Source organism: Camellia sinensis, chromosome 13 (assembly GCF_055761805.1).
Source record: "Camellia sinensis isolate YWXY chromosome 13, ASM5576180v1, whole genome shotgun sequence".
In the NCBI taxonomy this organism is placed as follows: Eukaryota; Viridiplantae; Streptophyta; class Magnoliopsida; order Ericales; family Theaceae; genus Camellia; species Camellia sinensis.
The window spans coordinates 61,924,992-61,997,080 of NC_138973.1; the positions used below are offsets into that span (position 1 = coordinate 61,924,992).

A 72,089-nucleotide genomic window follows, 5' to 3' on the forward strand; every position below is an offset into this window, starting at 1 on the left:
GTCATTTCATCGCATTCCGTCATTGCCTCGGTTTGCGTGCCCGTGTGCACGCATTTCGAGGCACTTCATTTTCTGCCATCGGCATCTTATGTGAGTGCGGCTGAGGCTCTCTCATGTTAGTATAAGTCCATACTTCATTTTCCATGTCATTTGCATTGCGTATGCATTGCCTCGGTTTGCGTGCCCGTGTGCACGCATTTCGAGGCACTTCATTTTCTGCCATCGGCATCTTATGTGAGTGCGGCTGAGGCTCTCTCATGTTAGTATAAGTCCATACTTCATTTTCCATGTCATTTGCATTGCGTATGCGTTGCCTCGGTTTGCGTGCCCGTGTGCACGCATTTCGAGGCACTTCAATTTCTGCCATCGGCATCTTATGTGAGTGCGGCTGAGGCTCTCTCATGTTAGTATAAGTCCATACTTCATTTTTCATGTCATTTGCATTGCGTATGCATTGCCTCGGTTTGCGTGCCCGTGTGCACGCATTTCGAGGCACTTCATTTTCACCCGCCGGCATCCTATGTGAGTGTGGCTGAGGCTCACTCATGTTGGTATAAGTCCATTTGTCATTTCCATGTCATTTCATCATATTTTACCATTGCCTCGGTTTGCGTGCCCGTGTGCACGCATTTCGAGGCACCTCATTTTCATAGCATTTACCATTGCCTCGGTTTGCGTGCCCGTGTGCACGCACTTCGAGGCATCTCATTTTCATTGCATGTACCATTGCCTCGGTTTGCGTGCCCGTGTGCACGCATTTCGAGGCATCTCATTTTCATTGCACCTATCACCGCCTCGATTTGTGTGCCCGCGTGCACGTATTTCGAGACACCTATCATTGCCTCGGTTTGCGTGCCCGCATGCACGTATTTCGAGACACCTATCATCGCCTCGGTTTGCGTGCCCGCGTGCACACATTTTGAGACACCTATCATCGCCTCGGTTTGCGTGCCCGCGTGCACGTATTTCGAGACACATATCATCGCCTCGGTTTGCGTGCCCGCGTGCATGTATTTCGAGACACATATCATCGCCTCGGTTTGCGTGCCCGCTTACACGTATTTCGAGACATGTCATTTTCTCGGTTTGCGTGCCCGTGTGCACGTATTTCGAGGCATCTCATTTTCATCATATTCTGCATTTTCTCGGTTTGCGTGCCTGTGTGCACGCATTTTGAGACATCTCGATTTGTGTGCCCGTGTGCACGCATTTCGAGGCATCTCATTTTCATAGCATAGTGCATACTAGGTTGTATCTTAGACAGCATTCTGTCATTTTCTCGGTTTGCGTGCCCGTGTGCACGTATTTCGAGGCATTTCATTTCCATAGCATTGTGTATGTTAGGATTGTATCTTAGTTACATTTCATGCATATCATGCATATCGCATCGTATCCGGGATAGGAGTTAGCCCGGGCACGGGAAGCGAGGTACATTTCGTACTCCGAGTGACGAAATGTGTCTCAATTCCCCAGTCACCGACACTTCGGATTATCCATGATGGAGTTAGGTTTTAGCTGTAGTTTCATGTGCATTCATCCTATATTGAGTTGTGCATTTCGACTCCTCGGCCATCATGCCTCGGTATGCGTGATTGGTGGCACGAGGATCGAGACATGCATATATCTGTGCAAATACATTGCTATGCCCCTTTCCTGCTCTCTGTTGCAGCAAAACCAGGAATCAGCAACCTTTTGGGGCTTGGCACGCATTTCAAGAACAGGTGTAAACAGAGGCTAATTGGGGCATTCCGGTGGATTTCCGCGCAAGACAATCCGGACATGCATCATCCATCAGAAGCAAGGCAGTCCCTGGCTTGCACGCCAGTTTTATTTGCTTTCTTAGTTAATTCATTAATTAATTAGGATTCTGTAATATTCTCATATTCGGACTGTAATATTTGGACTGTAATATTCTTTTATTTGGGACTGTATATTTATTCGGACCCTCTGCGCGAGGGCCACAACTGTAATAAGTGTGTGTGTATGTTGTATGTCTTCCAACCCCACGTCTTTCTCCCTTTTATTTATCCGCTTTTGATGGTTAGATTAGGGCATATTTAAATTAGCATACAGTATGACAGCATGTTTGCATCATTCATCTGTATTGCATACACTGGGCTCGGCGCATCATACTAACTGCATCGTACTTTCAATTCCAAATTGAATATATGGTAGTTGTAACATTTCATATATCATCTTAGAATAGCCGAGCCTGCTGTAGTTTGCATTTTTGCATGTGTTGCATTAGGCATTTCTGTATACTTAGGATTCATGCATGATTTCTAATGAGTTCTGGTTCTGGCTTGGAGTACTCGGTGAGTTTTATGCTTTAGCATCCTTGCATGCGTGTGAGAGCTGCCATGAATAGCATGCTTACCATGAGGCTATGTGCTTATCTGATATATCTACCTGAATGCCTGTGGATGAAGGTTGGGTTATCTGAATTGGGATAAATCATCAAATGTTTCACCTGCGGGTAGCAAACCATTTTCAAAAACAAGCATGAAATGTTTCATTCCAATTTGGACGACCCGGTCTATATTTATATGTTGTGAGCATCGCATAGTAACCTAGGCTAATAACCGGAATAAGAACTCACAATGTTTTCAAAAATTGATATCATGGTTAGTAGAGGCCGGTCTATGATCGGGCGAGCGGGGGTGCTCACGAAGTGACCTTCCCCAATCGTACCCAAGTTCCCGAGCCGAGGCAACTTTGGTGATGACGGACACGTGGCCTTTTGGCACCGAGTCAGGGTTTCCTAAATTTCCCAAAATAAAATATTTAGGTGGCGACTCTGTATCTGGCAAAGCAGTCCATGTTTGGCACTACTTTTTCAAAAATCAGTTTCTCAAAATGATTTGCCGGATTTGGACTCTTTGGTTCAGATTAGGAACCGTGACATTTCAAGAGTCCGAGCTGTAGTGACCCCAAATGAACAGAACGGGAGCCAACCCTCCCGGGGCGTTCGGGGACGTGTTACAGTTTCTGGCGACTCTGCTGGGGATTTAGAGAACTTGACTCGAACTCATGATATCTGTTTTTTACTACACTTGTGTGCTTCTTTGCATTGCATTTGCATTGGTGCGCCTAGGACACCGTGTTTGCCATCTGCTATTCCTGAACGGTTTGCCGGAGGCTTGTCTTGTCAAGGCATGACCATAAGGCTGACCGGTTGTGGGCTCTGCCAGTATGGGAACACAAACCCCGATTTTACCGGGGCACCCTCTTTGACCATTCGACCTAGTGCATATTCGGATCCATAGTGACCATTCCAAACTAGGACAGGTTGCTTACCCGTTTATAGGTTGTTTGAAACTGCTGCGTGCGTAATGAAACCCTAGCTCCTGACAAAATAGGACAGGAAAACCCTACCCCAACATAGGGGTGTTTTGGCTCTCACTCATCTGTTATGTACTTTAGAGTGCGTCTCTACAGGAATGCATGTATCAGTGTATGAGTTTGGGCATCAGGCCTGCGGGCATCAATCAGTATCTGGGAATCAGTTTTGCCTGAGGGTATCAATTCACCGGCAGAATTTTGGGCAGAATTCAATAGAGAGCACACTCATTCAACTATGCTCATATCTGTTCAGGTGAAATCAGGCTGAGATGCTGCACGTTTTCTCTTTTGCTAGGGTAATCCTGGAACTATAGCTTCAGAAGGCTCCGATATCCCCCGGGTACATTGGATCCGTGTTGATAGACTTTGTCAGGTCGGAAATTCAGTTCAAAGGCAAATCAGTGTTCCTTCGCTGAGGTAAGACAAAGGAGGGCCAGATAGGGTTCATTTTGTTCATCTGATCCGACAGTCACCAATCACATCATCAGCAGACTCACGATGACGCAAAATTCGGAAGAAATTATGGTTATGGCAGCCGCATCAGACCAAGGAATCACATTGCGGGGTGATACTGATGTTGGAGTGCCACACCCACCCAGGTCACTTGCCGCACATCCGATCTGGGAACCCCAGTTATTTCAAACCCGTGAACCCACTACTTCTGAGCTAAAAAGAATGATCGAAGACCTTCAAAGAACTGTGACGGATCTAGCTTCTGGGACATTGGCTCCATCATCGACCACAGCACATGCCAGGAGTTTCACGACAAAAAGCTCCCCAATCTTGGGACGGGCTGCATTTGAAGAAGGCCGATCCCTTGACCAAGCGGGGGGAAGTGGTGAAAACAAGATAGGGACGGACATGGATCCCCATGAACATCTTCTGTTGGCTGTTGAGGCTTTGAAAGCCGAGGGACTGAACAAAGAGCAAGTGCTCGCGGTTGTTGCAAAAACTGTGGACGACACTTTTGCCACTCAGAATGAGAGCATTTTGAATCAAGGGGCAAGCCGGGAGAAGGGTCTTTGTATCAGAAACGTTCCTTTCAGTTATAATCCTGCACTCGGGAGAGATCAACAAACCAGGCAAGCACCTGCCAATCCCTTTACTGGTGCGTCCAGCAAAAATCCACAAACCTCGAAGTATCTACCCCGAGGTCAAAGAGTCTTCCATGCTCTCTATATGCCTTTGTCCAAAGCTCTCCAAATCCTTGTTGGACAAGGCCATCTCAAACCCCTTGAGCCTCGGCCTCTCCCGAACCTTCTTCCGGCTACACATAATACTACCCAGTACTGCGCGTACCATCAACAAACTGGCCATACTACCAACGCCTGCTTCCGTCTTCGCCATGAAGTACAGGATCTATTTGACAATGGGGTCATCCCCGCGCCAGGTCCTGCAAAGTCTATCGGCACTTGATCAGTGAATTTGTAGGGGATAATGTGATGTGATTGGAGGGATGAACCACCTGCGAGCAGCGCTCAGTTTACTCCAGATATGGTGGATGGCATGCACTGTTTTGAGCATTGGCGAATGCCGGTTTTCGACTCGGGTATTGGGTCAGTCTTGTTGTTTTGTTTTGAGTCTGTTTTTTTGTTTTGAGTCAGTTTCTTTTTTATTTTGGATCTGTCTTGTTGTATCGAGTCAGTCCTGTTGTACAGGAGTCGGGTGATTCCGGGGGGTGTTACCTTGAGCGTCACCATTTTGTTCTGTGTTTGTCTTTTCATTTTGTTTTGAGTCTGTTTCTGCCAGGGAGCCAGTTGTACCAACAGATTTGAATGAAACAGCAGTAATTTTTGCACTTCTATGTTCGCTTCTGCCGTGTGCTAGTTGTGACGGAATCTGAATGAAATGGCAGTACATTCCACCTGCTCTCTTGTGCCCCAGAATCATTGCATCGACCTAAGTTTTCCAAAACTTTTTGAACACTGCAGTGAAAACGAAAAGGAAGGAATTCCTCGGGATTTGCAAAACTTTGATCATTTGAGAGAAAGAGAGGCGTGCTAAGCCTTTAACGAATGGAATCATGCTTGTTAGCGTAAGTACTGGGAAGGATCCTGGCTTGATCCAGATTGGTTCTACACTATCTTCAGCGCGAGCGATTTGTCGCTTTCTTAAAAATTTTCAAAAACAAAATGTTTTGCGCGGTCTTGCGAAGACCTGTGTGGAATCGCTCTTGAGATTGTGCAGCCTAGGATCGCTCTCAGCCTCGAGACTCAACCCCTTTGCTTCCAAACCTTAAACTTGAATTCAGAAGGTTCAACGGTCAACTACGACGTGAGGCCTGTGTGGCCAGATTTGAAGCAGCCCTCGAACAAGAGGCCAGGAAAGTCAGATCAAAAGATCAGAAGATCAGAAGAAGCTTGCAAAGCTAGAACAGAAGTACCCCTCGAACTAGGGGCAAAGATATCAGACATGCTCGAAGAGCTGAAGATGAGTCCTCTTGCAAAGCAGCAGCCATTCTCCTGGATTCAAATGACTCTAGGATCTCAAAACCATTTGGCATGGACTTGTTATACTTTTACCCTTAAGAGGCTCGCTGGGCCGAAAACCCGGAAGGGCGACCCAGGCAAAAGTTAGAGCAAGAGAAAAATACAAAAAAAGAAGAAGCAAAAAATGCAAAAAGAAAAAAAGAGAACAAAAAAGAAAGATGCAAAGAAAAGAACAAAAAAATCAAAAAAGGAAAAAGGAAATGAAAAGAATTGAAAAGAAAAGAAGAACAAAGCTCGCAAGGTCAAAAACCCGCAACGGGCGCCTTGGCAAAAGTTAGAGCCTAAAAAGGAGAGGTTAATACCCGAGTGTACCTTAACCCTGAACTACGTGAGGCTTGATTCCCATCTTTGGGATACGTAGGCAACTTCATTCTGAAGTCCAGCCGTAAAACACTTCAAACTCAATCATGTCCATGTAATGGTTCTGATAATCTTTGCCTTCTCTATATCTGAGAGTCTGGTTGTGTTCGTCGCTCTGAGGACTGACTACAATACACTACGGTGCCATTCAGACAAGGGGCAACTTTCCGTTGCCATTCAATGCACCGCGGTGTCATTCAAACAAGGGGCAACTTTCCGTTGCCATTCAATGCGCTGCGGTGCTATCCAAACAAGGGGCAACTTTCCGTTGCCATTCAGAACGCCGCAGTGTCATTTCAAACAAGGGGCAACATTCCGTTGCCATGCAGTGTCCTTCAGACAAGGGGCAATTTTCTATTGCCATGGATCCGAAGTTGCGTATCTCAAGAGTAGGTCCCATGCTCGTTGAGCAGTGGTCGTTTGCGAAAATAGTTTTTGAGAATTTTTACTGAGGTTGACTAATCTTCTCGAAAAGTATTCCATTTTCAAAACTGGACCATTTCTTGGACCCAAAAAAGGAAAACTCTCAGTGCTCACTGCCTAACTTGCATGATTTTAAATCAGAAAATTGAACAAGTATGTTGATCTAACTCTCATTTTGGTCAAATTTTTTTTTTTTTAGGAGAAAACTAAAACTAAAAAATGGTCAAAATGATGAACTACGGGCACAGTTGAGTCAGGCTTCCTGTCTTTTCCCCATTGTCAACATACTTGCCAGAAAGGCCACTCTACCCGCCAAAAAAAGGGATAACCGAAGTTAACAACGAATGGCTGAAAGTTCTTTCATCCTCCAAGCAGCGAGGTATCAAGCCGAGTGCAAAGCACGAATTGGAATGGATCGAGATGCTCCATTCCCTCATCCGGCGCATCGACAGAGGTCACCGAAGGAAATAGCCGCGAGCTGATTATGTTGGGCATGAGCCCGCAACTTCCTGTTCATCCATCAACCACCCAGGGGAGGGATGAAAAATGAGAGATTGAAGAATAGAGAGATGTGTGATGAGAGAAAAAGTGAGAAAAGGGCTTTTTCAGAAAAATAGAGCTTGAGGGCCGAGTGATGCGAGGATCACAAATGAGAGAGGGTGGGGAACACTACCCGGTGAAACAGGCTCCCTGTGCGCGTCTGAGTGTCGTGTCTTTTTGTTTTATCTCGATTCTTGTTTTGAGTCGTTTCGAGTGTTACTCGATGTGTCTAGGTTGTGTGCCTTTTATTTCCTTGTTGAGTTGTTTTGATGCGTTCAGTCATAGGCTCAATACTTGGTCGAAAGCTCATCTCTGAATTTCAAGAACAAAATCGTTTTGTGCTCCGAGTGCCATGCCATTCTCCACATTTGTACAAAACAAGATTCATTCTTTCATAAAACCGCAGGGTTCAACCTAGGTCATGTGAGAACAGTAGAACCAGGACCTATCTGAAGCTATATATGGTTCCGGACTGCAAAGCAAAAGCAAAAGTGGAAATGTCGAGCATCTGAGTTTGTTTCAACTTCAGTAAGTTCCGAGACTACATTCCGTGATGTATACCTCTTTAAGTCTTGCCAAAGCTCCGAAGTATGAGTGTGCCTCTACCTCAAGCTCAAGATCAAGTCTGCTTCAAGCCAGAATGGCGATCAAGTGCTCTCCCTGAGTACCATTCCCTGCCAGAGGCATCTTGGCTGTGTTCGCAATGAGTTCCTAGGAGACCAACTGCGACGGTGGAAACTAGAGTTCGAATGGCTGATGCCTAGAACGTAAAGGTTCGGGATTTCCGAGACAAAAGTCTGGTTTAAATACCCAGAGGCGTGTCCTCGGCTTGAAATCTGTATGGAAGCCCCATAGGTTGAGATAGCATGTATGCACCTCAATTCTGGATACTGAACCAACCTAGTCTGTCACCCCGTTGGAGAATAGGGAAAGTTGTGAATGTGATCAGGAAGAAAGGCAACATCCAAAGTGTTCTACGTGAAGAACCCTTGTCAGTATTTCAGAACCTTTGTACTGTGAGATGAAGGTAAGTGTTCGAAGAGCACAAGGGAAGATCCCTATCGGAGCAGAGTGGTTCACCGCCACTCACCTCTTGAGGCGCTTTCTAAAGTGCTGTTTTGTTCATTTATTGCTTTCCTTAAGCATCATGCATTGTATTGCATTGTACCTATCAAGTTTCTTTCTCATGTCATGCACAATATTGTATGTACGGTTCATTCAAAGAAGTTCCGTTTTAAGATCATTTATTTAGTGTATCAATCACACTTCATTCATTTAGTATATCAATCATACTTTGTTCACTTAGTGCATCTATCACACTTTGTGCTCACCTTTTTGTGTATCAATCACATGTTCGCTCTGTGTATCTATCACACATGCACACTGTATTCGCAGTGAGAATTCCATAATTTTCTTACATCCTTTCTGCACGAGGTGTAGTTTGGCTCGAGTTTACTTGCTTGCCTAGCATTCGCTTAAAATGTTGCATTTATTTCGCATAAATGCTTCATTACAGCTCTCTTTGCATAATCATGAGTTCAACTTGGCTTCGCGTAGCGTATAAGTCCACTCTTCAACTTGGCTTCGCGTAGCGTATAAGTCCACTCTTCAACTTGGCTTCGCATAGCGTATAAGTCCACTCTTCAACTTGGCTTCGCGTAGCGTATAAGTCCACTCTTCAACTTGGCTTCGCGTAGCGTATAAGTCCACTCTTCAACTTGGCTTCGCGTAGCGTATAAGTCCACTCTTCAACTTGGCTTCGCCTAGCGTATAAGTCCACTCTTCAACCCGGCTTCGCGTAGCGTATAAGTCCAACTTTCAAACCGGCTTCGCGTAGCGTATAAGTCCACTCGTCAAATCGGCTTCGCGTAGCGTATAAGTCCACTCGTCAAATCGGCTTCGCGTAGCGTATAAGTCCACTCGTCAAACTGGCTTCGCGTAGCGTATAAGTCCACTCTTCAACTTGGCTTCGCGTAGCGTATAAGTCCACTCTTCAACTTGGCTTCGCGTAGCGTATAAGTCCACTCTTCAATTTGGCTTCGCGTAGCGTATAAGTCCACTCTTCAATTTGGCTTCGCGTAGCGTATAAGTCCACTCTTCAACTTGGCTTCGCGTAGCGTATAAGTCCACTCGTCAAATCGGCTTCGCGTAGCGTATAAGTCCAACTTTCAAACCGGCTTCGCGTAGCGTATAAGTCCACTCGTCAAATCGGCTTCGCGTAGCGTATAAGTCCACTCGTCAAATCGGCTTCGCGTAGCGTATAAGTCCACTCGTCAAATCGGCTTCGCGTAGCGTATAAGTCCAACTTTCAAAATCGGCTTCGCGTAGCGTATAAGTCCAACTTTCAAACCGGCTTCGCGTAGCGTATAAGTCCACTCGTCAAATCGGCTTCGCGTAGCGTATAAGTCCACACGTCAAACCGGCTTCGCGTAGCGTATAAGTCCAATCTTCGAAATCTTCTTGCATATCATTTGCATTTTGCCCCCTGCCTGCGGGCGCATCTCTGTTTATCCAGTATGTTTGTCTAAGTCTTCGGCCTTGTCAAAACTGGGTCGTCTCTGGGCTTTGACATTCACTCCCGTCACTTGTGACTTCCGAGTTCTGTCAAAGAGGGGCAACTGTAGACACCCCATTTTTGACCGACCTTGAGACTCAGACGTCACCGATTGAGCGCTTGGTGATGTTCCATAATGTGCTTGTTCAGAAGTTTCAGAGTCGCGGCCGTGAGCCCTGCCTCCGGACTTCCGAACCCTTTTCTGTGCCTTGTCTCGGTTTTCTCTGTTTCTTTTCCTGAGGGGAGGGAGAGGTCCCGTAGACCGTCTCTCAAAATGTCCGTAGGCTACATTTGGTGGCCGTAGGCCATTTTGCCCATTTCAGAGTCCGGTTTCCGGTTTTCGGAGCCGTCAGGCCGTGTGCCTCGGTTCGGGACCGCTTAACCATCTCCTATTGCTCTGATTTTTGGCATACATCTTATTTCATCCCTTTTGAGGGACACTGGGGGTTGAGAAACCCACTTCGAGGTCGAATACCATTTTCGGTGCTTAACAGCCCATTTTCGGGACCCCGAACTGCGTGTTTTGGCCCCGGAACGTTCGTTTTGCAACGGTTTTCGTTCATTTTTGGCAGGTACCTCTGTTTTATCACAAGGAAGGTCACTGAAGGGTGGGAGGCCAGCAATTGTTGTAACAACCAGTTATCTCTCTTCCGGAGCCTCCCGGCGCCCGTTTTTCGCACTTCCGGGCTAATGTTGAATACCTTGGAGCTAATGTTGTCAACTTTCAACCACATATCTGTGATGTACACACCTGAGAGGCCCCTAAAAGTTAGTGGCCGGCCATTAAGGTCACCTGACCCTTTTGACCCCTTTCTTCCGGGCTAATGTTGAACCCCTTGGACCTTTTTTCTTGAACTTTGAACCACATATCTGTGATGTACACACATGAGAGGCCCCTAAAAGTTCGTGGCCGGCCAGTAAGTCAACCTGACCCTTTTGACCCCTTCCTTCCGGGCTAATGTTGAACCCCTTGGACCTTTTTTCTTGAACTTTGAACCACATATCTGTGATGTACACACATGAGAGGCCCCTAAAAGTTCGTAGCCGGCCAGTAAGTCAACTTGACCCTTTTGACCCCCTCTTTCCGAGCCATTGTTGAACCCCTTAGACCCACTTTCTTGGAATTTTAACCACATGGTTGTGTTGTACACACATAGGACTACCTCCCCAGTAGCTTGCCGGCCAGAAAATCACATTGGCCCTTTTGACCCCTAGCTGGCCGGCTAGGGGGTGTGGCCGGCCGGCCACCTCCAGCAAAAGTGAGAGGCCGGCCGTGTTCCTCCCACTGTGCACTTTACAGCTGTGGGGCAATATCCCCCAGATATTTTCTGTATCCGGGGGATATTTTGTGGGGGAGTTTTGCCCTCCTTCTCCCCCACCTTTACACCCCATTTTGAACCCTTATAACCAGCTGGTGGCCTTCTTTGTAAGGGTTAGAAAAATTACTCTTCAAGTCTCCATAGCCAACTCCATCTTCTTCCTTCTCAACTCTTGAAAAAATCCTAAGTCCCTAACCATTATTCCTTCTACACCACCAAGCTCTACCACCACCATCTCATTTCCAGCAACAAGGAAGGATTCTTGAAGGCTAAAGAAGCTGCAAATCCATCCAAGAAGCAACAAAAGTTAGAATCTTCAAGGGTAAGTGACACTTTTACCCTTTTGAACCTTTTTCTTGATCTATTTCTAAGCCCCACTTCTTTTTGGTTTCAAGCTCCGGACCTAATTGAAAAGGGCCATATTTTGAGCTCATCTTCACTTCTCATTAAGGGCTCAACCTTGTTTGAGCACTCCATAATATACTTGCTTCATTGATCATCTTGTATGTCATAGTTTTGCATGCTATTTTTGACCCATGAGAAATTTATTTTCGAGCATGTTGTAAACTGATATTAGGCTTATTTTGAGCCCCTCTTCAACATTGAGGAAGGGCTCAACCTTGTTTGGTGTCTCCATGTGTCACTTGTAGTTCAATCCCTTATTTGGCCCCATTTTTGCATAAATTGGTAGCCCTCTTTGCTTCTGTTTTTGGACCTTGGTCCGAACTGAAAGTGGTCTTATTTTGGCCTATACTTCATGTTTCATTCACACTTTTTTTCTGTTTGGTGATTATTTTATATACTTCATGTTATAGTACCTTTTGAGCCTTGTTTTGCATCACATTTTTAGCATGTTTGTATACTGATTTGAGGTCTGCCATATACTGCAAATGTTCATATTTTTGGTCCATCTTCAGTGTTGTAGAAGGAAATTTTTCAGTTTGAGTTTTGCTTATACCACTTGCTTCATTACCCCTCTTTTGGCCCCTATTCTTGCATGCTATTTTTCCCCTACCTATACTTGCTGTTTGGCCATGTTTATAACTGTGAAAGTGCATCTTTTGGGACTGTCTAGCTTCTGTCTTTGCATTACATGTCCATATTGTGCATGTTTGGCATAGCTATAGGCCATTTCGGGTGCCTAATGTTGCATTTCGGGACGTTTCCTTGCATTTCATGTCATTTCGTTTCATTTCGGGACTGTTTTCCCCCATATTTTAGTGCTGAAATTCCATTAGTATGCTTGCATATCATTTTTGCCACATTTCATCACATTTTAGCGTCGCCTCGGTTTGCGTGCCCGTGTGCACGCATTTCGAGGCACTTCATTTTCTGCCATCGGCATCTTATGTGGGTGTGGCTGAGGCCCTCTCATGTTAGTATAAGTCCATGTTGCATTTTTCATGTCATTTCATCGCATTCCGTCATTGCCTCGGTTTGCGTGCCCGTGTGCACGCATTTCGAGGCACTTCATTTTCTGCCATCGGCATCTTATGTGAGTGCGGCTGAGGCTCTCTCATGTTAGTATAAGTCCATACTTCATTTTTCATGTCATTTGCATTGCGTATGCATTGCCTCGGTTTGCGTGCCCGTGTGCACGCATTTCGAGGCACTTCATTTTCTGCCATCGGCATCTTATGTGAGTGCGGCTGAGGCTCTCTCATGTTAGTATAAGTCCATACTTCATTTTCCATGTCATTTGCATTGCGTATGCGTTGCCTCGGTTTGCGTGCCCGTGTGCACGCATTTCGAGGCACTTCAATTTCTGCCATCGGCATCTTATGTGAGTGCGGCTGAGGCTCTCTCATGTTAGTATAAGTCCATACTTCATTTTTCATGTCATTTGCATTGCGTATGCATTGCCTCGGTTTGCGTGCCCGTGTGCACGCATTTCGAGGCACTTCATTTTCACCCGCCGGCATCCTATGTGAGTGTGGCTGAGGCTCACTCATGTTGGTATAAGCCCATTTGTCATTTCCATGTCATTTCATCATATTTTACCATTGCCTCGGTTTGCGTGCCCGTGTGCACGCATTTCGAGGCACCTCATTTTCATAGCATTTACCATTGCCTCGGTTTGCGTGCCCGTGTGCACGCACTTCGAGGCATCTCATTTTCATTGCATGTACCATTGCCTCGGTTTGCGTGCCCGTGTGCACGCATTTCGAGGCATCTCATTTTCATTGCACCTATCACCGCCTCGATTTGCGTGCCCGCGTGCACGTATTTCGAGACACCTATCATCGCCTCGGTTTGCGTGCCCGCGTGCACGTATTTCGAGACACCTATCATCGCCTCGGTTTGCGTGCCCGCGTGCACACATTTTGAGACACCTATCATCGCCTCGGTTTGCGTGCCCGCGTACACGTATTTCGAGACACATATCATCGCCTCGGTTTGCGTGCCCGCGTGCATGTATTTCGAGACACATATCATCGCCTCGGTTTGCGTGCCCGCATACACGTATTTCGAGACATGTCATTTTCTCGGTTTGCGTGCCCGTGTGCACGCATTTCGAGGCATCTCATTTTCATCATATTCTGCATTTTCTCGGTTTGCGTGCCTGTGTGCACGCATTTTGAGACATCTCGATTTGTGTGCCCGTGTGCACGCATTTCGAGGCATCTCATTTTCATAGCATAGTGCATACTAGGTTGTATCTTAGACAGCATTCTGTCATTTTCTCGGTTTGCGTGCCCGTGTGTACGTATTTCGAGGCATTTCATTTCCATAGCATTGTGTATGTTAGGATTGTATCTTAGTTACATTTCATGCATATCATGCATATCGCATCGTATCCGGGATAGGAGTTAGCCCGGGCACGGGAAGCGAGGTACATTTCGTACTCCGAGTGACGAAATGTGTCTCAATTCCCCAGTCACCGACACTCCGGATTATCCATGATGGAGTTAGGTTTTAGCTGTAGTTTCATGTGCATTCATCCTATATTGAGTTGTGCATTTCGACTCCTCGGCCATCATGCCTCGGTATGCGTGATTGGTGGCACGAGGATCGAGACATGCATATATCTGTGCAAATACATTGCTATGCCCCTTTCCTGCTCTCTGTTGCAGCAAAACCAGGAATCAGCAACCTTTTGGGGCTTGGCACGCATTTCAAGAACAGGTGTAAACAGAGGCTAATTGGGGCATTCCGGTGGATTTCTGCGCAAGACAATCCGGACATGCATCATCCATCAGAAGCAAGGCAGTCCCTGGCTTGCACGCCAGTTTTATTTGCTTTCTTAGTTAATTCATTAATTAATTAGGATTCTGTAATATTCTCATATTCGGACTGTAATATTTGGACTGTAATATTCTTTTATTTGGGACTGTATATTTATTCGGACCCTCTGCGCGAGGGCCACAACTGTAATAAGTGTGTGTGTATGTTGTATGTCTTCCAACCCCACGTCTTTCTCCCTTTTATTTATCCGCTTTTGATGGTTAGATTAGGGCATATTTAAATTAGCATACAGTATGACAGCATGTTTGCATCATTCATCTGTATTGCATACACTGGGCTCGGCGCATCATACTAACTGCATCGTACTTTCAATTCCAAATTGAATATATGGTAGTTGTAACATTTCATATATCATCTTAGAATAGCCGAGCCTGCTGTAGTTTGCATTTTTGCATGTGTTGCATTAGGCATTTCTGTATACTTAGGATTCATGCATGATTTCTAATGAGTTCTGGTTCTGGCTTGGAGTACTCGGTGAGTTTTATGCTTTAGCATCCTTGCATGCGTGTGAGAGCTGCCATGAATAGCATGCTTACCATGAGGCTATGTGCTTATCTGATATATCTACCTGAATGCCTGTGGATGAAGGTTGGGTTATCTGAATTGGGATAAATCATCAAATGTTTCACCTGCGGGTAGCAAACCATTTTCAAAAACAAGCATGAAATGTTTCATTCCAATTTGGACGACCCGGTCTATATTTATATGTTGTGAGCATCGCATAGTAACCTAGGCTAATAACCGGAATAAGAACTCACAATGTTTTCAAAAATTGATATCATGGTTAGTAGAGGCCGGTCTATGATCGGGCGAGCGGGGGTGCTCACGAAGTGACCTTCCCCAATCGTACCCAAGTTCCCGAGCCGAGGCAACTTTGGTGATGACGGACACGTGGCCTTTTGGCACCGAGTCAGGGTTTCCTAAATTTCCCAAAATAAAATATTTAGGTGGCGACTCTGTATCTGGCAAAGCAGTCCATGTTTGGCACTACTTTTTCAAAAATCAGTTTCTCAAAATGATTTGCCGGATTTGGACTCTTTGGTTCAGATTAGGAACCGTGACATTTCAAGAGTCCGAGCTGTAGTGACCCCAAATGAACAGAACGGGAGCCAACCCTCCCGGGGCGTTCGGGGACGTGTTACACCTTGGTATTTTGCCGCTTCCTTTGGAGGTAGTCCCTCAAATCCTCCTTAGACCAGCCAGGAGCTCGGCTGTCAACGGATTTCAGCCTTTTTGGCGTGCTGCTTCCGGTGTCGTTCTATGTCCTCTTGGATTTCTCTTCATTCACCGTATTGAAGCAAAGTTCCTTCCCTTGAACATACCGATGTTCCCTGACATAAGTTTCCTTGGCATAAGGCGTCCTCTAGGACTCTCCTTTCATTGACTCTGCTCGCCTAGCATCTCGTGAAGGCCAATGTGAGCGTTCCTTCACTTTGTTATGCTAAAGAACTGCTTGAATTGCTTTCTGCCACCCTTTCTGGGCGCCGTTCTTGGCCACTGGAATCAACGTGTCCTTCAATGGAAATGGTGGTTGCATGACGTTGTTTTGCATCATGAAGTTAACAACCGATTGTAGGTCTGCCAATTTGTTTGTCATTCCTTTCATCTCGCCGTCCCTCCTCAAGCATCTATCTTTCCATACCTAGAGGTCACTTTCATTGTAATACTCGTCTCGGCTTGCTTTCTTCGGAGCATCTCCCTCTTAGTTGACGTCCTTCTCCCCGGGAATCTGATCCCGTGGTGTTTTATCACGATTTTCCTCTTCCATGTTAGGATCGGCATGTTTACCACTCCCATTAGGGATGTCATCCCCAATCTTCTCTTTCTGCCCGTCGTTAGCCATATATTCTTCTTACTTTCCCGCAGACGGCGCCACATTGTGGGTGTTGATTTCTGACCACACAATGAAACGGGAAACTCAACTAGAGAGCACCGTCAGAATAGATTAAGCCCGAACAACCTATCACAGAAAGATAAGAATCTGGCGGTTGGTTTGTCCACCCGGGGGCACTCCAACAATCAAGTCAGTAATCAAATATCTCTTAAAGATAGCAAACTATGCTTAACTCACAAGAAATAACTTACTACTCACAGTATATTACACGTACCTGAGACCCACGAGGGTGTCTTGCTTTTATAGCCAACACTGACATGTTCTCTGTAGAAGCCTCACTTCAGTGGACTCAGGCTCAATGCCTATCCTAGACCCTCAGCCGGATAGGGATAAACTCCCTAAAAGCTTTATCTTTATTCAGACTGAGATCCTCTCCTGTTCTAGGACTCCTACCCTTTATCTGATTATCTCAGATTCCGGTATCTCTGCAGATAACCTCGCCCTAACCACGGTCACCTCGGCGTCATGACCAAGCCACGTGGCACCGCGTCTAACACTTCGGCGTCACCTTGTCCACGTGCTATCATTCACAAAATATGTCCCCACACATGTAAAAAATAAAGAGAAAAACGAATCTTTAACTTTTTGTGTAATTGTTTAACTTTTTAATTTACAACTTTTTAACTATTATAGAGATTCCTAAATATTAATTTTTGGCATAACTTATGCAAGGTTGTATGTCCTCAAATTCGAATTTAAGTTGGGGTTGGTAGACTTTTATCATTGAATTAGTAGTTGTTGCTCTCTAACGAAAAATTATAATGGGTAATTTTGTCATAATCACGTCCATTGGTCACTTGAGTTGCTACCTCCGATCATTACGACCCCTTCCCCCCACCGCGACCCCACTTCCCTAGCCCCACCACTGCGACACCTACCAAGCCCCACACCATGTGCAAGAGAAATAGATCTAGAGATTTAAATTCTAGGATTTAGGGGAGAAGAATGAGGGGCGGCCGCAGGGGTGAGAGAGAGGTGGTGGCAAGTGGTGGTGGACTAGTGGAAATGACAGAAAACTGATGAGTGAAATGATAGATTAAAATTTTAAATTTTTTGAGTTTAATAAATAATTTTTCATAAGGATAAAATTGTAATAAAAAAGAAGGAGGTGCATGGAGAGGGAAATTTTATTTGTTTAGTACACATCATTTTTGTTGTTTGGATTAAATTTTCTAACAAAATTCATAAGCTTGGACATGAACAAAAATGAATTATTCAAATATACATTCCACAAACATGCTCGAATTACTATTTTTTGTTCGTAAATTTATGTTCAAACATTTAATTTTTGTTTAAAATTTTATATCCAAACAACATAAAACAATGTATGAGGGGTGGCTCACAAGGAATACATGCACACAAGAGAGCACAGTTTAAACAATATGGGAAGTTCATAACAACTTTCCAATTAAAAATGCTTTCATATGCCCGTATGTGCGTAAGTAGTTCCGTGTTTGAATTCATTTACTAATTCAATTTTAGTTAAGTTCAAATTAAATATGCAATTGAACAATTCTTTAAATAATCAAGCTGGAACTCCATTTGAAACGCAAATTGAAATTAAAAATCGTGTTATTATAAATATCAAAAATATTTTTTTTATCTTATTAAATTCATAGATAATGTATTTTGTATGTATGAAGATTGCTGCGTATCACTAAAATATAATATGATAGGTCTTACATATACAAATATAATTTATTGTGCACATACACATAAGATGCAAAATAAAATAGTAAAATTCATCTAATGATAAATGTCATTTCCATTTACCAAGTCAAGCTTATTTTAGCTTGAACTTAAATTTAGGCTCAAACTCACTCTGTCTCAAAAACAAAACTCAAACTAATTATGAATAACTCAATTCTCTTGCAGTCAATGCTCCTTTCTCTCTCATACGTGCACAAAAACAAGATATTCTTGAGTTAAGTAAGTTGCCGTGACAAGACAGACACAATTTTGAGGGACACTTTTTTGAGTTACTCATTGAAGAGGACACAAACTTTGGGTCACACAATCCTTGCAGGTCTTTTGTTTTGAGGGACACACTGACCCATCTTTATTATATAAGAAACAACACATGAGAGAGAAACATGGTACACCAATTCAGCAAATTTTTTTTTGCATTAGATGATGGGCTTTTTGAATCTACTGATGATTTTCCCTATATTTGGTTTAGTGGGCTTAAGGGTGGTAGTATTTGCAGGTACACATAATGTTCCAACCTATGACCATAACTACGAGGTTTTATATGGAGCTCAACATATCTTGCCATTTCATCAAGGCAGAGAAATCGGGCTCTCTCTCGATGAATCCAGTGGTCGCCTCTTATCCCACTTTTTGTCACTCGTTAAAATTATCTGATAAGTCTAACTCATTACATAGCAGTATTTCCTTATTATTGAAATTACATATCAGGTGCCATGTAAACTAAATTTACTAAATTTTTCGCTTTCCATTTATCTCATTCATAATCTCCATTTCTTTCCCCAAATATAAATTCTATCAAAAAACTGGAAAATTATAGAATACTCTAGGACTACTGAATAATCATCCAAAAAGGAAAATTATAGAATAACACATCTATTTTCAAGCTTTTCTAAGTGTACAATCACCAAAATATTCCATGTTGTAATTAAAATGTGAAGAAAAAACAAACAAGCAAACAAATAATGGAAGAGTAAAGCTCATCAACTTGTTTCAAATAGATTGTGTCTTAGTTCATAGCACATTTCGAAAGTGTATTCAAATTTTAGTTGTTAACCAAGCTATGATATATAAAGCCAAGATTTATTCTTTGTGACAATGATGTTTTGTCACCAACCAGGATCTGGAATTAAATCCAAGTTGAATTATACTTCTGGGTTCTTCCATATGAACATTAAGGTACCAGTCAATGACTCCGGAGGAGTCGTAACTGCCTTCTATGTAAGTTTACAATTACATATATATTTGTGCTCCTTGGTTCAAGGTTATCACTGACACAAAAAACAAAAACAAAAAAGGCGATCCAGTGCAAGAAACTCCTGCTAAAAAGGTGTCACTGATAACATAATGCAAATTCTTTTTTTTTTTTCCCTTTCTTTTGGCAGTTGAAATCGGAAGATAGTGAATTGGATTTTGAGTTCTTGGGCAACAGAAAAGGGAAGCCCATCGGAGTTCAGACGAACGTCTTTTTAAAAGGAAAAGGGGGTAGAGAGCAGAGGATCCATCTTTGGTTTGATCCAACTACGAACTTCCATACTTACAAAATCCTATGGAACCAACATCAAATAGTGTAAGGCAACTACCTAAACACATTCCAATTTGAAAAATAAACTTATTCCACAAACTGCTTCTCAAAGCTAGCTATTTTCAAAAGAAACAAAATCATTATATTTGAAAATTGAAAATACCCTGTTTCAATGAAACATTTTAAGTTGTCTTTTAAATATGTCTACATAAAGATGAAATTTATTTATTTATTTATTTTGATATTTTCAAACTTTCCATTATTTTTGTTTCTGAAAACACAAAAACATCGAAATTGAAAATGACATCACACTCCTTAAATCACTATCTGTTAAGTTCTAACTTATTTTGTTAATCGCATTTCCGCCCAACAGTTATTTTGTTGATGAATATCCCATTCGAGTTTTCAAGAACAACAGACGCGATGGAGTTGGCTTCCCAACACAACCAATGCAACTAATGGCAACTATATGGGACGGAGATAGTTGGGCGACGAATGGTGGAAAAACTAAAATCATTTGGGCTCATGCACCGTTTATAAGTCACTTTCGGGGCTTTGCCATTGATGGATGCCCCTATGACAGCTCTCATAGAAAATCATGCAATTCTCCGAAGTTCTGGTGGAATGAAAAGAATTACTGGCAACTGTCTCCTAACCAAGAAAGAAGGCATCAAGTCATAAAGCGCAATTATATGTACTATGATTACTGCAATGACAGAACTAAACACCCAATATATCCCCCAGAATGCCCACAGTGATAATAGCCCTTTATTTTCCTATTACATACTTAATCATCAGACAAAAAGTGCAGTTTAAAACTATTGAATTCACAATATAATATTATGTTTAATCACTTTCTATTTCTTCTAATTCTCACCCTTCTCTTGGACCATATATGTTTTTCAGAACGACTACTCGAGCCTGTCTTTCTAGTTCTAAATACACACAATATTGTGGAATTGAGCTGCACCATGTACAAAAATATGCACACAAACATTGATGAGCAGTCATCAGAATCAATGCTTCATTTGTATATTCTTCTCATTCATAGCATAAGAATCAACTGTGTCCAAATTTCATACAGTATTTCTTGAACACAACCATTTGCCACTATCTCACCATCACAACCCTTCCATCAAATTAAGTAAAGCAAAACACTACACAATAGACTTCAGAGCAAAACAGAATGTTCCTAGGCAAAATTCAAAATAAGCATTATTTGCATTGGCTCTATAATAAAAAATCACCAAAATGTATGGAAAGTTACTTCATTCAAAATAGGTCCATTAAAAGATTGCACCTCTGCAATAAATACCAATAATACAATCATGGGCCCAAAAAGAAAAGAAAAAAACAATAAAGAAAAAAAATAAGATAAGGTCATTCAAGAAAAAACTTATGCAAATGTATTGCAACTTAGGCAATGAAAACTTTAACAGAAACTTATTTTTTGACCCAAAAGAAAGAAAATTCAACAAAAGCAGCAAAATAAAATTAAAAAAACGTGTCTAACACATTGTCAAGTAAGTGAATTATGTTTGGTAAAAATCAATTTTTTATACTTAATTTTTTTTTTCTCTCATTCAAAAAGATACATAATTTTTTGTTTCAACTAACACGATTTTAAATAGGCCAAATTAATATAAAAATAATCGATAATTTAGTTAAATATATGGCGTTAGTAAAGAGAATACAACGCAATTTCAACTCATACTATATAATTTGATCATCGCAATTAGCCGGGAAAAAAGAAGAAGAAATATAGCTCATTTTCATACTATTATCCTTCATATTTCATTTTGTGAGTTGCACTCTAGGCCCTCTTCATCTCGTAAACTTCGTGATCAAGACCGTTTGTGCGAAAAATTAACTTTTCAAAATATTATAAATAAATTACATTTTATTTTATAAACAAGATGGTTTATAAACTCATAAATATCATCTATTTTAAAAAATAAAATGTAATTTTTTTTCATATATCTTGTTTGGTTTCATATATCTATTTATATCCAAAATTGACTTTTTTATTTTTTGTATTTTTTTTTTGTTTTCACTGAATTTTTTTAATATTTAAAATAATTTTTTTAGTTTTTAAATAAATCTAACATAAATACACTTAAAACATATAATATTTGTTAATTTTTTTTTAAATTCAATAACTATCAAAAATATAAAAATTCAGTACATTTTGTATTATTGTGTATTAATTAATTTTTTAAAATATTTTTTTATAAATATTTTACTTTTTAGGTATATTTAAGTTGAGTGCATCTAAAATGTAAAGAAATTTGTTTAAAATATGAGTAAATTACACTGACACCTCGTGAGGTTTGTATTTAATACATATCATCCTCTAACGTTTGAAAAATTACATTCTCACCCCTGTGATTAATAGTATCATTTTACAACCCCTGTTTCTATAAAAAGTAACAACTCTTGGTAGAAAAGTATCATTTTACAACCCCCTGTTTATATAAAAGGCAACAACTCCTAGTAGAAAAACAGATAAAACTATATTGAAAAAAAAAAAAAAAAAGCAAAGCAAAGGAAAGTATAGGAAAAAAAACATAAAAGAAATAAAACAAAGTAAGAAAAAAAGAGAGTTTATGAATTCAATGTCTTTTGATATCAACATTATTTTAATCCAAATAATTACAATGACAGTGAAATCAGTGTAATATTTCAAACGTCAGGGTGATATATATTAAACTCAAACCTCAGGAGGAGTAAGTGTAATTGATCTTTAAAATATTATAAAAAAAAAATCAATTTTTTAAAAATTTGAGTTCAAAAATTAAAACCAAACAATATGATATTAAATAAAATTAATTTTTTACACAATATATTTTTATTATTAAATTGAGAAGATGAACGGTTGGGATCATTCCTAAATGAAATATGAGAGGAAGCCGTTTAAGAAAAGAACAGAAGCAAGGAGTCGTGGACAAGGCAGCGACTCTTCAATAAAACCATCGGAGTCCTCTCTAGTAGAGAGAGAGAGAGAGAGTAGAGAGAGATCAATGGCGGGCGTATCTCTCAAGTGTGGCGACTGTGGAACCCTCCTGAGATCAGTGAAGGAAGCTCAAGAACACGCAGAGCTCACCAAGCACTCCAACTTCTTCGAATCCATCGAGCCCGTTCTCAACCTCCTCTGCTCCTCCTGCCTCAAACCCTGCCGCTCCAAAACCGTGACCACAATCCCAATTCACACACATATACGCGCGCGCACACACACACACATGCACATATATGCATATATGTGATTTTGATTTCTGGGTTTTGATTCGTTTTGCAAATTTTTTTTTTTTTTTTTTTTTTTTTTTTGGGCTTGTGTAGGAGAGTGATTTGCACACGAAGAGGACTGGGCACCACGAATTTGTGGACAGGACGTTGGAGACCGTGAAGCCAATAAGTTTGGATGTTCAGAAGGGTTGCAAAGGGGGTGTGGAGATGGAAGAGTCTAGTAGTAGTAATAAGCATGAAGGTTCTGTTTTGTGTGTGATTGATTGTGCTTTATGTGTTGTATTTGACAATGTGGTTATCAATTTTATGATTTTTTTTTAATATGTGTGATTTGAGGAATGTGAATTTTGCAAAATTTTAGTTAATGAGTGGAATTTAAGCTATTGTTTAATGAAATATTCGCTAAGTTAATAAAGATATGTAGAGGGTATGTCTCGTAAGTGACAATGTGTTAATTTTGGATTTTGGGTAGGGCTGGAAACAAGCCGACTAGTGCAATGTTGAAAGAGTTTTTGACTAACACGTGTCAAGCTCGAATAGCTAAGTTTTTTTAAAATAGAATTTTTTTGAACAAAGTCAACATTTTTTTTTATATATAATGAGCCAAATTTATATTTAAAAACAGAGAATTATTAAAACTTAAAAGGCGTAGATAGACAAAGAAGCTATGCAACCAACAACAAAACTAATCCAATATCCTCCAAACCATTATGTTTACTGTAATGTATTGATATTAATTTGTTGGATTTGGTGAGTGGGAGGTGCACATTTTCATTTTCAGAACATGTGGTTATCTGACTATCTTCTATTTGTTCTCCATTAGAAATGGTTGTTCCAGAAGTTGACCAGAAGTTGCTTGAGGAACTTGAAGGAATGGGATTTCCTAAGGCAAGGGCGACCAGGGCACTTCATTACTCTGGTGAGGGCATTTGGAAGTTTATCTTCTTTATTGAATTATTGTTTACAGTGAATTTTCTGAGAAGTGACAACTGGCTTTTTATCTTTTATTTTTTGAACACTTGGCTAAAATTGTGTTGGTTCAGGGCTGTATCAGTATGACTAAAGAACAATTTAAGCTTTTAAAAAGTTTTGCAGCCTGAGCTAATTGGGTATAGAATTATGGGGTTAGGTGCACCATGAAAACCTTGAGGTGCAGCAGTTATCTTTTCCATTGGGCTGATGTGATATTCTTTATTTTATGAAGTCAAATTATTTGTTTCTCAATTGGGCAAAAAATGCCTTTGCGTAACTGATGGTTGTTTAGTGCCATCTTCTATTTTGTATGGCCATTGTATCATATTAGGTAGTGAAGGGCTAATGATTTTTCTTTTCATGTTTAGTTTTTATTTGTCTTATTTTTCTCAAATTTCTTGTTTTTTATTGATTGCATCTTTTTTTCCTGCTTCAATTGAATGAGATAAATTGTTTCTGCACTGTATGAAATTTTTATATAATTGCAGTTTGGATGATCTGTAAGTACCTTTGCCAGTTGGGTCTTTTGTGAGTGTTGCTTGTCATATTGTGTTAGTATTATGTGAATTTTATTTTTAACCTACTTGCTTCAAACTTTTCCAGGTAATGTTGGCCTTGAGGATGCTGTGAATTGGGCAGTTGAACATGAAAATGATGCAGATATAGATCAGATGCTGAAGGTTTGATTTTTTTTGTTCAGTCTTCAGACACATCTTAACATATTCATCTACCTGCTTCATTCTTATTTTACCTTTTTACTTTTGGATTAATCAAAATAAGATTGATGTCCAAGCATGTTACTACATGGCATTTTTGTGTACTTTGTTTATTTAAAAATTCTGTTATGTGCATGTATGATATATAAGAATTTAAGCTTATGATGTTATTGAGAAAATAATGATGCTAACGGTTTGGGGAACTTTGGAAGGCTTGTAGAGCAATTGAACTTGGTAATCCTTGTGAGTTGAAATCATCCACACCACAATAAGTATGGCGGCAGCGGTGGCAAAGTAAAAAATCTGCAAATTCATAACCGGTTGATCCTATGGCAATAGAGTATTGTGGGCTTTGATACCAAATTGATGAGCAGAGGAATACAGGGGAGGAGAAAAAGAAATGCAACAGGACAAGAATATGAAGGAGGAGAGAGAGTTGCAGAGAGAGGGAGATGAAATGATATTCTGAAATTCTACAAATAACCAAGCCTGGAATCCAGTAAATCAAACCTATTATTGACGGGGAAACCCGGAAAGGAAATAAATCTCTATCAAATTATGCCTAGAAATAGGGAAATTACAAAATTAAAGCCCTAATTAATCAACAATTTATTTTGAAATTCAGCATTTCGTTTACGTCTAGAAACATTTATAACTCCCTGATCATGATTCCCACCACCACTTCTTATCTATCATTTGTTGGCCATCCTACATTTGTGACATGATTGCAACTTTGGTATGTTTTTTTGCACAGCTGCTCATTTTCATTTGGATATTGTGGTTGTTGATCTGGCTTGCTTGAATAGCTGCTGTTTGGTTCTGAACCTTACACTAAATTCCTTTATATGTTCTGTGTTTGAAGTGCATCCTTGTGACATTGTGTTTTAGTTTTCATTCCTCTTCTCCCAATTTATCGCTTTAGTGTTTCGTGGGAATTGTTTTTGTGCATGCATTATTGATGTGACATCTTTGGAAAAAAAAACTGAGTGTATGCCCGAGTAAAATATAGCTTTGCAAAGATTTGACTATCACTTGCCTAATTCTGCCTAGGTACCTTTCAACACCAAAACTGAGGCTCCCAAGCCTTCTCTTACTCCTGAAGAAACAAAGATGAAAGCACAGGAACTAAAGTAATGCTTATTTTGCCCTTGTTATCTGTGCTCTTTAATGACCTTGAGATGCAAACTTATTCCGAAGCTTCATTCCATGATGTCTTAAGCATTTTCCATGCGAAATTCTAAATTCTCTCATTTTCTTGTTGGTATGTGTTAGTATATTATTATATGTTAGTGTATATCAGCTGTTAGTAGGGTATATTTCCTTTCCTTTTACTTTACTTTATTAGTGCCACTTTCGGCTCCTCTCCTATATAGAGGAGTTCAACTGAACCTTTGTAATATTAACATAGATACAATTATTCCCTCTCTCTGTATTTCTCTCTCTATCAATTTATCTAACATGGTATCAGAGCTATAAGATTTAGGCCCGTATTTTATTTTCTCACCGGCGGGCAGCCGGCCGGCAACCTTGCCTTCGCTGCCCGCTGGAATTTTAGAAACAGAGGATGAACCAGAGGGTGAAACCAAGCCATGCTCTGTCTCTGTTTTCCCTCAACAACAAGACCAAAAAAAAAAAAAAAAAAAAATCAGAGAAACCCAACCTCTCCCTTCTTCTTCTCAGATCAGATCTCAGCCAAATTCCTCCAATGGCGACATCAACCCCACGCGAAGCGAGCGTCTACATGGCCAAGCTGGCCGAGCAAGCCGAGCGCTACGAAGAAATGGTGGAATTCATGGAAAAAGTCTCCTCCACCGTCGTCGAATCCGAGGAGCTCACGGTGGAGGAGCGCAACCTACTCTCCGTCGCCTACAAGAACGTGATCGGCGCTCGTCGTGCTTCGTGGCGGATCATCTCCTCGATCGAGCAGAAGTAAGCTCTCCATCTGAGGAGTCACAGCTGCGAGTCTTGTTCCTACTTTTCCCGGCCAAATCTCCGATCAGCGACTCAGCATCGATCGTGAGCGTAGATCCAGCGTCACGACTTTCCTGCATCTGGATTGAAGGAAACCTTTTCAACTGCTCTACCACTGGAAGTAGCTATGCAACCCACTGGAGTTAGAGACACCCAACTCCGTGACAACAATAGTCAGAAAGTCCACCCTCAACCCATGGAAGAGGCAACAAATCAGAATCCAGAAGCAGTGGAAACTGTAATATCAAAGATTTTTACAAACATCTCTTCCCTGAAATCGGCCTACATACAGCTCCAAACTGCTCATACTCCTTATGACCCTGATAAAATCCAAGCTGCTGATAAACTCGTAATTTCGGAACTTGGGACTTACCTGGCCTGGCACAGATTGGGGAGAGAGCGTGGTTGGGGAGAGAGAGTGGTAGTGGTATTTTTTTTTTTGTGCCAAGGGACAGAAATCATCACATTCCTTAACTTTTTTCTTTTATTTTGTCCTCCACTTTACACCTCACAGACCCATGCATCACAGCCAAACACACGGCAGCAGCAACCCAGCACACACTCCACACACCCGACAAACACACAACACACACACACGGTTTAGAGAGGGAGGAGACCACACACACTACACAACTGGCACACACATGACCACACACACTACACAACTGGCATACACATGCATTTTATGATGAAAATATTTTTTTTTAATCAATCCACTCCCTCTCTCTGGTCCTTTTTTTTTTATCCCCTAGCCCACTTTCATCATATCCAGACCCACCTTTCATCCCCCTAGGGTATATATAATATATATATATATATTAACAATCGCAGAAATCATCATTCATCCTTTTGTCCCCTCATCCACTTGTATATTATTTTATTATACATATATTTTATTATTTTAATATTTTAAAATATATTAGTGTCATCTCTCCACCCAATCACTGAGCCATACTTCCGTAGGCACTCCTCATTTCACCAATCATATATCTTTTTTTTATCACAAAAAAAAAAAAAAAAAAAAAAATCAAACATTCTCACCACTTGATTTTTTCTGCATGTCCTTCCTACCATCCGGGTTTGCACAACACATTTGTTTTATTCATATCAGGGATCAACCCCGATCACACTTTTACACCCAAAAAAAAAAAAAAAAAAACAAAAAAAAAAAAAAAAAAACAAAACAAAAGAAAACAACCACGTCCACAGGCGGGATTTTTCTTCTCTACTCTACCGCCGGTCTCTTCTTCTTGCCTCCGTCCTGGGCGGCCCTTGCCGGTGTTGCCTCTGTGTTTCCCACTCCACTGGGCATGATCACTACTCCCTGCTCCTCCACTGCAGCATATGGCGGCCCTCCAAATCGGAACATCACGGTGGCCTTCCGCTTCAGCTCCTTGTTTTCCGCCTTTAGCACACTTATCTCTGCTCGCGCATCCTTATACATGCGTTGGAGCAGAGCCAGCTGGGAGTTTAACTGCTGCACCTCATTTGCCCTACTCTGCAGCCGGTTCGACAAGTTTGTCACCGCAGTCATGGTTTCCACACATGACTTCAATGTATACTGATTGGCTTCCACATCCGACTGCACTGCCATTCTTTGCTCCACAGACCGCATCGGAAAGTTCAACGGAGCAAACCCTGGGGCGCTTGGTTGAGGTTCAGGGGCCACCGCACCCGTTATCTCTCTTGTTGACTCGTTGAGGTCGGGAAAGAGAGTGAGCAGACCACGGGACGACGAAGCCATTTTCTGGGCAACAGAGTGTTACAGAGTCTCTCTCTCAGAAACGGCAGAATTTTTCAGAGGATTTCGCAGGTTTTTTGCCTCTGACTCGGCCTTAGGCTCCGTCTTGGTTAAATAGCCGAGGCAGCCACGCGCATCGCGCGCCTCTTGACGCCCGACAAACTGGCACGCCTTTTCATGGCACATCTTTTGATAAAGTGGGCACGCCTTTTGAGGGCACGACTTTTGAGGGCTCGATATATATCTACATGTATATTTTTTGGGCAGCCTATCTACACACTCATACAGTGTCTTCTACACCGGGCAGCTTTATCAATCCCTTTTCAAACTCAAATAGGTTTCTCTCTTCACACCTATTTAAGTTTGAGGGGGGGTTATACATATATCATGGTGAGCATGGTTACACACCATGGGAACCACTCAAGCCACCCCATGGCGCACTCCCTAAGTCGCCTCCTTGGTGCACCACCACAAGCTGCTACAACGGTCCGACATGACCCCGTAAACTGTCCCGACATTGATTCCGGTCAGCTTTTACAACGGTCCGACATGACCCCGTAAACTGTCCCGACATTGATTCCGGTCAGCTTTTACAACGGTCCGGCATGACCCCGTAAACTGTCCCGACATTGATTCCGGTCAGCTTCTACATCGGTCCGACATGACCCCGTAAACTGTCCCGACATTTATTCTGGTTAGCTTCTACAACAACGGTCTGACACGACCACACAGTGTCTGCTACATCGGTCCAGCATGACCTCGTAAACTGTCCTGCTACAACGGTCCGACACGACCATACCATGTCTTCAACAACGATTTGACACAACCATACCGTGTCTCCTATCCTATTTTATTTTATTTATCAGTTTACTTTCCTGTTTTGTTAGTCTCTCCAAACTCAAGTTGGTTAGTACCTATCCTCCTTGAGTTTGAGGGGGGCTGTTAGTATATTATTATATGTTAGTGTATATCAGCTGTTAGTAGGGTATATTTCCTTTCCTTTTACTTTACTTTATTAGTGCCACTTTCGGCTCCTCTCCTATATAGAGGAGTTCAACTGAACCTTTGTAATATTAACATAGATACAATTATTCCCTCTCTCTGTATTTCTCTCTCTATCAATTTATCTAACAGTATGGTTTGCATCATGGGGTTAGGTAAAAGTCTACTTGTAATAACTAATAAGATTGATTTAACGTTAATGATGTATTGGTTGGGTTCTCATTGGCTTTCTTTAGCAGCTATGGATACTTGGTTGTCTCCACGGAGAAACATTTCCTGAAATTTCTTCATTTATGTCTTTAGAGCCAGAAACTTTTTCTGCCTTTTTTTTTTTCCACCCCCTTTAGGGCCAAAAACTTAATTCTAGACAAATTTAAACTTGGGTACATACATGAGACCATTTTTAAAAAAAATAAAAAATAAATTTACTATGATTGTCCTTTTTACTATTGCTTCTGTTTCTAATGTTATTAATCTTTTCAATGCTTAAGGGAGCAAGCTCGCAAGAAGAAAGAAGAGGAAGAGAAGCGAATGGAAAGAGAGAGGGAGAAGGTGATTCTTAATTTACTCGAGGATATGCCTTCTTGTCATATTGACTTTGTATTTTGTAGTACCATTTTTCAGCTATGAACTTATTGTGTCATATTATTATTGTTCTGTGTTACCAGAAAACACTGATACCCTAGCGAATTACGTATTGCTACACACATTTCGAAACATGGTACTCTTCCGTTCCAAAATGGTAAATTTAGTGATCCGAAGTGATCCCAAATTTTTTTTCCAATATATTTCCTTAAATGTTACCTTAGGAGGAATAAAAATTAAATATAATGAACTAAAATCTAAGGCGACTTAAGTTTTGACAAGACAAAAACATAAAAAATGGAAACATATATGTATATATATATATATATATATATATTTTAGATGCCTAATAGTTAAAAGAAAATTACTCAAGAAATACCTTAAATTCTTAAAGTGTAATACATACAAGTCTACCCCTATCGTACCACATTTTAAAACATGTTTCATTCCACGTTCCAGGTAACATAGGTTCGGATTGGTTAAATAATAAACAAATTGGAGTTAAAGTGAATTTTGTATGACTGAAGATATTATTACTATGTATTTTTTGTGATTAAATGATATTCTAGAAAATGTTTCATCTGTTAAAGATAATTAATAACATCTGTATCTAATGTATACTGTGTTGTTTGCATTTATTATCATTCCATAGTTAAGAGATGTGTCTATTACAAAGCTTTCATTTTTTGTGTAAAATAAACTTTTGTGAATCTTCTTTTTCCCTTGTAGATTTTATAGGCAAATTCTTGTCAGTTCATATAAGGTTCACCCCTTTTGGCGGTTTCTTTAATATGATTTTCTTTACTTATCAAATATATATATTTCTCAAAGCATCTGCTTTGAAGCTTGTGAGCTTTTTTGAGCATCAGGATCCTACCAACAACCCCCCTCTCTTACCTTCGAACAAGAATAGATTTTAAGATTGTATATTGTTGTTTTGGAAATTGTTCAGACTTCAAACAAACATAGAAATAATACTTCTTAAACTGTTGGGAGTTCGTTATCTATGGAGACAATGGCTACGATTTATTTTTTGTTTGATGTTTTCTTCTTTGTTTGCCCATATTTGTTTTCCTCCATACTACGAATTCAGTGTTAACGATGTATTTTACTTTTATTTGTGTGATGGTCCAAGATCATTATGTATTGGAAAGCTCTTCTTAGGTCAATTTCTATTTTCAAGTCTCTTTCATATCAATGATCTAGATATATGATGCACGATCCTGAATTTCTGATTTTCTATCTGGCCACTGTAATTCCATTCTCTTATGTTTTTTTAATCATGGTTTTCTTTTTTCTCTTTAGGAGAGGATTCGGGTGGGCAAAGAACTTCTTGATGCGAAGCGAATTGAGGAAGAAAATGAAAGAAAACGGTGGGGTTTATTCATAACATTTGTTTCTTCTGTTTTTGGTGCTACATGGTTATTTTATCTCATTGTATTACAAAACAATGTGTTCTGCTTTCACAGTGTGGTGGCCTCGCGGAAAGCTGAGAAAGAGGAAGAGAAAAGAGCTAGGGAGAAAATTCGACAAAAATTGGAAGAGGATAAGGTCCTGATAGTGTCTTGTTGTTCTGTTTTATATGCTAATACAAATACTCAAAATTAGCATGGTGGATTGATAATTCATTATTTACAGTAGAGCACTTTATTTGTGATTCAACTTAGATTTTATCGAGGGGTCTGATGGTGAAAATCTTAAAAAGTATATTTCAACCAATATATATAAGGAAAGGATATGTGCTGAGAATTGCTCAGACATGTAAGAAGATTTAGTTTGAAACGTCTAGTAACCAGAAAACGAACAATAATAGAAAACAATCACCATGTGTGAAGTCAATGTTTGGCTATGGTTGTAAAATAAAGTGTTTCCACCATGAGAGCTATATGTGAGAATTAGGCTAGCAAGCCATGGACCAAACATTGATGAAATAAGGAATATGGTGAAAGTTGGAACATTTGGACAGGCACATATGGGAGGGAGAACCTTCTGAGTAGGCTAATGAAGATAGAAAGGAAGAGGGAGTGAGTGGAAATCGTCAAGCGGTGCCTTGCATTCTTCCAAGTCTTCCTTTGTTTAAGGCATGAAACAAATGGTTGTATCAGGAACAAGATATCCCTTTGTAATTTCTTGAAGCTACTTGAAAATTATTACGTGATTATAAATTATCATAATTTTTGTTTTTATTTTAAAAAAGCTATATATTTCACAGGCAGAAAGAAGGAGAAAGCTTGGATTGTCACCAGAAGATCCTGTTGCTGCAAAACCTTCGGCACCTGCTGTGGAGGAAAAGAAGGTTCGAATTCATCTGAATGAAAGTATAAATATCAGTCTCTGGTAATCTGTGGAATCTAATCAAAATTTGAGTTAAAAACATTTCTTCATATAAAAATTGCAGAGCTTAGTGCCAGTCAGGCCTGCCACGAAGGCAGAACAAATGAGAGAGTGCCTACGTTCTCTCAAGCAGAACCATAAGGTAATTAGTGATTGCTGCATGCACTGAGGACTTGTGTAGTTTGTTATCTAAGGAGAAGAATGTGTGAATATAGGTTGCTTCTGTATTAACCACCTCCTCCCCATCTCCAACAGAAAAAAAACAAGGAAACACAAATGCGATAAAATCTTTGTTACGTGAATTCTTATAAATTTGTGAAGTACTCATCAGACACTTGACACTTGAGTAAGGATATGATATATATACGTTCAATATGAACCCAACAAGCATGTATAAGTAGTGAGTTCGCTATATAATTATGCAAAAAAAAGAGCATTTTATTCATAAAATGCTATATTTTGGTTTGTATACATTATTTTACCATTAAAAAATAAGTTATTGAGAAATATGAAGTCTAGCCATGTCTTAGGCAAATACTAGCCCGTGACACTTGTACCCAAGTGGATGTAATGTAGGGTAAAAACATAAAGAGAAGGAACAAGAAAAATGGATTTGCTGAAAAAAAGGAAAAATATTCATGTTTCTCCTCGATGAGTTGGATTTGATTTTGTTTGTCCTTGGAATAAAGTTCCATCTTCATTCTTTCATAAATGAAAGGCTTGTGTGTCCCAAAAATGATGCTTCCTTTGGCTTCAGAAATTGAAATGTAGAGTTTTGAATCCTTTTAACTAGTATCAGAACAATATTACAATCCGGTGAATTTAATGAGTTTCATTGCTCAGTAACATCCATTTCATTTGTTTTCTGTGGTACTAGGACAATGAGGCCAAAGTAAAGATGGCATTTAATACTCTTCTGACTTATGCAAGGAATGTTGCAACAAATACCAATGAGGAGAAATTCCGAAAAATTAGAGTCAGTAATGCCACCTTCCAGGTACGAATTTCCGTCAGATACTTTTCCAAAGCCATGTGTTAGTTAGAACAGAAGTCAATATTGCAAACCAATAATTGGTTCCTTCTTTCATGATTGGTGGACTTTGTTATTGAATTTTTTAGATTTATGTAATTAATCAACATTCAGGATGGGTCTTATATATAACCATCAAATAAATATCTGTGATAACAAACCACTTTGTGTTTAACAGGCTAGAGTTGGTGCGTTGAAAGGTGGCATCAAGTTTCTTGAGTTGTGTGGGTTTAAGAAAATTGATGGCGGTGAGTTCTTGTTTCTACCCAGAGACAAAGTTGATATGGCAGTGCTGAACTCAGCTGGCACTGAACTGAATAGTGCAATAAACAATCCCTTCTTTGGTGTTCTCTAATCCCATACTTCTTAGGTTGAAAACACACACTGTAGAGAAGATGGTTGTTTTAAATACCTCCTTATAATTCAATTGGAACGCACTGGGAATTTCTTGTTTTGGTGTAATTACAAGAAATTAGGGTCGTTTATAACTTCATATGTGGATGGAAATGGGGAAAAGCTATTATGAACTTATATTGGAGCAAGGATCTCTCTCTCTCTCCCCTATGGTCTTTGCATTAGTTTATATATTTGCCAGATGTAGTGGATGATTTGTCTGGTGGTTGTTAAGCTTCTTCCATAATTCTCTGTTTTTTGAGTTTCTGGGTTGGAATTAAGACTCCAAATGGACCAAGTTCTTCATGAACATGCTCAGTTCATTTAAGGCTTGTTCTATATATAAACAAGTTTGAGCTAAAATTTTGATTCAACAAAGCTTGTTTCACTAAGTGAAGATTTCTGTAAAATTTCATGACAAATGGTCTTTTGTTTTTGATGTGAAATTGTAATAATCAATTGGAATGCACTTCATTTCCTATATGAAGTTCAAAGAATCTAACTAAATCTATCAAGAAAATTGTAATCAAAGAAGAAAGGAAAAAATGGCAACACAAATGGAAAAAAAAAAAAAAAAAATCCAGCATTTTCTCTCTTTGATTCAAGACGGGGTGTATCAAAAGTCTTCAAAATGAAAACAAAAAAAACTGCGAATTCAAGTGCCTGATGTTTTTGAGCAATGCTGAACTTATTTTGGGATCAATCCCGCTAGGTAGCTCAAATCGTTCAAGGCTCGAATGGCTCGAGGTGCCAAAACAACACTTTCTTTTTCTTTTCTTTTTTTTGCTTTTTTTTTGTTTTTTTTCTTCCTCTGACTTCTGCTATCTATTCTTTGTCTGTTTTTTTTTTTTTTTCTCTTTTCTTCTTCCATAACTCATAATCAAAAAAAAGAGAAAGGAGAGGAAAAATCCAAAAAAATAAAAATAAACAAGATTTGTGTATACACAGACAGATATGCTCTATCACCCCTCTGTTTCTTCTCTTCTTCTTCTTCTTCTTCTTCTATATTTTTTGCTCCACCACCACATCACCCAAAATCAAAATCCACAGATCGGGGAACAGAGAGAGAGAGAGAGAGAGAGAGAGAAAGAGATACACAAAACAGAAAAAGAGAGATATACAAATCTATACAGATTTGTGTATACACACAAATCTATACAGAGAGAGAGAGAGAGATACACATAAACAAATCTATACAGATCTGTGTATACACACAGAGGATGGCAGCGCTGGTGATGAGTGGAGCTCTCTCTCTCTCTGTGTGTTCCCCCTTTCACTTCTCTCTTCCTCACTCTTTCTCTCTCTTTTCCTCCATTCCTCTGTTTCAGAGATAAAAGAGGAAAAAAATAAAAAAACAAATCCGAAACAACGTCGTTTTTTAATTCGGGCCACTCGAGTCTCGAAAATTTTGAGTTCTGAGGCATTTTTCTTTTGCGATTCACCTTTTTTTTTTTTTTTTTTTGTAGGGAAAATTTGAGCTTCGCCCTATAATTTTATTGAGGGGAAATGTGCTGCAACTTTATTAATGCAATTTCAAGTGTAGAATGTCATGAGATGGTATAACTCAGTGAGTTCGAGATCAAATTATTAGGGATTAATTTGTTCAAAGAAATTATCTAGCATTCAAATAAAACAAAGAAAAAAATGACTTTGAATTTTTGGAAATGATTAGATAATTGAGAAAAGTTAACTAAACAATAAATTAAGATGACAAAAATAAAAAGGTACTAAGGCATCAACAATCCTCCGCTAATACTTTTTTTAAAATATTTTATATTCAATTTGTATAACTCAATTGAGACAAACACAAAGGGTATTCTCAATCGGAAGATAAAAATAATTATTTTATGTAAAAATAAATTTTAAGAGATTGATTATTTTGATTGAATGATTACACCATAAAAATTTAGTTATTTGACAAACACAAAAGGTATTCTTAATCGGAAGATAAAAACGATTATTTTAAGTAAAAATAAATTTTAAGAAATTGATTATTTTGACCGAATGATTATACCGTAAAAATCTAGTTATTTGATTCGTAGACAATATTAAGTTTCTACCGTATCCGGAGTTTATAATAAAATAAGAGATTATACAAAACAAAAACTATTCCATGAAATTCTAATAATTTAATTCGCAGAGTATTATAAGCATATACCGTGTCGAAGTTAACGGTAAATCAAAGAATTATATAGAATAATTATTTTTTAAAATAAATAAACTAATCAATCAAAATAATTTAATATTAAAAATCATAAATAAATTATAAATATTTATATAAAAAAAAACGATTGAAGTTTTACACCAATTTAAAAAAAAAAAAAAAACTTAAAACACCATAGAAATAAATTAAAACAATATGTAAAGTTTTCTCGGAATGTTCCCTCGTTCAGCTCTTATCTATCTATTTAATGGTTCAAGGTAGGGGGTAATTCTTCTCCAGGATGAGATCATTCTTCCAATGAACTTCTTGCCTTTCATCACTCAACCAATTAGATTAGGGAAATTCTAATATATATATATATATATATATATATATATATTTAAAAAGGTTTATTATATATATTTTTAATTATGCTATTTTTTCTTTAGTTATGATTAATTTTTTTAATTATGACATTATTTTAGTTATAATTCATGAATTTTTCAATTATGACTCGTGTTATATTTAGTTATAATATTTTTTTTTATTTATGACTCAAAAAATTTAAATTATATTATTATTTTTTTAATTATAAGATGCATATGGTACACATATTTTCAAGAATTTTCACAATCATCCCAGAATATAAACCCGTGATATTTTATAATATTGTAATTAACGGATAAAGTAAATCTGTGAGGTATTGTACTGAGTAATTAAGAAACAAAATGATAATAATAATAATTAATTAAAAAATACCGACACATACACCATGATATTCCCATTAGATTAACATCATGCCACCATTCATCCAATAACCTTTGAAACCATAGCATCCAACAAATAGAATCCAATTCACTCTGTTTGGTTTTTGTTTTACATTTATATATTTTTTATCTTTACTGAATTTTTTTAATTTTTAGGCGTACCTAACATAAATATATTTAAAAAATATAATATTTATAATTTTTTTTAAAAAAAAATCACTAAATACCAAAAATATAAAATAAATAACAAAAATTCAGTATATTTTTTGTATTTTTGTGTATCTATTAATTTTTTAAAATATTTTTTTACAAATATTTTACTATTTAAATACATCTACCTCTCCTAAGGTTTCTCTTGAACACGCCACTCGAGGTGGGAGAGGAGGGCTTCAACTTCCAGCCACCTCTCTCCTCCCTTCTATCCCTCTTTTCCTTTCATTTTCCTTGCCCTGTTTGGATCAATAAACTTTGGGAGCCTACTCTTCTCATCTTTTCCCTCCATGTGAGGTGCTTTCCCCTCTTGGTGTAATCTTTACTCTTCATCTCCTTTCTTCTTCTTTCTGACTTCCTCAACCAGGGCCTCACCGGATCTGTCAAATTGTGCTCTACGATCCTTCTCATCCAAATCCATCGAATTCGCCACTTTCCTCCATCCCGCTGGTATGGATCTACTCCGAGGGACGGAACCAGGATTTCATTATCGGAGGAGCCAAAAGAAAATAATTTTTGTCACCATATACACAAAACATACATGTACATATAATATTATATAATTAAATTACATATACATAAAAAAAATTTAAATACCATAGAAGAAATTTCTAATAAGATGAAGAAGTTTTTTTTTGGTGTAAAATAGAAAAAGAATTCAAAATGAATGAAGAATGACATATATATATTTTTTTATACTAGGGGCCATTTTATGTATAAAATGATATATATATTTTCAAAATTCAATGGCAAACAATAATTTTCAGAAATAGGGGGGCTATGGCCCCCTATAGTCTTCTCCTAGTTCCGTCCCTGATCTACTCCAAATCTACCACGGATCTGGTTTGAGGTTGTGTTTGTGGTTTTTTGTTTTTGTTTGTATTTTGAGTCCATCATGATCTATCCTCTGCTTGCAATACGAGCACAAGCACAAGCACATGTTGTGCTAGGGGTGGGTGCGGGTCGGTTGCGGCCACAGAACCTCCAATCTGTCATCCATTCGCCAGATTGGCGGATTGGAGAAAATCAATCCACATCCATCCGCCAATCCGGCGGATGTAGATTGAGCGGATTGGCGGATGGATGCGAATCGGTTTGGCGGTTTGAAATTTTATAAATTTTCAATATAGTTCAACTTGTGCACTTCCTCAAAAAAAAAAAAAAAAAAAAGGTATTACAGTCAAAGACTTAAAAAAGTATTATAATTACTACATGCCTCATCCAAAGAAAGAAAGTTTGAAACTTTAGAATAACACAATCACTGCGTACCTTATCCACATATTACAATCACAGCATGCCTCATCCACATAAAGTATTACAATCTGTGGTTCTTAAAATATAAAAACAATTCAAACCACTAAAATCATGAATAAATCAATAGCAGAGATTGTATATCTCTATATTGTTACATTTATATATGTTTTTGAAAACAAAAACTAACCACCATATATCATATTTTCTATTTATTACTTTTAGAATTAGATTTAAAAACCAAAAAATATAGATAAATAATACGTTTATTTTTTTCAATTCAAAAAATATATTCAAGTTGAAATTTTTTTTTCAACAGAATATTTGAACTCTTTTTCAATTGAAAACACAAACAAAATATTTAAACAAATTAAAAACACAAAGTCTTACAAATTACTAAGGGTGCTTGCGGTTTGGCGGTTCGGTTGCGGCCAAAAGAACCTCAAATCCCCCATTCGTCCGCCAAATTGGTGGATTGGAGAAAATCAATCTGCAACTGTCCGCTCGTTATCACGCATCCGTCCAAAATGTGGCGGATCGGTTCGGTTCGGTCGGTCTTAGCGGATCGGTATATCCGCTGCTCACCCCTATGTTGTGCAACTAGATATTCTTCAAAGATTTACTCATGTGTGTTGTTTGTTTTCATTTTTCCTTTACTTGGTATAAGTTTATCTTTTAGATAGATTCCTCTTTAGCTACTCTACTGGATACTTCTATTTTGATACAAAAATAAAAATAAAAAATTTACATCTAAAAATATGAAAAGAAAATTCTTACAATTTTAAAAATATTTATTAAAAATAAAAAAATTAATTTCTAAAAAATTAAATCCAAGAAATTAAAACGAAACACAGTATGAGCACAAGCACAAGCAAATGTTGTGCAACTAGATATTCTTCATAGATTTACTCATGTGTATTGTTTGTTTTCTTTTTTCCTTTACTTGGTATAAGTATATCTTTTAGATAGATTCCTCTTTAGCTACTCTACTGGATATTTCTATTTTGATAAAAAATAAAAATAAAAAATTTACATCTAAAAATATAAAAAGAAAATTCTTACAGTTTTAAAAATATTTATTAAAAATAAAAAAATTAATTGCTAAAAAATTAAATCCAAGAAATTAAAACGAAACGCACATGCCTCTTCGAAACCATATCATCCAACAAATAGAATCCAATTGTTTTGCTTCGCACGTGAATCACTTCTTTTCAATTGGCCATGACACGTTGGTTGCTGCTGAATAGACTTTGGGTTCAATTTGACTTATTTTTCTTCATTTTTTTCTTAAATTATCAATTAGCCTCAATCTTCATGTCAATTTCAAATTATTGTTTAAAAAGTAAAATTAAATGATTTAATTCATAGATAAAAATAAAATGAGAGAATTGATTTAATAAAAATGTATTAGTGATTACATAGAATAAAATAAGTATACGTTTTTAACCATGCATCAAAATGCCATGATGTCTATCCTATGTACCCTATTACAAAAATATGTAATTTTATTATAAATAAAGTTTTGTAATATCAATCACGAAATGTGTAAACTCGCTATAAATTAGCATAACAAAAATATTCAAAATTTTGTCAATTTATGACAAGATTACGTATTTTTGTAATTAATGTTTTACAATTTAATGATAAAATTACACATTTTTAGAATAAAATGCATATAATATACTCTATTTGGGATGTATACCATAACATTTCCCTTTAATGAGAGGGAGCTCAATTATTAGACTCGTAAAAAAAAAAAAAAAAAAAATCATTGTTTTATTGTCTAAAATTTTAATTTTTCAAATATTTAATTACATAAAATCTCATTTTTTATGTCTAATTTGAGATTTCCAAAAATCCTAATCCGATACTGATTTTAATTTAGCAAATTTATAATTTAATTTTTATAATTTTAATTTTATCAATCTAAATACATTTTTAATTACGTTTAAAATTAAAAAAAAAAAATTCATTTGTGATGTATAATTTCGTATGGGTCTAGCTACTTTGGACTGAAGAGTGATGTTGGGTCGCAGTAGGCCCAACTCCAGACCTATCTTAATAATCTAAGTAAAATTTGTAGAGTTCGTTGAGTGCATTATTCTTAAAAAACTCGCCAGATATCAATAACCACTTGATCAACTTACATTTGTGTTTGTGATTTATTTTTAAAACCATAATTGCTGTTGAAACAAATGCAATTTGTTCAAATGGTTATCGATATCTAACAACGCGATTTTTTTCAGGAATAATGTACTTAACGAACTCTACGTATTGAATTGTTTGAATTATCGAAATAGATCCAAAATTGAGCCCACCATGGCCTAACAACATCATTTAATTTGATTTCGGACTTGCAAGAATGTGACGATTTCATATTACAGAAATGTTAAAAATTACAAAAAATTTATCAAATTTTTTATTAAATATCTCACATGTATAAGATCCATACCATAAAAGTCCTATATGAGTATGTAAGATATTTGATAAAAAATTTAATAAAACTTGGTCTCTAACATTACTTTTTTTGTATTATGGCCTCTTTTGGCAATTAAATTAAAAACCAATTTATTATCTTTTATAAATTACATCATTTTTAAAAAAATTTACACATTAGTTTCAAAAAAAATTTAAAAAAAATTAAAACACTAATTTTTAATTTACATCCCAAAATAGACCTGTGTCGTGATGTGCTTAAATGGATGAAACTGGGGAAAAGTGTAACCTGAATGAAGACAACTCCAGCATTTGTGTTATTTTTTTTAAAGAAAAAATGTTAACCGACCAAATGATTATTTAATAAAATAATGCGAGGATTAAATGGATGAACAATTTCAACTCAGGAAACAGAGGGATTTGGATCATCTGCATTCTGTCCATATTTCAACTCCATTCTCACAGAGAGAGAGAGAGAGAGAGAGAGAGAGAGAGAGATGGATAGGAGAGAAGTGAAGGAAGAAGAAGAAGAGCATGAGATTGTGATAGTCGGCGGTGGGATTTGGGTCTTGCCACCGCCCTTGCTCTACACAAGTTGCTCTTTTTTTTCTTTTTTTTTTTAAATGGTAAATGGAGATGTATTGTGATATTTGATGAGGAAATTGATCAATAAAAAAACAAAAAAATGAACACAAAAATGCCATTGAAAAGTGCAGGAAGGGTGTGAGAAGTGTGGTTTTGGAAAAATCAGAGACTTTGAGGGCAACTGGTGCAGCTATTGCGATCTTTGAATTTTCCATGTGTGTTTGAAATTCATAGTTATAAGGATTGGGCTTCCGCCCTGTCCAAATCTCGACCGGAGGGTGCTATCTACGGGTTTGATTTTGATTTTAATGATTCGAACCCTTCATCTTATTAGATTTAGATTTTGCGTGTATGTAGATTAGGTCCATATGATATTCGTAGGCAATTAATTTTATCGAATTGGTCTCTAAAAAAATTAACGGTGAATGTGTTTTAAAAGCAAATTATCTATTTTTGTGACAAAATAAATGGATTATCAAATTTTTTTTTTTTTTTATATAACAAAATGAACCGTTCAGATTATTATAACGGGCCGTGATAGCCCTGTGAGCCCTTACAATATCCTTTTGGATTGGAGAGAAACCCATCCCAATAATATATATACATACCCCAGTAATGACGTTTGTAGTTTTTATTTATGACTTATTGTGTTGTATTTGTTATAATTTGGTTACAACCGAAAATGTTTTTTATTATACCTTTATATGGTATTTGGTTATCACTCATTAAATTTTTGATAATAACTTTCTTACGAAAATGAATCATCCATAGAATAGATACACAAATTTACATCTTTTTTTCGCCCTACCACATACTGATTGATAAGTCAATGATTTACTTTATATTTTTATATTCCGCATATAAGGGTCCCAGAAGTGTTATTCGTTTGAGAAATGCTATTGCCATTTCAATTTTTTTTATAAATGCTCTAAAATAAAGAAAAGAGTGATGGAGGACATGAACAAAATAGAGAACCAAAAAATAAAATTATATGATTATTATTTATTATGACTTGGATAACTCCAACATAGAGCCTTATGCAAAAGCTTATTAACTTATCAATGAAGTAAAAGCGAGATTTATGTTAAAATAATATCATAGTCAACAACCTCTAATTTTGATAGGAACTTTTTCTGATTTTTCATGATTATTTTTTTTTGTTTTGTTTTATGCAATTTTTATTTATTTTGTAACTTTGACTTAAATTAGTAGTTAGTGAATGGTGGTTGATAGGTAGTGAAAAACAAGTTACAAATACAATAGCAATACTATACTGCTTAAGCACCTTTGCTATTTTAGCATAATAAATATTATCGAATGGAGCAACTCATAACAAGTCTGTTTATGTGCACTTTTACTGTGATAAAACAACTCCTAAGAAGAAAATTTTCTACACCTTTGGAAATGCTCTTAGGTATGAAGCTTGAAGCAACACATTGGGCATGGAGATCCAAGTTTTGTATTGGGGAGCACCAAAATGATGAAAACATAAAACAAAAAGAAAAACAAAGAATAGTAGTACCTTGGTTTTCTCTCACCTTAGTTAAAAATTATATAAGCCTATGAGTAGCAAAATGCACATTATTACAAAAATAGTTAAAGATCACATTTTGACAAAAAAAAAGATCTCACTTTTATTGGAAGTGTGATAAAAAAATTAGATTGATATTTTAATTACACTTAATTTGATTGAATGTGATATTATTTATTTTTTATATCACTTTTCAATTAAGTGTGATTATATATATATATTTTTTAATCACATCTTCTAATTAAAAGTGTGATTATATATACACTACTACTTTTTAATCACACTTTTTAAACAAGTGTGATTATATATATATATATTTTTTAATCACACATTTTAATTAAAGTGTGATTGTTTATATATTTTTTAATCACACCTTTTAGTTAAAGTGTGATTATATATACACTACTACTTTTTAATCACACTTTTTAAGTACGTGTGATTATATATATATATTTTTTAATCACACATTCTAATTAAAGTGTGATTATTTATATACTTTTTAATCAAACCTTTTTAATTAAAGTGTGATTGTATGTACACTACTACTTTTTAATCACACTTTTTAAGTAATTATGATTATATTTATATTTTTTAATCACACATTCTAACTAAAGTGTGATTATTTATGAGAGGGTAATTTTTGGAAAAAATTGGGCCGAGCTTCGAGTTGGGCTTTGAGGCCCAAAACGCAAAAGACTAAGTAAAAAAGCCATAATGGATACTCCGGCCCAAGGAGGTGAGATTACTCCGGCTCAAGAAGAGATAGTTGCTTCGGCCCAAGGAAGAGTAAAGCTACTCCGGTCCGGAGGCAACTCGGAGTTAGGCCGGTCTCAGCGTTAGTCCGGTCGCAGTATGTTCTGGGGAGGCCGGTTTCGGAATTAGTCCGGTCGTGACATACAATGGTTAGGTCGGTCAGAACTTGTTACTTGAAAGTTTGATCTAAGCACACCAAGGTTGAACAGGGGCAGCCGAAGTAAGGAGTTAGAGGAGAAGACCGAGCTTAGGATAGTTCGGCCCTCTGTGGCTCGGTATAGCCAATTTTACTTCGGTCGAATGGAAGTTCGGCCAAAAAGAAAACCATCCCACTTGGTTTAAGCAGTAGGGGAGGGTGTAAAAGGATAAGCATTATCCTTTGGAGTATGAATCCTAGGAGGACTCTGCATGGAGAAATACAAGTCCTACCAGGATTGTACCACGGGAAACTTATAAAAGCCCACAAGCATCACCTTGGAGGAGGTAATTGAACACAACCTTTTTGAGAGCATAAAACTTTGTCTATTTGTCAAGCTTACTGACTTAGGCATCGGAGAGGTTTCCGGCACACACCCGCCGGCTAGCCCACGTTTGTGTTTTCAAGTGACAAAGTGACGTCGTACGGAGGAGCGTGGACTTGGTCAACAGGATTATACGAGGAGAATTATTTCCTCCCCGTACAATTTATATATTTTTTAATCACACCTTTTTAATTAAAGTGTAATTATATATACACTACTACTTTTTAATCACACTTTTTAAGTAAGTGTAATTATATATATATTTTTTAATCACACATTCTAACTAAAATGTGATTATTTATATATGTTTTAATCACACCTTTTTAATTAAAGTGTGATTATATATACACTACTACTTTTTAATCACACTTTTTAAGTAAGTGTAATTATATATATATATATATATATATATATTTTTAATCACACATTCTAATTAAAGTGTGATTATTTATATATTTTTTAATCACACCTTCTAATTAAAGTGTGATTATATCACTACTACAAAAACAGTTAAAAATTACACTTTGATAAATGAAAATATCTCACTTTTATTAGAAGTGTGATAAAAAAATTAGATTGATATTTTAATTACACTTAATTTAATTGAGGGTGATCATATTTATTTTTTATGTCACTTTTTAATTAAGTGTGATTATATGTATATATATATATTAATCACACTTTTTAATTAAATGTGATTATATATATATATATATATTTAATTAAGTGTGATTGTACACTACAAGAAAAGTGGGCTTATGAGACGAAACTTTTTGCGACGGCATATATGCCGTCGCAAAAAGTCATTTTTTGTGACGGCACAACTTGCCGTCGCAAAAAATATGACGTTTTGAGACGGCACAACTTGCCGTCGCAACAAATGTGCCTTTTTGAGACGGCACAACTTGCCGTCGCAAAAAACATGCGACTTTTTGAGACGGTACAACTTGCCGTCACGAAAAATATGACCTTTTGAGACGGCACAATTTGCCGTCACAAAAAATATGACTTTTTGAGACGGCACAGCTTGTCGTGTCAAAAAATGTGCCTTTTTGAGACGGCATAGCTTGCCGTCGCAAAAAAAAAAAAAAAGACTTTTTAAGACGGTACAACTTGCCGTCACGAAAAATGTGACTTTTTGATAAAAAAAATAATAATAATAATTTTTTTTCATTAAAATAGAAATAAAACAAATAAATTTTCAATCTATAACTAAAAAAAAAATGATTTTTTTTCAAAAAAAAATTCATCAACTACAAAAAAAAAAATTTATTTTAACAAAAAATAATTTTTTTGGCTACGGCAACCCCCGTCGCAAAAAAAAAAAAAAAAAGGTTAAACCACGTTTTGTTGTTTAAATTTCATTTGTGACCGAATTGTTTTTTCCCGTTCTCGCTGTGTTTCCCCCAATTTTTTTTGTCATTCCCGTTTTGTAACCCCCCAACCTAAACAAAAAATCCTCAATCTCAAACCACCCCGGCCAAAACCAAAAATCCCTAATCTCTTCTTACCCCCCTCTCTGTCTCTTTTCACCCATTTTTCATATTCCTCTCTCTCTTCTCTTTCTCTCTTTCACTCATCACTCTTCTCTGTCTGTCTGTCTGTTTGTCTATCTGTCTATCTTTCTCTCTGTGTGTCTCTCTCTCATCTATCTTTTCTCTCTGTCTCTTTCGTTCATCACTCTTCTCTCTATTTCTCTTGTTTATCTCTATTCTCTCTCTGTCTCTTTTTCTGTCTTTCACTCTCTATCTTTTTCTCTCTTTGTCTTTCTCTTTTCTCTTTCTCTCTCTAACTCATCACTCTTCTCTGTCTGTCTGTCTCTGTCTCTCTCTCTTTGTCTCTCGTTCATCTCTCTTCTCTCTATCTCTCTCATCTGTCTTCTCTCTCTGCCTCTCTCACTTATCTTTCTTCTCTTTATCTCTCTCTCGCTCATCTCTCTTCTCTCTATCTCTCTCATCTCTTTTCTCTCTATGTCTTTCTCGCTCATTTCTATATATCTCTCTCTCGCTCACTTTTCTTCTCTCTCTATGTCTTTCTCTCGTTCATCTCTTTTTGTTCTCTTTCTCTCTCTTTTTGTCTATCTCTCGCTTATCTCTTGTTTCTCTCTCTTTTTCTATCTGTCTGTCTGTCTGTCTCTCTTTCTCTCTCTGTCTCTCACTCTTTTTCACAATTTTATTATTTTCTCTCTTTTTTTCTCTCTATCTGTCTGTCTATTTGTCTCCCATTCATTGTGTTCGCCTTGCTTACTCCCCTTTTCCTTCTTCTCTATTTACTAAGCTATCTTTTAATTTATCGAGACACTACAAGAAAATGCACTTTTTGTGACCACTTTGTCTTTCTATAGCTCACCACTCTGTCTCTGTCTCTCTTCTCTATCTGTCTCTTACTCATTTCTCTCTCACTACCCATCTCCTCTACCGCCTTCACCACTATTGCAAATGGTATTCCACTACCACAACTACTACCACTGTTGCCATTCCGCCTCTACGACTATTATTACTACTACAATCACCACCACTCCACTACCACCATTACTACTACAATTACCTCTCATCCACCACCGCTACTCTATCTCCTCTACCACTACCACAACTTCACCACTAATCTCATTCGATATCACCACCATCACCACTATTACCTCTTATCCACCACCTTCACCACTACTGCCATTTCTTATCCTCTACCACAAAAAATTAGTTCCTGATTTTTAGTAACCCCCAATCTCCCCCACTCGGCCCGCCATTTTTTTTCCATTCCCGTTCGGGTTACCAAAAGCCCCCAATCCTGTCTCTTTGTCTCTATCTCTCTTCTCTTTCTCTTTCTCACTCATCACTTTTTTCTGTCTGTCTGTCTCTCTCTTTCTCTGTCTCTCTTCTCTTTCTCTCTCTCATTTATCACTCTTCTCTGTCTGTTTCTCTGTCTCTCTCTTTCTCTCTGTGTCTCTCGTCCATCTCTCTTCTCTCCATCTCTCTTTGTCTTTCTCTCGTTTATATCTTTTTCGCTCTTTGTCTCTATTTTTCTTTGTCTATCTCTTTTCACCAATTTTTTCATCTTCCTCTCTCTCTTCTTTTTCTCTCTATTACTCATCACTCTCCTCTCTCTGTCTGTCTCTCTCCCCCCTCTCTCTCTGTGTCTCTCACTCATCTATCTCTTCTCTCATATATTTTCTCTCTCTATCTCTATCTCTCTTACTCATCTCTCTTCTCTCTGTCTCTCTCGCTCATCTTTCTTCTCTCTCTATCTCTCTCTTTTTCTATGTCTTTCTCTCGATCATCTCTTTTCACTCCCTTTATCTCTCTTTGTCTATCTCTCACTCATCTCTTATTTCTCTCTCTTTTTCTGTCTGTCTGTCTGTCTGTCTCTTTCTGTCTCTCCATATCTCTTTCTCTCTCTGTCTCTATTACCTCTTTTCCAACACCGCCACTCCATCTCCTCTACCACTACCACAACTTCACCACTAATCTCTTTTGCCATCACCACCACCACCATCACCTCTTATCCACCACCTTCACTATTATTGCCGCTCCCTCTTCTCTACCACAAAAAATTAGCTCTTGATTTTTAATAACAAAAAAAATGGGTCACAAAAAAATATTTTTTATTGACCATAAAAAATTAATTTTATTTTAACAAACAATATTTTTTTATTAAAATATTACCTCTACTTCTACCAAATAAAAAAAAAATCATTAAAATAAAAATAAAACAAATTTCCCTCTTTTTTCACTGACTCACTGGACAGCCCGCCCAAACTTTCCCCCATTTTTTTCCCTCTGCCTTTCCGCCCTTTTTTTCATTTCCTTTCAGGTTTGTAGAGCCCCTAATTTCACAACACTGTTTCAAAACAGTGAGCAAACCTTAATCTGAGTGAGAGAAGATAGAGGGTTTGAAGACAGACTGGGGTTGAAGGGGAAGGGTTTCAATCGACGGCGAGACTGGTTCAGCAGCGGCGAGACTAGTTCGGCGGCGAGACGGTACGCTTCTTTTGACTCTTCTTTCGACTCTCTCATTCCAGTCGGTTCCTCTATCGACTGGGTTGAAATGGTTCCTCTATATCTCTATATTGCCCCCACCGCCATAGCCATGGCAGCGTATTAGTGGTGGTGGTTGTTTTCTGCGAGCATCGGTAATGTCGCAGACGCGGCAGCAAGAGGACTCCAAGGGTCGTTCGCCATAGCCATACAAACTCCAGTCTTCACTTTATAATAGTATAGATGATTTTGTCTTAGAAGATACATTGTTTAAACTGAAAAATATGTTTTGAATCCACCACTCTTTTTTGGTATGTTTGCTACTTGACCTCATTTTGCTATTGAATTGTTTGGTCATTTGCATTTTTTAAGTTTTTGGAGAAAAAAAAAATGGTAGAAGTAGAGTTAGAAAACATCTATCATTTTCATATTGTTTTTAGTTTGACACAATTTTGAAAAATTTACAAAACGAGAAATTTTTTTAAAATTTTTTTAGGTCTTTATTAATTTCCAACATTTTGTACACTTTTTTGAAATTTTTTTAGGTCTTTATTAATTTCCAAAACACCATTAGGTGAAGAAATTGATAGGTCCTCAATAAAGATATCATGAGAAAATATAGAGTAATCCTTATGACATTGATATAAGATTGTATGTTAGTTGAATTGTAAGTTATTCAAATTTGATTTGAAAACTTAACTAGTTTCAAAATATGTTTGAGGGTGGCTTGTTTACCTTTCTAGTTGAACTCAAATGAGCTTTTCTAGATGCTTTTGAGAAGGTTTGAACATGAAAAGCAAAAGTTGCAAGCTGTTATACAGACCACTAAGCATTCATTTCCACTCACAAATTCAGCTGCTTGCTGCATTTTCTCCACTGATGTATTGTGTAGAAGGTCTGGCTTTGATAGTTGGCAGGGCACCATTCCTATAATTGACAACACAAGTGTTTTCTTGGATATGGAGCTACTTCAAGAGTTGTCACAAATTGTTTTGGTTGATGCAGAAGAATTGCAACTGGTATGATCACTTATTCCCATTTATTCGTTGATTTGTCTAGTTGCACTGAAATCATCTAATACATCTCTGCTCACAATTTTCTTGAGTAAGCTGTAATAGCAATGTGTACTCAGTGTATGATTCCTTAACTTGATGGTTTTCCTAGAGTAGACATGTGCTTTGCCTCAAACTATATGTGGTTACTTTGCTGATGGTACTAGTTTACTTTTGGAGGAAAATGGTATTACATTTTTAATTCAAATTTGTTTCAGTACCTGATCTTTTTTCTAATGTAGAGGTTTTTAAATTTTGGTTTTTGGAAAGTTTTATATGCTTCCCAGTTGAATATGATGTAATATTTTTGTAACTTGCCAATTTGTTTGGCTAGAATTGCAAAAAAGGGGAAAAGAAATCTAAGATAAATATTGTTTGCACTGCACTTTTTGATACATTACAATTACATGCTGATCATGAGATGTCAAAGGTAGTTGGGTGGGAGGTCACAGCTGAATAAGCCTTGATACATTGCAAAAAAGGGGAAAAGAAATCTAAGGTAGCTATTGTTTGTACTGCATTTTTTGATAAATTACAATTACATCCTTGTTAGGTTTTATTTCTTGGAAATCCCATTTGACAAAACTCCTTTGAGTTGTAATTTTATTCGCACTTTTTATTTCAGTGAGGCTATGAGTGTTTAGATGCGAATCCAACCCGAATTGTGCTTTTCAGAGAAGTTTGTGATGATAAAGCGTTCAAGATTGCCACTTCCAGCCCGCGCTCGAGCGGAGAATCCCTGGTTCCAGCAGTTTTGGTCGCCTGCAAAAGTACTGAGATATGTGATTTTGCGCTCGAGCGGGCTTTATGGCGCTCGAGCGGACCTCTGTTATATCACGTGCATATTTTGCTGAAGCCGCTCGAGCGGGCTGTTTGGCGCTCCAGCGAAGATCGCGGGACAGATTCTATAAATTCGCGTGTTGGGTCAGATTTTAGGATTACTACACCAGATCTTCTTTTTGGTTTCTAGGGTTTATATCTGGAGATACTTTGTGAGTTTTCTTTGATGTTTTATTGAGTATTCAACTCATGGTTTAAAGAGAGTACATCAAAGGTTGTGTTTTGTTCTACAAAAGAGAGAGTTGTTCTTCGGTGGATTATGAAGAATTCGAGCCTGAAGCTTTGGTGGATTTCGGGGTGGCTCATCGTAAAGACAATTCGAAGGTGAAGACGGGTTGGAAGAGGCACATAGAGGTTGGTTCAATTAGGCATGGATTCGCTAGGTAATTGAGAGTATACTTGTGTAATTCCTTTAAATCTTCTTAGTGGATTGTTTTGTGGCTGTTGCCCGTGGTTTTTTTATCACAGTTGGAGGTGTCCAATTGTGGTTTTTTCCACGTAAAATCGTTGTGTTTCTTTGTCTTGATTGTTTGATTGGGATTGTTATATTCTGCTTAAAATTGATACATAATCACAAATCAACATCTAGGGGATTTCTAGATTTTTCAATTGGTATTAGAGCAGGTCGTTCTATTTTTTTTTTTAAAAAAAAATTTCTTTTAGAACGAGATCTTGTTTGATTTGTGATAATGGATACAATTCGTGAAGGAAATTCTATGGTTCGACCACCCTTACTTGACGGATCCAATTATTCTTTTTGGAAAGCTCGGATGAGATCTTTTTTAAAATCAATTGATGAAAAAGTTTGGCAATCCGTCATGAATGGGTGGACTGAACCAACAATTACCGTTGATGGAGTTATAATCCCCAAACCAATTGATAAGTGGGACACAACTGATTACCAAAATAGTAGCTGGAATAGTAAAGCTATCAATTCTCTCTTTTGCGCTGTCACACCTGAAGAATTTAGTCGTATTTGTAATTGTGAAGTCGCAAAAGAGGCTTGGGATATCTTACAAACTATTCATGAGGGCACTCCTTCTGTGAAACGTTCAAAACTTCAAAGGCTCACATCTAGTTTCGAAAACCTTTCAATGAAAGATAGTGAGACCTTTGATGAATTTTATGCGAAGTTGAGTGACATTGTAAATTCCAGCTTCAATTTAGGTGAAAAAATTCCAGAATCCAAAGTTGTGGGAAAAATTTTGAGATCCTTTCCTGATCGGTTCCAACCAAAAGTTACGGCTATTGAGGAGGCTCAAGATGTTGACAACCTCAAGTTGGATCAGTTGGTTGGAAATCTCCAAACTTATGAGGCACACAGGAATTTCAAAACGAAACAAAAATATATTGCTTTTAGTAGTGCTCATAAAGTTAGAGAGGATTCTGATGAGGATTGTGATATAGATTCTAAGATTACGGCTGCTTTTGTTAAACAATTTAAAAAATCTTTTTTGAAAAAGAATCCTAATCTTTTGGAATCTACTCATTCTCATAAATCTAAAGGCAAAGATAAACTCAAAATTAATCCTATAGCCAAGAAGGAGAAAGGAAAGATACAAGGGAACTCTGAAAGACTCCAATGCTATGAATGCTAAGGATTTGGCCACTTTGCTTCAGAATGCCCTACTCGTTTGAGGAAGAAGAAAGCCCTCGCTATCACTTGAGATGATGAATTAGAATCTGATGAAGATGAAAGTGACAACGAAGATCAAGGTGAATAGGGTCATAAACAATTTCTTGCTTTCATGGCGGCTTCCGAAGCTGAAGGACAAACAGATTCTCCGAAGATGTCAGTTGAGAATATCACTGATGATGAATCCTCGGAGAGTGATCATGAAGAGCTTGAGCAAGCATATGAAAAGTTGTATAAGGAATCTCTTAACTTATTCAAATTAAATGACAAACTCACAAAGAAACTCAAAACATGTGAAAGTGAGAATGTCAAACTTAAGGAGGAGATTTCCGAGGCCAGAATTAATGCCATCAAGGTAGCTGATGATCGACAAGTTCTTTGTGCAAAACTGTTGACTTGTGAGACAGAGAGGAATGAGCTACTGCAAACCCATGCCATGTATGAAGAAAAGATTAAATCCCTCGAGATGTCACAAGTTGCTTTGGAAGAACTAATGATCAAGAAAGAGGAAGAGCTCAAGTGTGCTATGGCTACCATTGGTCTTTGGAACAAAGGATCAAAGACTTTGGAGGATATCATTGGGTCTCAACAAATGATTTGTGACAAGAGTGGCATTGGCTTTGGTGGTAAGAGAGAGAAAAAGCAGAGTGCTTCAACATCTCATGATACAAGAACTCAAGGAAAGGGAGAACAAAAAATTCAACATATGGATGGACTTCTCAAACTTCCTAGAGTTGATAAGGTAAAAGAAAAGAAGGTACACTCTGGACACCCTGTTTTTGTTTGTCATCATTGTGGTTTGCATGGTCATATTCGCCCTTTTTGTTATAAGTTGCATGGGACAGTGTTTTTGCCTAGACCTAGGAATAGGAAGTTGGAAACCATGTCGAGACGGGTTCCTATTGCAGGGGAAATGAACCACAACGTCAAGACACCACCCAAGAACTGCAATTCTCACAACTTTGTTCGTACTAAAGCAGTTTGGGTGAGAAAACTTGACTTGTGTTAATTTGTTTATTTGTTTTAGGTTTTGGGTTTTTGTGTGTTGTTTTTAATTAAAAAAAAATGTGTGCTTGTTCATTTTTTTTGTCTTGCTTTATTTTTTAAAAAAAAAAGAAAAAAATCCCAAAAAGATTTTCTTAGTATGGTTTTGCAAGCTTGAAATTTTTTGAGTGGTCCTTGGTGCATATTGGAATTAATGAGAATATCCATTACATATAGCGATCCCGGGTTTACCCTTGTTGTACAGTGATCCGGACATGTGTCCGTGGTTGAGGGTAGTTGTTTATTATCTTGTTTGCATCCTTTTTACTTCATAATTGAGTTATAGGATGTGTTGGGCAGGTTTGTTACAGGTTGGTTGAGTTTAGAAACCAAAACTAATTGCCCAGATTTTGGCCTGTACGCTCGAGCGGGGGTTTTGGCGCTCGAGCGGAGATTACACCCATTCAGTATTTTTCCTGTGCAGCGTTGTACGCTCGAGCGTGGTATTGGCCGCTCGAGCGGGGTTGTCTGAGTGACGCTCGAGCGTAGAGTTGGAAGCTCGAGCGGAGGCCTGGTTCTGTATAAGTGCTGGGAGAGTGCATCCGGCGCTCGAGCGGAAGTTTGGACGCTCGAGCGGGAGTCTGTGAGTGACGCTCGAGCGGGGTGTTTTACGCTCGAGCGGGAGACTGGGTTTAAGTCCCGAAATTTGTGACTTTTCAAATCACTTTTTACTTTCTCTTCTCTCTCTTACTTTTCCAAAATCACCATTGTTGAGCCTCTCACTCTAGAACTCTACCTTCTCTCTAGGTTTTGATCTAGTAGGAGTGATTTACTCACCTTTGGCCTTTACAAAAAAGTTGTTGATCGTCGAGGGCTACTTTTTAATCTGAAAATCTCGGGTTTTGGAGCACGTTGGGTTTTGTCGTCTTCTCCTTTGGGACTCCGAATTTGAGGTAGGGATATCCTACTCCTCTCTATGGATTTTGTCTTTAAATTTTAGTATTTTGAGACGTTGGGGTTGGTTTGGTAATTTGTGAAAGTTTGGGGCTTTTGTGCAATTTTACAAAAGTTGGGGTTTTATTCATAATAAACCTAGATGCATGTTTGGCATAGAGAAATGGAATAAATGTTGAATCATTGATGAAAATGTGACCTAAGGGTTGAAATGGTAATTATGGATAACGACCTAATTACATTGTTTGATTAATTGGGATAATTAATTGTGAGAAATGAGGAAATGAAATGTTGATTGAATATCCATTGTGCATTTATTTTCTGTTTAGAAATAACTGCTTTGGGCTATCGGTGGAGGATAGTCGTGATTGTTGTAGACAATGCATGATGATTAGGCAAACGAAAACTAATCAATGGAATGTGTCATGGAATTTGACGGTTGATAGAATACATTAACTGTATGTATTGAGTGATTGTATATAGAACCAATGTGTTTGTATACGTTATGTGTAGAGGAGGAGATGGGGGATGCACTCCGCGGTTTAGGGGAAGATAGGGGATGTACCTCTAAACCGGATAGTGTTGGGAGAAGATAGGGGATGAACTCCGTAGATACAGCTCATATGCTTGTCTAGAGAAGTGAAGATAGAGCTCATATGCTTATCTTTGTGAAGTGTGGATATAGCTTATATGCTTATCTGTGGATATTGTTGTTATACATATCTGTTGTAGAATGTGGATATAGCTTATTTGCTTATCTGAGAATGTGGATATTGTTGTTATACATATCTGTTGAGCATGTGGGTAGTGCTTATATGCCTATCTGTTGAAAAAGGGAAAATGATAAGTAATTTGGACTTGTAAGTCGTTTGACATAAATATGTGATTTATGTGATTGTATCAGTGTTGGCCATCTATCAATTGCTAATCTTTTAGTCATTGTTCATGGTTGGTTTAGTATATTTCTACTGGGCTGTGGCTCACCCTATATGGGAATATCATTTTCAGGTGCTGGATGCATGCCACCTCCAAGGACATAGCTTGGGAGGCTAGAGGCGGACATAATGTTGTCGTTTTACTTTTTGATGTATTACATGTATGTACAAGCCAAGGGCTTAATGTGTATGAGTTAGTACTCTTTTGTTGTAACCAAGTGTTAACTTGGAAAGCTATAAGCCTGTAGGGTATTTGCTTTTGTTGTTAACATGTAATACTTTTTGTAATGAAGTTCTGAGAACTGAAGGAATGTGGAACTTTTGAATATCAATGCATGTCTTATTTGTTGGGTCTAATGTTATTATTTTGAGGGTGTTACATTACATGTTAATATGTGTGTGCTTTCTGTGGTCATTACTCATTTTGGAGTGTGTGTTTTTTGATTAGTATGTCTCATTCTGTACACACTCTTGGATTAGCAAATTTTGGAGTCTTCCGCCTTAGTGATTATTTTTTTTGGACTTCTGGCATTGTATCTTTTGCTTTTCTAGAGGAATTGACCTATACTAGCATATCTTGGGTGATGTTGAGTCTCTTAACCACCTACCATCCTTTTGCATCTCCATGGCTTTCCCCTTAATTCTTTGCAGTCTAGCCATGAGGAAAAGGCTACCTCAGAGTCACCAACCAGGCTATCCTTATTATATCCATGCTTCTCTGGTTCGGTTTCCATACTCTTGAGCGTGTCAGCCACCAATGATTGTGCAAAAGAAAAAGAAAAAGCACAAGAAAAAGAAAGAGAAGAGAAGAAAAAAAAAATGTGCAAAAGAAAGAAAGAAAAACAGAAAAGATTCATTGATTGAGGGGGAGCCTCCGCCTTTACTCACCAAATTTCCCTTGATTCCTAGTGGTTTGACTTTCCTTTGTCATGCTTAAGATTCTCTTGTCGGAGGTCCAACTTTCAGATCACTACTAGGATTGAATCTAGTGTTTGTCGAACTCCAAGAGTCACACACACACTTTTATCATGGGATCTATGCTTTTCACATAATGCATCACTTTCTTGCATGAGGAATCTTCTACAGACTGTGCACATTGTGTTTTCTTGTAATGGTGCTTCTTGGATAATCTTATGTGTTTTAAGGTACTAATCTGAAATTCCTTGCTTGCTCCACCATATTATTTTTATCGTTTTCTTTTTGTTCACTGTTTTTAGTGTTTGTGGTTGCTTTTAGTGAGGGGGAGTTTGGTTTCTCATTGCAAGAGTTGTTTAGCATGAACACTTTGTTATGTTTGGTAAGGGAGATTGGCTATATGTTTTGCATGTTACTATGCACTAGTTGCCCGTCTTGTATGTTCATGGTATTTACATCGTCATATCATTGCTTGTGTGGTTTATGATCTTGCGTTTGTTGTTTGAGAGTTGTTTTTCATGAGTCTTAGTTTTCATCTATTCATGTTTCAAGATAATCGCGTCATATGTCTATTACTCTTTCATATACTCTTGTGGGACTAATAGTTGTTTTGGAGATTGTGGCACTAATAACTATTTTGCAGATCAAGACCTTGAAAAAGAAGTTGGCTTTTGTTGGCTGTAATGGGTTGGGGTGTTTAGGATTTTATTTGTTAGGTGTGTTTTGTCACGGCATTGCCAAAGGGGGAGATTGTTAGGTTTTATTTCTTGGCAATCCCGTTTGACAAAACTCCTTTGAGTTGTAATTTTATTCACACTTTTTATTTCAGTGAGGCTATGAGTGTTTAGATGCGAATCCAACCCGAATTGTGCTTTTCAGAGAAGTTTGTGATGATAAAGCGTTCAAGATTGCCACTTCGCTGATTATGACGGGGATCGAGCTGTCCGCTCGAGCGGACATACCCGCGCTCGAGTGGAGAATCCCTGGTTCCAGCAGTTTTGGTCGCCTGCAAAAGTACTGAGATATGTGATTTTGCGCTCGAGCGGGCTTTATGGCGCTCGAGCGGACCTCTGTTATATCACGCGCATATTTTGCTGAAGCCGCTCGAGCGGGCTGTTTGGCGCTCCAGCGGAGATCGCGGGACAGATTCTATAAATTCGCGTGTTGGGTCAGATTTTAGGATTACTACTCCAGATCTTCTTTTTGGTTTCTAGGGTTTATATCTGGAGATACTTTGTGAGTTTTCTTTGATGTTTTATTGAGTATTCAACTCATGGTTTAAAGAGAGTACATCAAAGGTTGTGTTTTGTTCTACAAAAGAGAGAGTTGTTCTTCGGTGGATTCTGAAGAATTCGAGCCTGAAGCTTTGGTGGATTCCGGGGTGGCTCATCGTAAAGACAATTCCAAGGTGAAGACGGGTTGGAAGAGGCACATAGAGGTTGGTTCAATTAGGCGTGGATTCGCTAGGTAATTGAGAGTATACTTGTGTAATTCCTTTAAATCTTCTTAGTGGATTGTTTTGTGGCTGTTGCCCGTGGTTTTTTTATCACAGTTGGAGGTGTCCAATTGTGGTTTTTTCCACGTAAAATCGTTGTGTTTCTTTGTCTTGATTGTTTGATTGGGATTGTTATATTCTGCTTAAAATTGATACATAATCACAAATCAACATCTAGGGGATTTCTAGATTTTTCAATCCTGATCATGAGATGTCAAAGATAGTTGGGTGAGAGGTCACGGCTGAATAAGCCTTGATATAGCAGAATCAGAATACAACATAATAATTATTATCTCTGTTATCAGAATCTTACGATTTACGATTCGCGATTCAATTCACGATTCGATACGCAATTTTTGCAAAATCGATACGAATCTATGAGTGAATCTATTTTGGAAGTGAATCTCTAGTGAATCAATTCACAATCGATTCACAATTCGATTCACTTTTTACGATTCATGCAATTTTTAAAATTATTGTGTTCAACATATTTTCGACTCATTTTTTTCATCTTTTTAGTGAAAATGACATAATACAACTTCTAATAACATTTAATACCAAAAATAATCAACATATTTATATGGTTTGTTGTTATTTTAGTGATCATAGAGTTTTTTATAGGATCCAATCAGATTCAGTCAGACCTAACATATTTTTAACATTTCTTCTCATTTTTTTCCCCTTCAAAAAATTGTAATATATCTTCTAAAGATGTTTAAGATTAAAGTTATACTATGAATTATCTATTATTATTTTATTAAATTGAATATTACATATGTGAGGTCAGTTATACCTTTTAAAATGTTTTAGGCTTTAAAATAAAATATCCTAAATAATCCTTTCTTATTATTTGCTCACTTTTACGTAGAAAAGTATATATGCTTATTGTTAGGAATGGCAACGGGGCGGGACGGGGCCGGGGACCACACTCCCCGTCCCCGATCCCTGATAGTGAGAAATTCCCCCGCCCCGGCCCCGATCCCCGACGGGGACCCCACCAGCCCCCCCGCCCCCGCCCCCGACCCCGAAAATCCCCGACCTGTTCATTTTTATTTTTTTTTAACACAAAAAAAAAAAATTCAATCTGTTGTATTTAGTTTCAGTAATCTATCATCAGCATCATCATCATTAAAAATTTCAATTTGTTGTATAATCTATCATCATCATCAACTTAAAAAAAAAAAATCTCAAATTCTTCATTACACATATATATCATCATCAACGCATATATATATATATATCAAAAATCTGGCGACGATTCGACGAAGATGTATATATATATCTCAAAAAAAATCTCAAATCTCAAAAATCTGAACTTGTTCATGTCACACACACACATATATATATATATATATATATATATATCATCATCATTATCAACAACAACTTTAAAAAAAAAAAAAAACTGTGGATTTGTATCTGTTCGTCAAGCTGTGTTGTGACGGAGCTGCAGTGGAGGCCGGACAGAGGCGGTGTTGCGACGAGGAAGCTATGGCGACGAAGGCGGTGGTGAAGGATCGGCGGATCTGTTCAGATCTGTTTAGATCTGACCTAGATGATGGTGACGGAGGCGGTGGTGGTAGAGGATCGGTTTAGATCTGTTCTAGATGATGAGAGACGTGGTCTGAGGGAGAGAAATTTGAGTGAGGGAGAGGGAGAGAGAGATGAAAGACATGGTATGAGGGAGTAGAGGGAACGGCAGTGAGAGTGAGAGATTGAGAGAGAGAGCAGCCCATTGTTGTGTTTGTTTGTGTTGGGATTGTGTCATTAAACCCTAAACACACACATATATATACACAGGGGGATACTCGTAATATCACTTCGGGGAGATACGGGGCCGGGGACGGGGACGGGCCGGGTCCGGGGCTGTGAATGTTATCCCCGTCCCCGACCCGAAATGCTTCGGGGATTTAATTTTAAATACCATCCCCGTCCCCACGGGGATATTTTTCAGAGAAAAACCATTCTGATCGGGGTCGGGGGGTCGGGTCCCCGTCGGGCCGGGGTGAAATTGCCATCCCTACTTATTGTCCAAATATCAATATCATTGTTAACTATTGTTACTTTAGAAATTAATAGTTTGTCTATTTGGTTTTTATCTTTATTAAGAATGGTTGATAAAAAATATCTAAAAAATAAAAAAAAAGGTAAGATTGTGATTTTACATAGGAATCTTTGTTAACTTCTTACCTATTAAATTACGTGATTATCTTTCAAAATAACAATTTTGTTGATTTAAGTCTAAATATTTTATATTCATAAGATATATTTAACACCCAAATGTGTAGATATATATTTTTAAGTAATTTAGAAAAAGTGACCGAATCTTTACGATTCACAATTTGATTCGATTCGCGATTCGGTATGAGGCCATTTCGATTCACGATACGAATCTCGATTTGACAACTATGATTATTATTATTAAATTTTTTTTGTTTTTGTTTTTGTTTTTGATAATGTTACAGCAGAATTTTAGGGGAGAGACCTAATCCCTTTGAATTAATATTGATAAAGAGATGCACCTTAACTATTTTTTAGGGATATTTCTTGTAATTAACTTTCTTCAGTGGGTAGGATTCACCTTGAAGTTCCACTCATATTTGAGACCAAAAAAGAAGAAGAGTAGGCGAAGCTCTAAACCCATATTCAAATCTATCTTCTTACTCTCTTCAGCCAATTCCACTTTATGGTTGATTCATGTATTTGGTAAGAACACATTAGACCTTGATTTGATCATATTGTTATTGTTGATTTTGGGTCATTAATATCTCGATTTGTTCTTTTGTTGAGTTATTCTTTGGTTTTCACATTTTATATGCAATATCTGATGTTATCCACTATTGGGTGTTTGTAATTTATTAGTAGTTTGTGAAATTGCTTCGTGGGTATTGAATATTTGTCTTTTTTGGGTACTGTTGTGATGTGGGTATGTGATAATTTATCATGATTACTAAAATTTTGTAATGTCAACTGAGGAGATTTATTGTCTTTATCAGAAGGGTGTATTGAAATGCATGGTTTTATTGATGATTTGTAGAAAGATTTCAATAATAATGTTGGTTAGATCTCTTTTTATTTTGAAAGTAGATCTTTGTAGTTCTCTTGTTTTAGGATGCTTTATGCCGATGGAGTATAGACAACTTGAATGCAATGCGCTAGGGATGGCAATAAAAACCATACCCAATGGTTATCCATGGAGACCCTACCCAAAATATGTGGGTTTTCCCAATTTCTCTATGCATCAGGTCAGTAGGTGATCTAATTTAATTCTCCATCGGGGAATGGGTCGGGGATGGGTAGTCCCCAAAAAAATTGTCTCTTGACATGTATACTCTATATATATATGTGAATATATGCATTTATATACCGTCCTACCAATAACTCCACAGTTGTTCCATATTGTAATCTAGATGAACTAAGTTTAAATATTATAGTGTCATATTGGTTATTTACAGACCTGCAACTGAGATGGGCCTTGGACAATGCCCCCTTTTTTGTATTTGGAAAAGAGAGAGGGGGAAGAAAATAAAAGAAAGAAAAAGAATGTGGTTGACTTTTCCAACTAAAATTGCTCACAGAAGAAATACATTTATTGACTGGAATAGATTGTAATTCATTTATTGACTTTTCCAACTAAAATTCCCCACGATTTCAATGTGGATTGCAATTCATTCAAGCCTGCTGCCTCTCTCACTTGATTTATATTCAGTTTATGTTTGACTGAAGGGCTTTCCATAGTTGCACAGCTTTTTTGCTACATCTGTTTTGGTTGTGTTTGCTTAGCTCCTACTTTTCTGGTCTCCTATTTCATAATTTAATTGAGGTTCACTCTGCCATTCCAGCCTCTTTTTTGTTTCAAATTGAAGTTCTTTACGGGTTGTTGTTTGCAATATTGTAAGTAAAGGAATATGCTAACCTTGAAAATATGCCATTCCAACCTCTTTTTTGCTTCAAGCCTGTTGTACACAGGATATAAATATCTTAAATTTTTTGTTCCTATTGCATTCCTTGCTTTCACAGTCTTGGTGCCAGTTAATTATACCAATGGATCTTTGGAGCATTCTAATTTAACTTACAACAACATAGATAAGTTTTCTATCTCAAACATTCCAATTGGATCACATAGGTAAGCAAGACTCTGTGCTAAATTTGCTATATATTTTAAGTTACTTTTTTCTTTTGTCATAAATATGCTGAATTGGTTTGGTTTGGTTTGGAATACTTGAGATGGATGGAAAGGGTGTTTGCTGCATGTTGTCTTTAACTGAATGGAATGAAATCACTTTGATTGAGGAGCTTTCTTTCCTAGTGAAATAGGATGCAGGTGTAACATGCAGTGTTGCAATTCAACCTTGTCGTGGTTGATACTGGCTAGATCTTATTGTTGCCTCTCATCGCTTGCCATATAAGAGTGAATGACGATGTCTCTAAGCTCCAGCATTATGATAATGTCTACAAGATCAGAAGTGCATGCTTAGTGACTTTTGATGATCTATAGAGCTCTTTTCTCACTATTTCCTATTTTTTTGTCCATCAATTGCTACAAGGTGCATACTGTAGTTTCCTTCTCTTTCACTTTACTAGATCTTAAACTTCTGTTTCAGTTCCTCATTCTCTTATTGATGAATATACTCAAGCAGGTTATTACTTTATTGGTTTACATTGCTGAATTATTGACTAAATATATTTCAAAAGCTTTCAAGCATTGTTCCAATATCGACATATATATTAATGAAATCGGATCTGTGTTTACATTATATATCAAGATTCTTTTGGTTTCTCTTGATAGAATTATTAGTTATCTAGTAAATGAACTAATAACATGTAAATGTCTAGCTAACATGGACCTTTTGTCTTGCTGTAGTTAGTTCTTTCTTGGCACATGAAGGCTGCCACCATGTGTGAATTTTCCAAGCAGGAGTTCATTGGTGGTTTACAAGCTCTTGGGTAACTTTTTGTTGAGTTGTATTCGCTGCTTATTCTTAATCAACAAAACCAGCCTTGAACCATTATGATGTCAACTTCACAAAGTTTTTATTTTTTGATATCAGGATAGATTCACTGGAGAAGTTCTGTGACAGGATACAATTTATGCTTTCTGAGCTGAAAGATGAGCGGATGTAAATGTGACATTGTTTTTCCTTCATTAGTTGCTACTTGCTAGTAGTTATAAGTTATAACTCATGATTTTTCTATTTTTTCATATGTCATGTTGCTCATCACAAAGTCAGTTCAAATGTTGTCTTGATGTTGAACTTGAGCCCTCTATGAGGAGATTGATTTTATGAACTTTAGAATTTCCACTATTTTGTTACTGAACTAATCTTCAATATGGTTGTCTAGAAAAGTTCCGTGAGATCTATGACTTTGCTTTTGGCTGGGCAAAGGAGAAGGTATGTGTAATAAGCATAAAGACTTGGATTTACATTTCTCATTATTGGTTTTCTGTCGTACTGTCAAAGTTCCTAGAAGATATATCAACCTTGGTATAATTTCTCATGAGGTGGTATGCCATGTTCTATTGATGATATACCCTTGTAATGATGCTCGCCTTTTCTGTCTGTATTGTCTTGGTGGATAGTTTTTTATTAATGACAATTAATTTGACTCGGAAGTATATGCCGGCATATGTGCTAATGCAATTAATAGACATTAGTTCTCAAACATGACCTATGTATCTAGAGCGAGAGTGAGAGCGGACAATATATATATATATATATATATAAGGAAAATGCTAATGACTGCTCATTGGGTGGTCATTAGCTTTGATGTAGGTGTAAAAAGTGTATTGAAAAAGTGTATAAAAATATGTAAAAATTTGTGAAAATATATGAAAGGTGCATTGAAATTCTAACTGTAATGGCATTTTCTTCACCTTAATGACAACCCATAGCATGACCCCATGTATAAAGCACAGGATTGAGAATAAAAATTACTGGGTAGCTTCAGAGTTGATCAGGGTATGGGTTTAATTAGAAAAACATTTTTATTTTATGACAACCCAAACACAGTCATATTGTCCAGTCATTGTTTTGCTTACAAGTCTATTGGAAGTGGTTTCAGTTTTGTTTTTGTATGGTCCAGATCGTCGGTGTTTCCCACTAGCTGCTTCAGAGTTGGTCAAATGTTTAAAACCCTCGTGGAAAAACACATTTTAACTTCTACCTAGAAGTAGAAACCTCTAAAAAAACAGTTGAGGCCTTTAGTTATAATGTGGGAGAAGCATGGGAGGCAGCACTAGAGGATTAAATCCATGAGTTGAAGTAATTTTGTTTTGCAATTTTGGCTTAGTCTAATCACATAATTGATAGTGTTTTTTACTGTAATGTAAAGCGTCAAATGCATGGATTGGTGGGCTATGCCCCCCCCCAAACTCATCAGATTAGGTCCTCAAAGGACATGACTGCAATTAGTTTCTTCTTTCTGTTTGCAAATGAAAATCATAATCGGTTCTCCGAAGAGCAATTGGAAATGGATGCTTTTTCTGGTGATGTCTAATAGATATTTCATATTTTGCAACTTTGGGATATGTGGAATACTCTTCAGTTGTTGATTTTCTTTGTCAATCGCAGGGTTAGAAATCTTTGGCATTGGATACTGCAATCGGGATGTGGCAGTTGCTTTTTGAAGAAAAGCAGTGGCCATTGGTTGATCACTGGTGCCAGTTCTTGCAGGTAGCCTAATGGAACATATATTTGGCAATTTTTAAAAATTTTCTACAAATTTGCATGGGAGCTAGTGAATTATCCTAACTTGTGATGTGTATTCGGTAATCATTAATTCATATATTCCTTGAGTATTTCATGATTTTTGTTAATATTGTGATGCTGGATGGAAGAGAAAATTGAAACCAAAAGAAAAAGAAAAGAAAATAACGAAACTGAACAATAGCAATTCTCCAAGCTCAATCTTATTCTTCAATATCAATTCAAGTATGACAAATTCATTACATAGAAGCCTATTTATAGGCATCCTACGAAACCTTAATTGAAGTTTCTAAAAATACTCATTACGATAGGATTTACAATATGAAAATCCTAATTTAATAAATGAAACCCAATAAATCATATATAAGAAAATAATACTAAAGTAAATCCATAATCTTCAATTTATGCTCATCCAATGTCTTCATGTTCCTCGTCACATTGGTCTATTGATGTCATACAAATTGGCCACCCATTAGCTCTATAAGAAGGTTTGGGGTTGTTGGAGTGGGGAAAGGTTCTAGTTTTCTCCCTTCATGTTGAGTTTCCGTTACTGGAGAGACAAGCTCTCTTGGAGAGGCTATGGCTACAGAAGTGCGATATGTCCAGCATGAACGTCCAAGCAAAAGCTTTGAATTTTAGCCCAAACAACTACATATGAGTTGGCAAATTTATGAATCCTGATGAAGCGAAAGTGTGTGATGCACCAGGCTAATGATGTTAGTGACTATGCTTGATTATAACGGCTTCCTTTTGCATAGAGATACGAAAGGTATGGAAATCTTATGGTATAATTTTTAAGGGGAAAAAACCATGATTTAGTTCATTGCTCGCTGTTTCTTCATGTTTTATTAATAGTGTTTTTAACAAAATTTTTGTATGGTTACTCGCTCTTTTCTCGGTTGCTAAGAAACTTGTCATGATTTCCAATAGGGTATTATTTACTTTATTATGTTTGTGAATTTGTTCATATTGAGTTGCTGAAGTTTGGTTAAAATTGCTGGTTGAACTCCCTAGAATCTGCCTTCATTTGACTTTTTCAGATTTCCATCTAACATATATGTCAAATTTTCTGGTTTGGTTGGAACTCAATTCGTAGACAGACATGCATGAAATAGGTAACTGTTTTCTCTTCTTTTTCCTCCAAAGGTGCAAAAGAAAATGCAGCCTCTGCATCTCCAAAACCTGCTGCTGGTGGTGATAATAACTGCAATGCATGTACCCCCCCCCCAAAAAAAAAACAATGGAGTAAATTCTTGAGTTTTTATTTATTTATTTATGGGTACCTAGAATTATGGTTTAACAGTAATAATAATATACATTCACAAAAAGATCGTACACAAGCTGTATTGAGATTTATCATTTTTAAATACTGTGCTCATTAGTGACTTCCTAATTACATTGTCATTGACATTGAGCTGCTATGGCATCTAATTGTTAATAGGGAAGTTACTTCCAAAAGGATTAAGATCAAGCAGAAATGATTAATGTTCCTATTTTGGTTTGCTGAATTAACTTTTTAGTTTATTCATATGCATCAGCGGTTTCTGGATTAATTTGTGTTTTTATTTTTCAAGTCAGAAATTTTTTGGAGATGCAAAATATGGTCCAAGAATTAAAGAACTTAGTTTTTTAAGTTTTTTCATTTTTTAATATATGTAAGCACAGTTAATTTTTTTTTATTTAAATCTTTTGTATATACTTTTGAATATATAATTTTCATTTATGAAATATATGACGTTATTCTATTCAATATGTGATTATGATTCAAAATATAGTATATAGTGTGTATTACATTCTTCAAATGTGTATACAAAAATAATATTGATTATTTTTCAAATATGTCGAATCCTTTTTTTATCACAGATTTTATTAGTTATCAATCACACTTAAAAGGTGTGATCTAAATGTAAGTGTGATTAAATTCATTTTTAATCACACTTCCAAAGATCACACTTTAAAAATGTGATCTAAATATTTTTAATTACACTTAAAAGGTGTGATCTAAATATTTTTAATCACATTTAAAAGATGTGATCTAAATATTTTTAATCACATTTAAAAAGTGTGATCTAAATGTTATTAAGCACACTTAAAAAGTATGATTAAAAATGACCTCTTTTAATCATACTCTCAAAGATCACACTTTAATAAAATTTAAAAGGTGTGATTAAATAATATATATCACACCAAAAAAGTGTGATCTTTATCTGTTTTTGTAGTAGTGGCAAGTGAGAAAATTTTGAGCAAGGCTACATGCATAGAATAAATGCAGAAAATTAGAGCAATAATGCATGCACAGAATAAATGCACAAAAGCATTAATGTGTGTGTTGGATTGATTTTAGAAGTGGTCCCCACCATACAAGATTTGAATATGGACCAACAATTAAATTTTTGCTTAATTTTCTGTGCACATATCTCTTCTGAAAAATTATTATGCAAACATATTCTTTGTAATTTATTTTTGTTTTTTCTCGAGTGTGTATTTTACATGAATGATTACATAGGTCCTTGAACCAATGGTAGAATTTAATAAAAAAATTTATGCCTAGAGCCAAAATATTAATTACCATTTGATCGCCTAGCTAGGCCGATGCAAGTAACTCAAAAGCTCAAATTGGTTTTGTGGCAGTTCAATTTTGAATAAGAACATAAGCTTGCAATTTTCAATCTCTTTTGTAATTCTTACATTACAACTAAATAATTATGGAATAGGAGGTGATCACACCATAACACGGTGCACCCTCCTGTGTCCAATTGATCCTCTTGGAGTGGTGACAAACCTCTCATGTGGGAACTTGTTTGGGAGTTACAGTTTCATTTCAATTTGAATTCTATTGGACAAAACACTTGGAAAAGAGTTGCATCCTATTCTATCACACATAACAACTCTCAAAAAGAGTTGTGTCTCTGACGAACGGGTGTGTGGACATTTAAACGGGATGCCTCGGTGAGTTATTTATATCACAAACAGAAATGCTAGGTGCACAGAATTAGAAGACAGAACAGTGTTCTAGCGTTTATGTATCACAAATTTCTTCTACTCTCAGATGAGTTTCTGCATGCAACATACACCCTTGCGGGGATTGTGGAACCTTTAAAAATCGAAACACAGATAATTGTGAAGCAAATTTCAAATTATTGCAAAGTAGTTTATGGTTCATGCATGTTTCCAGGCATATATACTACTTCTAACTATATGGCCATTGGATATTATAGGGCTCGAGAGGTATGGCTTGATAAGGGTTCAACCAAAGAAACATCATTTGGGTAAGCTCAAATGTTTAATTCTCCTTTTCTTTATTTATTTATTTTATTTTTCTGAATCAGGCTGTTTTTCAATTGGGGTTCTAATTTATAAAATTAATGAGCCCAAAGTTATTGGGGATATTTGGGACTTAATTACACAAAAGGGATGGAATGAATCCAATTAAATATATTTTAATAAATGCCAAAACAGAAAAATTTAAGCCAGCTTTTGTTAGGATAGGCATGGTGAAGCTCGATGCTTGAAGCGGAGTGACCTTATCAATACACTAGCAGATGCTTTGCCACCACATACAATACATTTTGGGTGCCAGATAGTAGGTGTTAAGCTGGATGCTTTAACTTCCAATCCAATTCTCCAACTGCTTGATGGCAGGTGTATTGTTGCCAAGGTAATTAATTAATGTTCATCATCGATCTTCACTGCGTTGCTTTTATATGGCACTTGTGTACAATAACTTACTCTGTAACCAATTTATTATGCATGCACATGTACCTGATCAGCATTATGATCCATCTATTAAGTTATTGAAAATTGTGTTGTACTGCAAACACGCATAGCTAGCCCTTTTATTTTATCCGTGTCCTCCAAAGCTTGAATCGAGGAAGGACCTTTAATGATCATTGAAATTAGCTTCCTGTGTGTTTGAGGTTGGAATAATTTCCTTTACAATACTTAGTAACATCAATTTCTAACTTCATGTGACATGGGAGATGTCTCTTCCTCATGAAGTCAAACAAATAATGTTGTAATATATATATATATATATATATATGTCTATATATTTGATAGCAAGAAATTGCATATTGGGGTATGAAGAACTCTCTAGAAAATGTGTTTTTCTGGCTTGTTTAGGTTGCTACTTGTAGCCGGATCGACAAAAAGAGCTATTATTACATAATTTTAGCAATGTCATCCATACAGATTGTAGTCTTGTGCCTTAGTCAATAAGGGCATTTGAGTAATAGACTGGAGATTGTCAAAACAATCAGGTATTTGAATTCATACACCGAAATACACATACAAGCTTGAAGGCTTCATTTGGTTTGTGATGAAATCAATCTCTATTCATTATTCAACCCAACCATTTGAATAAATTTAGGCTCAAAGCTTGAGAACCTTTTTAAAAGAGCAAGATAAACATATCTCAAACACAAGAGATGAATTTTTATGCTGTGTTTGGTCGGGAGATTTGGAAAGGAAAAGGGAAGAGGAAGGTGAAATATGAATAAAAATATATTTACATTTTACCTAGTTTCAACACCTTTTCCCTTTCTGTTTCCAAATTTCTTCCCAAATCCCTTAGCTAAACACAAAATAAAGAGGGAAAATATAAATTGTGTAAGCAAATGTTTAAATCACTTAATCCCAAGGGGTTTGGCTTAGTGGACGAAGAAAGCAACCAAAGGGGTTACCACCCAACAGGTCATAAGTTCAAACCCACGAAGGCCAAACATCCAAACCTTGAGGCCATTGGAGGTTTGCCCGGTTTTTAACTTCAAGGCCCTGGGATTTAGGCTAAGTTTGGCATCTTAAAAAAAAGTCAAAAAGTCACTACCATATTTAAGTCACATAATCTTATTTAAGTCACATCATCTCTCTACCACATCACTTCAAACTCAATTCATATTTCATAAAAAGTCAAAAGTGCACTTATTTAGAATATCCCAAACAACTCCTTAGTCGAGGTGTGCATAAACTGACCTGGATACTTGGATATCAAAAAAAATAAAAATAAATTAAATCACTTTGTTTCTCATGCACACTCTTTTCTTTTATGGATAAATTTGCTTGGTCCATTAATTCATCAGGTGCACCTAACAAATCAACATGTGAATTTGACTTACCAGCTAATTTTAGTTTTAAGAAGATGAAACACTAATATTGACAGTAGTGAACTAAAAACAATTTGAGAGGAAAGTTACTAATCTTGCAGGTTTTGATTGGATGTGATGGAGCAAATTCGGTGGTAGCTGACTTCCTCGAGTTAAAACCCCCAAAAGCATTTCCCGTCTGCTGTGAGAGGTTTGACGAAGTATCCAAGTGGTCATGCATTTGCCCATGAATTTGTCCGAATGAGGAGGAACAACATTATGGTAGGAAGAGTTCCAATTGATGATAAGTCAGTCAACTGGATGGTGGGTCAACAATCCACTCCTAAAGGTAATAGTATATTCTAAGACATTTGATTTAATTTGCTAGTTGCTTTCTCTGTGTGATTATAAATAGCATAGGATGTGCACATGTGCACAAGTCAGTCTACTGGCAGTATGCTCTTTCTTTTTTTGTTTTTTGTTTTTTGTTTTTATGTTGTTTACCTGCACATGAACAGATGCGAGGGCTTTACAAAATCCAGACCTTATTATACAGTCAACCCTACCCTTAATTGATGGTTTCCCACCTGAAATTCAACAAATGATCGAAGACAGTGACGTAGAATCATTGTCTCCCACGCACGTGAGATATCGTGCTCCATGGGACTTGCTATTGGGAAAATTTCGAAAAGGAACAGTAACAGTAGCCGGGGATGCAATGCATGTTATGGGTCCACTCCTTGGACAAGGTGGTTCGGCAGGTTTGGAAGATGCTATTGTTCTCGCTAGATGTTTGTATAAGAAACTTAGTGAAGTCCATCAAATCCAAAGCCGAAGTCAGATGATGATGCATAAAGTTGCAGAAGCAATGGATCAGTATGTGAAAGAGCGAAGGATGAGGGTGGTGCGATTGTCGATGCAAACTTATCTTACTGGTTTGCTAGTGGGACCTTCATCAATGTTGGTGAAATTGGCTAGTATTGTTTTGATGGTTATTTTCTTTCGTAACCAAAATGATCATACTACGTATGATTGTGGTCTCTTGTGATGTAGAAACTGTGCTATATAAGTTGTTTTTTTTGTTGTTTCTATTGCTGTTACTCTACCACAGTCCTTATTTATTTATGTATTGTGAAATCATTGTTCTACATTTAGTTAAGTATTTCTGCAAATGTTTTGCTATATTTAGGTGTCGTTTGGTAAACTTAGCTTTTTGGCTTTTTTAATTTTTTTAGCTTGGGATTTTTTTGTTTGTTTGGTTTTTTTGTTTGGCTTTTTTGCATTGGAATGACAAAATTACCCTCCACTTGAAAATAATATTTTTTTGACTTTTTATTTGTATATGGGTCAATTTGGTAATTTTGTATTAAAAGTCAAGTGTTTGGTCATTGATTTATAGCTTTTTTTGGGTCCATATGTGTTTATTTAGTCCCAACTCAAAAACCGAACCAAAACGTAGATGTTTCTTGACATGAGCTATGAGCTAAATTTCTGAGCCTTTTGTATGGTTCAAGTCATTTCCCTCACAATGTGTCGTATTCTAATTTTTAAATTGTTTCATTCAGTTGGTTTTTCATTGTTTTTATGGGGTTTTTATTTTTTGTGTTCTAATTTTCTAATTGTATTATTAAGTTTTTTTTTTTAACGTTCATTTTAGTGTGTTTTTGTATTTTTTTTTTTAGTGTGCTCATTCAGTTGGTTTTATTATTTTTTATTTTTTTGTATTCTAATTTTTAAATTATTTAATTTAGCTGGTATTTTGTTGTTTTTATGGGTTTCTCTCTCTCTCTCTCTCTCTCTCTCTCTCTCCATATTTTAGTTATTTTATGGTTTTTTTTTATAATTTTTAATTATTTGATTCAGTTATTTTTATAAAAATTTTAGGTTCTTTAGTCGAAACAAATTAGTAAAGTAAAAATATTTGACAAAATTTTGAATTTTTTCTAATTAAAGACAAAAATAAATAGAACTAACCAAACTATAGGGGAAAAAAAAACTCTTCAAAGCAATCTTTAGCTTCCAATTGTGCGAATAACCAGAGAAATTAGGGTTTTTCACTTTAAGGAATTTTTTTTAATTTTTTTTTTATTTGTGTAACTTTTATTATAAAAGGTATAATAACTTCTGAGAAATTAGGATTTTTCGCTCTAAGGATTTTATTTTTTATTTTTATTTGTGTAACTTTTATTATAAAAGTTATGACTTCCTTTTTGATACGTATTTTTCAATTGCAAATTGACAATCGAATAATGGACTAATTACATTAACGGTTTTTGTAATTTGAGACTTGAAACACTTTGATTCCTAAATTTTTAATTATAATACATTTGATCATAAATTATGAATCTCGTTTCAAATAAGAATAATTGAAAACACTATTGCTTCATTGTAAGGACAAAGTCATCAATTTAATAAAATATAAATTAGTTTGACAAAAATAAATATAAAAAAATTATTTATGAATTTTTAAAAATTATTTTTGCCTGGCAAAGATAAAATTATATAAAAATGATAAATATTTTATTTTTTTACCTAATTAATTTTTAGTATGTGCTTGTATGATGATCATGTAATGGGTAGTTATTTTTATTGATATTTTTGGATGGTTTTATATTTGTTGTTAACAAATATTTTGGATAGTTATCATGTAATGGGTGGTTATTAGGGCTTGAGTATGTAATTGATATATTTAATATATAAAATATTTTTAATTTTGAGTTTTTTGATTTAATGGATTGATTTGATAAGGACATCAAAGTTTTGGCCGTGTTTTGACTTTTGAAAAATATGAGCTAATTTAACGAAAATAAATATTGAAAAAAAATTATTTCTACTATCCCAAAAGATAAAATTATATAAAAATAATGTGTTTTAATTTTTTTCACTAATTTAATTTTTAGTTTCTTAAAAATATTTCTGAAAATCAAACTAAACAAAACTTCATAATTAAGAAACTTCTAACATTATTCATTAAAAAAAAAATGTCATTACATTTCAAACACACATACAAGTTAACCTACACAAATTAAGTTGTATGACGATTTTGTCCTTAAAAAGGACCATTTACAAAGGAAAGATCTTTTTTTGTGCTTTGGAACAAAATTCAAAATTTATGATCAAATGTATCACAATTGAAAAGTCAGTAACTATAGTGACACAAATCTCAAACTATAAGGACTGTTAATGTAATTCGCTCTTAAATAATTAAAAAAAGATGAAGGATGCCTTGGGGGTGAAGTTAACCTTAGAAAATCATTAAACCAAATCAAACCAAGTCTTATGAGTGTCATCAAATGAGCTCGGCTACATAAATCATTCTTCTCTATTTAGCTTTATCTTAGTCAAATTAAAGAAATTTATATCTCTATTCACTAAACTATCCGACATCAATCTAAGTCTACCCTTTCCCTTAGCATTTTCATTTACTGTAATTGTATTGCCTATCTTCACTATTGCCTCCGTTGTATATGACCAAACCATCTTAATATATTTTCTCTCAACTTATGTTTAATCGGCGTTACTTCTATCCATTCATAAATATATTCATTACTAACTCTAGCTTTTTAAAAAAATTTATTAACAGTCATAAAATATTATATGATATTGTTAATATATAAAAATCATGAAATACATTAAGTTATTTTGTGCCTCCAAGTTATTATTGTCAATTAAATTTTTCATTAAATTAACTTCCTTTTTTATTTATTTTTATTTTTTGGTGTACATCGAAATAAGTTAGATCATCAATTAAGAACACAATGGCCTATTTTGACAACTGAGTTAAAAGTTAACTTTTTAATTTTTTAAATTTTTTTTGAGTCACATTATATTTCTATTTTTTTAAAAATATTTTTTCAAAAAAAATCAAAAAATTAACTTTTAGCTTATTTTTTTCCAAAATCGGCCAATTTAATGATATTACATAGATTATATTCG

The 72,089-nt window shown here is 36.7% G+C and overlaps 2 protein-coding genes, 2 long non-coding RNA genes and 1 pseudogene across 6 annotated transcripts; all 5 read left to right on the forward strand.

Moving 5' to 3' along the window:
- The first annotated feature begins 18,297 nt into the window (after positions 1 to 18,297).
- LOC114290541 (xyloglucan endotransglucosylase/hydrolase protein 2) lies at positions 18,298 to 20,157 on the forward strand. Its single transcript, XM_082901050.1, has 4 exons — positions 18,298 to 18,487; positions 18,995 to 19,095; positions 19,260 to 19,444; positions 19,773 to 20,157. The coding sequence occupies exons 1-4, from the start codon at positions 18,298 to 18,300 to the stop codon at positions 20,155 to 20,157; spliced, it is 861 nt and encodes a 286-aa protein (XP_082757176.1).
- Positions 20,158 to 22,331: 2,174 nt separating this feature from the next.
- LOC114262154 (uncharacterized) lies at positions 22,332 to 33,696 on the forward strand. 3 transcript variants are annotated; one of them, XM_082902347.1, is made up of 12 exons: positions 22,332 to 22,587; positions 22,736 to 22,883; positions 23,466 to 23,561; positions 24,218 to 24,294; positions 25,381 to 25,460; positions 29,536 to 29,596; positions 30,935 to 31,002; positions 31,099 to 31,180; positions 31,842 to 31,925; positions 32,028 to 32,105; positions 32,841 to 32,960; positions 33,172 to 33,696. In XM_082902347.1, exons 1-12 carry the CDS (start codon positions 22,420 to 22,422, stop codon positions 33,346 to 33,348), a joined length of 1,239 nt encoding a protein of 412 aa, XP_082758473.1. In that variant the 5' UTR covers positions 22,332 to 22,419; the 3' UTR covers positions 33,349 to 33,696. The 3 variants fall into 3 exon arrangements, with proteins under 3 accessions (XP_082758473.1, XP_082758475.1, XP_082758474.1); XM_082902348.1 differs by lacking the exon at positions 25,381 to 25,460 and adding an exon at positions 29,713 to 29,786 and having other exon boundaries at positions 22,376 to 22,587; positions 33,172 to 33,557; XM_082902349.1 differs by lacking the exon at positions 32,028 to 32,105 and having other exon boundaries at positions 22,347 to 22,587; positions 33,172 to 33,557.
- A 26,890-nt stretch (positions 33,697 to 60,586) lies between these two features.
- On the forward strand, positions 60,587 to 61,906 carry LOC145806175 (uncharacterized). Its single transcript, XR_014348908.1, has 3 exons — positions 60,587 to 60,912; positions 61,230 to 61,312; positions 61,417 to 61,906. It is a non-coding gene; the product is annotated as an uncharacterized LOC145806175 (long non-coding RNA).
- Positions 61,907 to 66,287: 4,381 nt separating this feature from the next.
- Positions 66,288 to 68,496, forward strand: LOC145789248 (uncharacterized). Its single transcript, XR_014348909.1, has 3 exons — positions 66,288 to 66,341; positions 66,562 to 66,730; positions 68,276 to 68,496. It is a non-coding gene; the product is annotated as an uncharacterized LOC145789248 (long non-coding RNA).
- An 86-nt stretch (positions 68,497 to 68,582) lies between these two features.
- LOC114286180 (monooxygenase 1 pseudogene) lies at positions 68,583 to 69,208 on the forward strand (annotated as a pseudogene).
- Positions 69,209 to 72,089: the final 2,881 nt, after the last annotated feature.

Coding starts and splice junctions, on each gene's coding strand:
- LOC114290541 (XM_082901050.1), top strand. CDS start 18,298: ATGATGGGCTTTTTGAATCTACTGATGATTTTCCCTATATTTGGTTTA. Junction 18,488..18,994: donor CTCTCTCGATGAATCCAGTG/GTCGCCTCTTAT, acceptor GTCACCAACCAG/GATCTGGAATTAAATCCAAG. Junction 19,096..19,259: donor GAGTCGTAACTGCCTTCTAT/GTAAGTTTACAA, acceptor TTCTTTTGGCAG/TTGAAATCGGAAGATAGTGA.
- LOC114262154 (XM_082902347.1), top strand. CDS start 22,420: ATGGCGGGCGTATCTCTCAAGTGTGGCGACTGTGGAACCCTCCTGAGA. Junction 29,597..30,934: donor TGGAAAGAGAGAGGGAGAAG/GTGATTCTTAAT, acceptor TTTTCTCTTTAG/GAGAGGATTCGGGTGGGCAA. Junction 31,926..32,027: donor CTGCTGTGGAGGAAAAGAAG/GTTCGAATTCAT, acceptor TAAAAATTGCAG/AGCTTAGTGCCAGTCAGGCC.